Source organism: Rattus norvegicus, chromosome 10, assembly GCF_036323735.1.
Source record: "Rattus norvegicus strain BN/NHsdMcwi chromosome 10, GRCr8, whole genome shotgun sequence".
Lineage (NCBI taxonomy): Eukaryota > Metazoa > Chordata > Mammalia > Rodentia > Muridae > Rattus > Rattus norvegicus.
The window spans coordinates 79,946,806-79,999,203 of NC_086028.1; the positions used below are offsets into that span (position 1 = coordinate 79,946,806).

General features: G+C 48.2%; 3 protein-coding genes across 17 annotated transcripts; 1 reads left to right on the plus strand and 2 right to left on the minus strand.

Annotated features, from left to right (window-relative positions):
• Window positions 1-394: 394 nt before the first annotated feature.
• Window positions 395-21,052, minus strand: Mycbpap (Mycbp associated protein). Of its 9 annotated transcripts, none has more exons than XM_063269578.1 (20): window positions 20,366-20,552; window positions 19,405-19,479; window positions 13,663-13,790; window positions 12,907-13,066; window positions 12,693-12,796; window positions 11,925-12,108; window positions 11,576-11,691; window positions 11,008-11,149; window positions 9,331-9,446; window positions 9,130-9,245; window positions 8,625-8,736; window positions 7,505-7,694; window positions 6,965-7,152; window positions 5,785-5,931; window positions 4,785-5,171; window positions 4,425-4,546; window positions 2,991-3,103; window positions 2,405-2,550; window positions 2,054-2,227; window positions 395-571 (listed from the first exon to the last, which is right to left on the minus strand). In XM_063269578.1, the coding sequence occupies exons 1-20, from the start codon at window positions 20,439-20,441 to the stop codon at window positions 470-472; spliced, it is 2,898 nt and encodes a 965-aa protein (XP_063125648.1). In that variant the 5' UTR covers window positions 20,442-20,552; the 3' UTR covers window positions 395-469. The 9 variants fall into 9 exon arrangements, 8 of the variants coding, with proteins under 8 accessions (XP_063125648.1, XP_063125649.1, NP_001009482.2 ...); XM_063269579.1 differs by having other exon boundaries at window positions 2,054-2,224; window positions 20,366-20,551; NM_001009482.2 differs by lacking the exons at window positions 19,405-19,479; window positions 20,366-20,552 and adding an exon at window positions 20,691-21,052 and having other exon boundaries at window positions 2,054-2,224.
• LOC108352211 (uncharacterized) lies at window positions 13,785-33,479 on the plus strand. Of its 2 annotated transcripts, XM_063270038.1 has the most exons (4): window positions 13,785-17,579; window positions 22,731-22,894; window positions 23,768-23,841; window positions 24,087-33,479. In XM_063270038.1, the coding sequence occupies exon 4, from the start codon at window positions 29,748-29,750 to the stop codon at window positions 30,771-30,773; it is 1,026 nt and encodes a 341-aa protein (XP_063126108.1). In that variant the 5' UTR covers window positions 13,785-17,579; window positions 22,731-22,894; window positions 23,768-23,841; window positions 24,087-29,747; the 3' UTR covers window positions 30,774-33,479. The 2 variants fall into 2 exon arrangements, with proteins under 2 accessions (XP_063126108.1, XP_063126109.1); XM_063270039.1 differs by lacking the exon at window positions 13,785-17,579 and having other exon boundaries at window positions 20,903-22,894; window positions 23,768-33,479.
• A 532-nt stretch (window positions 33,480-34,011) lies between these two features.
• Window positions 34,012-49,688, minus strand: Rsad1 (radical S-adenosyl methionine domain containing 1). 6 transcript variants are annotated; one of them, XR_005489942.2, is made up of 10 exons: window positions 49,421-49,671; window positions 48,901-49,034; window positions 48,592-48,796; window positions 45,166-45,531; window positions 44,859-44,922; window positions 44,301-44,448; window positions 44,044-44,098; window positions 43,035-43,138; window positions 42,613-42,801; window positions 34,012-35,882 (listed from the first exon to the last, which is right to left on the minus strand). XR_005489942.2 is itself a non-coding variant. In XM_039086838.2 (10 exons), the coding sequence occupies exons 1-10, from the start codon at window positions 49,553-49,555 to the stop codon at window positions 42,684-42,686; spliced, it is 1,224 nt and encodes a 407-aa protein (XP_038942766.1). In that variant the 5' UTR covers window positions 49,556-49,688; the 3' UTR covers window positions 39,972-42,683. The 6 variants fall into 6 exon arrangements, 4 of the variants coding, with proteins under 4 accessions (XP_038942766.1, XP_063125927.1, XP_038942767.1 ...); XM_039086838.2 differs by lacking the exon at window positions 34,012-35,882 and having other exon boundaries at window positions 39,972-42,801; window positions 45,166-45,288; window positions 45,394-45,531; window positions 49,421-49,688; XM_063269857.1 differs by lacking the exons at window positions 34,012-35,882; window positions 48,901-49,034 and having other exon boundaries at window positions 39,972-42,801; window positions 45,166-45,288; window positions 45,394-45,531; window positions 48,611-48,796; window positions 49,421-49,680.
• Window positions 49,689-52,398: the final 2,710 nt, after the last annotated feature.

The following is a 52,398-nucleotide window of genomic DNA, read 5'->3' on the forward strand; positions in this document are numbered from 1 at the left end:
GCGAGCTCAGCCCCAGTTCCTCCAGGGTTTAAAAACCTTGGCAAATGCTGTCCTTGCCATCCTGAAGGATGTGGAGGGTGCTGAAGAAAAAGACCTCAGACAGCCAGGTCCCGGCAGCTCTGCTTCTCTTGCTAGTCTCACTTGAGTTGGCTCCAGGAAGCACGACCCTGAAAGTGTAGGCCTGAGGCAGGGAGCTGCTACAAAGGCCATCTGTCCTGTCACCTGACTTCATTCCTCGCCCTGCCACCCACTGGCTCTTCTGCTTGTCATTTAATCATCACCTCTCTACGTGTGAGTGGCTCTGAGACCCATACATGTGGACAGGTGGGGCACAGGAGGAACTAGACCATCACCTGACGCAACTGAGATCCAGCATTCCCAGAGGCACAATGGAAATGGTTGAAACCTAAAGATTCTTTATTGACTTTTTTTCAAACCACCTTTCCAGGAGGAAGCTTGGGCCCAAGAATCAGGTACAAAAACGTAAAGGCTCTTCAACATTCTTTTCGGAGCCGAGCTCATCTGCTAGGACCATCATGTCTATCACCAGGTTGTCCAGCAGCCCATAGACCTGGAAGAAGGAGACAGACATCAGGGGCCAAGGTTTGCTCTGTAGCAGGCACCAATGTATCATGATGTCCTGCTAAGAGGGAAGAGGTGGAGAGAGAAAGGCCAACGTTGTTCAGTGTTCTGCTGCTGCATGTAATTGTTTTCTGCTCTGGAGTGGGCCTGGGCTCAGTCCCAGTGCTGTATTGGTTTTCCGGAAACCAACTCTCCTTCCTTTAAGATCGTAGATCAACAGACTGAAGCTTCCAAGACTGAGCCCTCCACTGCAGCTAGACCACATAGCCTAAGAAAATTGGCTCTTAGTATCATAGACTGAGAGAGTCCCCAAAGGCCTATAATTACTTTCTAGGCCCCGTCAGCCATCAGAAAGCGCAATGATGTCACCGGCAGCATCAAACAGAACTTCTGGTCAAATGAGACCTGTGTGGCGGTCCCACAGTGTACAGTAACGTAAACCCAGATCCACAAATGCCTTATCCGTGAAAGATGAGACATCCCTGTTAGATTTGCTGACAAACTGAGCATGCTTTTGTTAAACATCCCCCACACCTCAAAAAAAACCCCATAGTAACAGAGACCAAAATGAGCTGCAGGCAGCTTTATGGACCCACTGCTCAAGACCAGATCATGACTACGTCTTCTCAGCGGATTCACGGTCGCTATCCTTTGGGTGGATATGGGCCCCTTCCAGAGCTCATGTGAAAATCTGCTCCCAGTGTGAGTGCTGACAAGTCTGGGGACCTTAAAGAGGTGTTTGAATCATGAGGGTCCTTTCCTCACAGATCACTTAATATGTTCACAACCATGAGTCCTGGCGGTTGTCAGAACCCATGACTCTTCCTTTCTTGCACCTTTCACACATGCCCAGTTACCTTTTGTTATATTTCCACCATGAGTTGAAGCAACACAAGGCTCTCACCGGAGCCCCACTCCCGGGCTTTCTGGCTTGCAGAGCTGCGAGCCAAAATAAGCTTTTCTTACAAATCACCTGGTCTGTTGTATTTTGTTATAGCAACAGAAAGAGGACTAAGCCAATCCTACTTGGCAGTCTCCCAACAAATACATCTGCCAGTGTATACCTGAGGGGAGGTACAAGCAGCTTTAGAAAGGGAAGGACTTCACCCCTCTTCTCTTCCCAGGAGTCTGTTCTCCAAATGCCAGCTAGAGCCTAAGTCAGACCCTATTGCTCTCAGTGCAGAATTCTGCATGACTTCCAGGGTCACTCAGAAAACTCCGTGGGCCAGCAGTTGCTCTTGACCACTCACTGCTATGCCCTGTCTGTTGCTTCTCTTCCTTGCCACTCTGCTGGCCCGCTCCCTCTTCTGCCTCAGCTGCTTCCTCTGTTTAAGGAACCCTTCTATGGCCAACTCTCTCTGTCTCTGTCTATCTCTCTCTGATAAAAGCAGGCACTCTTTGGTGGAATATAGAGAAATGATTGAAACAGGTGTGAGAGCTGGGAGGTATGGCTGCCCCATCTTCCTTTCACCTCAGAGTACAACCGCTGGGTATATTTCTCCATGACTAGGGGGTCTATGGGCTCCTGTGAGGTTGCCGAGCTGTCAGCGGGAGGATCTTCTGAGAGCAGCCTGTCCCGGCTTGTGGACTTCACCACTTTCTTGTCATCTTTTGCCTTCTGTTTTTTGCTATTCAGGCGGTCCTGCTAGGAAAAGTGGGGAAACACATTACCTCGATGACTTCTGAGGAAGATCCGATGCTCCGCCCCCCCCCCCCCCAGCAGCTCTCCTGGAGAGCTGTGCCTTGTGCTGGAACAACTACCCCCTTCCCATGACCCCCTCCCACAGCCCCATCCAGGGGGCAGACCACACCACTATATAACCTCTTTCGATGGTGTCTTGGAACCCTTTTTTTCCTCTTTGTCTCTGGCACTCAGTTGTTTCTTCTCCTGGGCACCCCCTCTCCGATCCTCCTTTCCAAGTTTCCCGGATGTCACCTTCACCTCTGTGACTGGAGGGGATTTTTGACCTAAGAGGGGGCAAATGGGAGGCATGCCTAAGGCCTATGCCTGGCCTACACCACAGGCCTATGCTGGAAGATGAGGGAAACTGTTGCTCTTGGGGGCTTTAAGAGAATCCCTGGAAAGGGTTCTCTGAGAGCAGAAAGAGCTAAGGGAAGAGGAGAACTTTCTCAAGCCCTCCTGGACTTGATGCACAAAAGCTGTGAGACAAGGGTCACAGACAGCCCAGTCCCAGCTCCACTATATTTAAAGTCTCTGGGGCTAAATGAGGAGACTGCACCAAGGTCAGATCCGAGTCTCACATCCCGCACACAGAAGGATGGATGATCCCCACCGCCATGAGCTCAGTCAAGTACCTACTATAAGCGGACAAACAGCCAAAGTACTAGTGCCATCAGGGCAGAGCCTAGGAAAGGCTGCACAGAGGTGAGACCTCACAATGTCTGACCTTCGTCTGGAATATCCAAATAAACCGTCTCCTTCTCAGGCAGGCCTAGAAGACTTCTTAGCCACAGGGACTGGCTAACTAGGCTGTCAATCACATCTCGCCACAGCTGCAAACTAGTGGAAAAGACACATTGGAGAAAAGCCATCACTCTTCCTTTGTCCTTGATCCATCAAAGGCTCAGATGCCTCCCTTTAAAGACTCTAGTGCCTGGAACTACCACAAGAACGCCATGTCACGATCAGCTAGCGTTCAGTTTGTAATCTGGTTTCCCTGTGGTGAAGAGACAAGATCTAGGACTATTATGAAGAGGCCTTGTTGTTGTAAAATATAAAAAATAAGAAAAAGTATAGTTGTCTTTTATCCCCACTCAGGTCCAGCACCTCAGTGCCCCAAGATATCTGCTGGATATCTTGCCAGAAGCACACATCCCAACTCCATGGCGGCCCAGACCAGCCGCCCCACACTCCATTACACTTAAATCTACACATGAAAGAACACACAACACAATAACCTTTGGCCCAATTGATAAGATATAATTGCCCACCTAAACATACAAAGCCCAATACATATCCATCCCTTAAAAACATTAATAACAACCTGTAGATACACAGAGCGAAATCTTAATGTCACCTGCCGTGGCTTCTCAACCCTCTCCCTCCTTTTTGTTCCAGTCTCCTCCTCTTCCTTCAAACTTCTCTCCCGCCCAACCTTCCTTCTCCTCCAATGACAGGCCTCCTTCTATCCTGTACCTGCCCCTCACCTGTATTTTACAAATTTAATGGGGAGAAGGTTCTGCTGAAGTCACCTGAGTCCTGAGTATGTGACTAGGCAGCTGTCTTTGGGGCAGTGGAATTAACATCAAAATACAGATAACTTCGGGGCAAACCACAACAAGGCCTGGATGAATTTAGTTTTGCTTTAGAGTCTAAATTCCAGCTTGGAGAGATGGCTAGACTTGGGTCCAGCTCCTTAGAAAGGGCTGAACCTTGCATGTGATTCCTGGCATGTGCCTCAGGAGACTGTGTCTGGGCCTTGCAAAAATGTATCCATACAAGTCCCAAACACACAGTGGGCAGGTGACCACAAAGAAGTGAAGCTTTTTGTGAGGCTCCCTCTCTCCTTAAATGTCTTGCTTTCTTCCATCCCACCCCACCCCATTCTTCTGCTCATTGAGAAGGACCAAGACAAGGGGAAGAGGGGGAAAAGACAAAGTATTTGTACTGCTGTGGATGCTTCCCCAGAGAAGCAACTGGCAGCTAGCTGTCGCACTGCTGTGGCAGCTTCTAGAATATGGGATGCTCACGATGTTTCTTAGCATCCTGAACTCAAGGGTTGCAGAGCCTCAGGAGTCCTGGAACACCCACACCACCACCACCCCTGGCCAGGTGCTACCAAGGGAAGGAGATACAGGGTGGTCTCCTAGAAGGTACCTACCACATCTGGTACAGGAGGTCGGACTGCAGTGGCTTCTGCTCCTGGCACAGCTCCATCGCTGCCTTGTTGAGCTGGATGAGAGCATCCTCTCTCTGGAGCTCCTCAGGGAAGGTCATCACTGCCTAGTAAGGGGTTTTCACAGAAGCCCTTGTTAAAACAAAACAAAAGAAAACAAAAAAACAAAACAACAACAAAAACTTTAAAGGTTTTGGCTCAAGAGATTGCTTTTCCTGGGCCTGAGGTTTTATCTATATGCCTCCTGGGTCAAGGGGGTGAGTTGAAGCCTGCCCGACTGGCTCCCAGGAGAAGCAGCATACTCAGAGACATTCTCTACCAACCCCTGAAGAGTCGCAGGGGCACCTGTCTGAAGTCCTCTAGGCACAGGTTCCATTTAGGCGGGGGAAGGTTTTCCAGAACCCTGGGGCTCCTGGTGTTCTCCCTGTCCGGACCCTCCTCCACCAGAATCTCCTCCATGATGCTCTTCCGTTGCATACTCTTGGTGCTGATGCCAGTCTTCTGAGGCAGGAGGGAATTTTTAGGATCCTTGAGGGTGTCCATCTCCTGATGAGGTTGCAGTTGTGGGTACTCTGAGGCCAGGGTCCTGCTGTGATCTGGGGGCTTCTCAACAAACAGTAACGGCACTGTCGGAGTTCTAAGGTTGAGGGCTTCCTCCTGGGATGCCTTGGCCTCCGTGTACTGTTGCCACAGCTGGTGCAAGTTTTGCACCACTCGATGCTGGTAATGCAACTGCAGCCAAGGAGATACAAGTGAGAGGAAGCATCCCGAAACCCATGCCAGTCACTGTGACTTCTCCCTTTGTCTTGAAGACACTGACTAAGAGGCAGAGAAGAAGCCACCAGTGGAGGACAAAGGAGCTCCTACTTCCTCTTCAACCTGCATCTTTACTTTAAATCTCAATCTCTCTCTCTCTCTCTCTCTCTCTCTCTCTCTCTCTCTCTCTCTCTCTCCTCTTCCTCCTCCTCCTCTCTCTCTCTCTCTCTCTCTCTCTCTCTCTGTGTGTCTGTATGTGTGTGTGTGTGTGTCTGTGTGTGTGCGTGTGTGTGTTCGTCAGCGTGCTTGCATGTGCATCTGGGCTTTCTAAGAAAGGCTAGGTTTAAATGAGGAAGCACGTGGTACTCTGGTTCCACTAAGCATCCACCCACTTATAAACTATCTTGGGCACATTCTTTAACTTCTCTGGGACTTTATTAGGAAAAAAATATGGATGTAAATCACACTTTTTATCTCTTAGGATTCCTGTGAGGAGGTGAATCACTCATGGAAGATGCTTATCACAGCCTCCAGTGAGTAAGGGTTTGCCTACTACCGGTTCCCCGGAGTGCACGGGGCCAGCCCATACCCTAGGATTCCTGTAGTGGAACAAGTCCTCCTCGGTGAGATAGGCATCCACTGGGGATGGTGCACGCTCTGGAGTAGAGACGCCCCTCAGTAAGTCCTGCAGCACGCTCTGAGCAATGGTGACAGCCTCATGAGCAGCCAGCTTACTCTGGGAAAGGAAAGATGGTGCAAGGTGGCAGCCAGGGCTCTCAACTGCCCACGTATCCTCAAGGAGGGAGTCGGAACACTGTTGCTTAGGGTCTGGGTTCCTGCCTAGGTGTTAGTCCCTCTGGTTTACCCAGACACCTAATATTTCAAGACTCAAAAAATCTCTGGGTCTCTCCAAACTTCTGTGTCCCCCTCAAAGAGGTAAAGGCATCCCGAAGAGGCCAGTCCCAAAAGCCACCCCTACACTGAATCTGGAGCCTCCAATCCCCCACTGGAAGAAGGGATACACACAGATTACATAGTTTAAGAACCATTAAGAATGGTAGTAAAATTTTCTCTGGCCTGGTCATACAGTGAGTGTCATAGAAACCCAGACCTTCTATACATGGGTCCTAGGGTCAGCAAATACAGTGAATCCCACCCACCTTAATCAAAGTTACAATCTGATTGGCCCTGGCCAAGTCCCCAGGCTGAGACAGGCAGATGTGTGTAGGGTCCCACACAAAAGTCCAGCTTTGCACAGAGTCCCACAAAACGTGGCCCAAGAGAGCCACACTGAGACTGAAAGGGGACAAAGAACCCCCAGGTCTCACCTCACACTCTCCCGGGAGCTGCTTGTGGTAAAGGGAAGTGAGGCTGGTCATTGAAATCATTGACTCTGGCTTAGAAGTCTGGCCAGGTCAGCCCCACACCACTGCACAGTAGCAGACAGCAGTGAATAAGATCGGGCTCCTCTGTAAAGTCTCTGGGTTTGCCCTGGACTCCTAGCCCTGGTGTGAAAGCTCCACTTGGGACACCCAAGGCTTACTTCCTTCACTTCTAACTGGGCACTGCAAGGTACAGTCACTCCAGTCACTCGCTGTCCTGCCCTCCCATCTTCTACATCATAAAGGCCTGGGTGGCATTTGCTAAGCAAGAGTAGCTTTCAGTTTGTGTGGTGAGAAAAGTTACCTCTCAAGGTAAGAGACTCCACCTCAGAGTACACATCATCCGCCCCAGGGGGTTCCTCTGTCCTCTCGTCTGAAGTCTCTTACCTCCAACAACTTCCTCTCATCCATAAAAATGTCCTGGGTCAGTGAGATGGCATGGAGGGTGATCTGAAGGGCCGCACCTCCCAGGAGCGTAGGATGGGTCCCAAACTCCCATGATTCCATGAAGATGCCAGCATTCCGAGACTTGAAGAAGAAGGTAAAGTGTTTGGTTTCCCCGGGCAGAATCACACCTGGGAGGGACAGAGGCAGAGGCTGCTGTGAAGCAGAAGCCGGCTGAGCTGCCAGTCTGGTTGTGGCCCACATCTAGTGACCAGCGTCCTGGTTTCTCAGGACCATAAGGTTTCCAGGTATGTGTGTTTTTTGAGTGCTAGAGCTGGGGAAGTCCCCGTCAATCAGGGGATGGCTGGTCACCCACACCAGGGTCTGTGCTCCCTGAGGCCATGCCCTCTTGGCACTCTAGTGTTCAACAAACTAGCAGATCACACACATGAGAGGAGAGGGGGATGGGCTGGAAGGTACTAACTAAACATGGAGGTGCCCCAGTCACTGAGCGGTAAGGAGGACAGGTTCGGGGTACCTTACCTTCCCGGTTGTTAAAGTAAAATCTCTGTGTCCTGTTTTGCTTTAAGTCTTGGAAAAAATCCTGCTGGGGCCGCCTTCTCCAGTCATACCAAATGGCCACAGTGCCGTTATTGACCACAGTCAGTTCTGAAGATGTTTTCTCCCCTTCAAGGGTTTCAAATGTCAGGCGGACACCAATTCCAATGTTTTTCTGTGGGAGGAAGGTCTAAGCAGTGTCTTGGCTAGAGGTCTTCCCCTGGGGTGACCAACTCACCCCATTTCCTGTGACTTCTCTCACAGTCCACTGTTCACTCTGGTCCTCTGGGCCTAGTCACCTTGAGTGGTGTCAGACTCTCCTGACAATTGTCTCTGAGCTTATCATCAATACTAAGAAGAGAAATATTTTACACCCGGTGTTCATTTCTGCTCCTCAGCATCTGAAGAATGTTCTAGAACTGGTTATTGGAGCAATGACTCAGAGGTTCATTTGCAAGCCCAAAGACTGGTTGGAGATCTGATCTCCAGAAGCTAGTTGAGTGTGACAGTCTGCCTGTAACCCCTGCACACAGGAGATGGAGACAGAATCCCCAGAGCAAGCTGGCTCACTAGACTTGCCCAAACATTAGCTCTAGGTTCAGTGAAAGACCCTACTCAGGTAGAAAGGGAAAGAGGAAGACATCCTATTCAACCTTAGGCCTACACACGTATGTTCACAGAAGTGCATGTGCACTGCCACCCACACGTGCTCATACATATTTGGACATGCCCACATGACTGTACACACACATATTACATACATATACATGATTTTTCAAGATAGGCTGGGGTGGGTTGTGTGTGTAGCCCTGGCTGTCCTGGAACTCACTCTGTAGATCAGGCTGGCCTCCAACTCACAGGACCCTCCTGCCTCTGCCTCCCTAATGTTGGAATTCAAGGTGTGCATTACTACTGCTCAGCCAATGATCTTTTAAGCCTGGTGATCTCACTTCTGCTTGAGTTAGTGCTGCCGTTACCATTTTCAGGCGTGTGGAATGTGCCATCAGATAAAAACACAAATCAGAAACTGTGGCCTCCTTGTGACTGTCTCGGTCACCTTGGGGCCACACCCATGCAAGTGTGTGAGGCTGAAAAGGCAGTTTACCTTGTCCTCTGGGTTACTGCCTCTGATCCAGCAAGCTGGCTTCCCACAGAACAGCAGTGAAGGGCCGAGAATAGGCATAGGGACCATGTCGGAGAGGTTGGTCAATGAGTCTCTGTAAGAAAAGCCATCATTTACTTTACTGTGGGCTAAGAAGGCACAGCACTTGGGCTGTGAGATTCAATCAGTCTCGCTGGGGCTCCTCAAAGTCTCCCTCTGGGGCTATTCTCTATGTATAGTCGTGGAGGGCTCTAGGTGGGAGGGGACATTAAGTAGCATAGCAATGTCTGGGTAATCCCCACTAGACCCAATGGTGGGGACAAAGAATATGGCAGCAGACAGCTGGCAGAGATATTGCAATAGGCTAGAGGAAAGGGGGGCAAGCTGCTGGCCAGGCTGGGATGAAGCCACCCTGATTTTGATTTCAGAGAGGAAAGCCCGCCCTCTGACTCTAGTGGGGATAAGGGCAGCAGGCTCCCCGGCCTCTCCCGCTGGGGCTCAGACTTACAGAAATACCGTGTCTTCCGAGGAGCTCTTCTGGCTCTTTTCAAGTGGCAAAGGTTCTTCCACTGTGACAGATGAGAAGGGTTTCCCATGGCCCACCACCTCCAGGCCATCGATATCCTAAGAGGAGGAGAGAGGGGAATATGAGCTGACTGCCAGGTATCACCTAAGGCACCTCAGGATCGGGTTTGAAGGCACTAGCAACCTGCTGGCTGAAATCCAGCTCTGCCATGATATTCTGTAGCTCCTTGCGTCGGTAGATGAGAAACAGACTCCGGTCCCAGGTGTAGCGGTACCAAGCATCCTTCTGCACTGGTAATCCTAGAGGGGAGTTAGGAGAGCCTCAGCACAGGCTGCCTTCATGCCGCCTTTCCACGCTTGCCCAAGGGTCCTGAGAACACCAATCCCGACAGCACTTCTGAGAGGGACTGGGGAATGGACAGTTTCTGAGGGGCAGCTCCACTTCAGTTGTCTGGCTCTGTACCTCCCTAGCAATGCTACATAGGAATCCCACAAAATCACTACTACACGGCCAGACCTTTGGCATACGGTAACAACAGCAACTACTGTCTATTGAGTCATAGCCAGGAGCCAGAACCCCTTGATGCAAATACTGTCTCCCTTAACCCTTTCGCCATCCTTATGCTATAAAATCAAGGACACTGGGGGCCAAATGCCTCACAGAAATTCAGAAAGCCAACATGACTGGCGTGTGGTTCCAAGCAGCAGACTGGCAGGCTCTAAAGTGTGGCTTTCCCATGGGAGTATAATGTAAACCACAAATGCAAGCCATGTGTGTCCTTGCAAATTTTCTAGATGCGTGTTGAAATGGTCAAACGGCTCTAGGTGAGATTCATTTTAGCATAGTTTATTGAACTCCATATATGAAGACTATTATTCCAAATATGCAATCAACATAAAAATGACTACTAAAGTAAAATTTTCTCCCCAATCTGGTCTATACTGTCAGCTCATATCTATACAGACAAAGTCATGTTCCAGGGACTCAGTAGGGGCATGGGGCTGGTGAAAGCCCTATGCCCAGGATTCTAGCTACCCAGCCTCCCTTGTTACTTCTCTCAGTTTCACTGAGGTACTAACTAGAACCCAGGTAAACTCTGAGATTTGCTCAAAGCCGAGTGAACCAGGATTTGGGACGGAGTCATGCTGACCACCACCACACACTACCCTGCCTCCAGCACCAGGCACAAGAAGCTAATAGATTTGGGCCCTTGAAGTGGAAATTTCTCATTTCTTTGGAGACACAGTTGTATCATGTGATGTTTTTCCTGTGCTGCTTTTCTGGAAACTGTGTTCTGGAGAGGATGTTCTGCTGAAGCAGACACATGTGAGGATGTTTTGCTGAGAACAGACATATGGTGTTTTTCTGGAAGCAGCCTGGGAAAAGGACACATAATGTTTTGCTAGAGTGGATGCTTGAGAGAACACGTGATACTTGGGAGGGGTGTAAATATAACCCAGCAGACAGACAATGGATGACACTGTGTGGTATTGGTTCACCTTGCCACTCTTTGCTGGTCATCATTTGTCATGACTTCATAGAAACACCACCAAAGGACTTCCGGTGGTGTTCCAGTGGCTTCTTGCCTCAGAGCCTCTCTGTATCCTTTGGATAGAACTGACATTGCTGATTTGTGCATGGTGTTTTCGAGTGGATAAAGCTACTGCTGATGTGTGTGGACTGAACCTCTGATATCTTGACAAGGCAGATTGTATTCGCTCCAAAGAACTATTTCTAAAAGAGGGTCCACACCCTCTTTTACCTTATTAACCTTTCCTTCCTACTTCCTCTGATAGGCTTAATTACTTGCTTAATTAAAGTAAGTTTTGAAAAGTGTAAGCCTATAGCCCTGCTTCTCACCAGTCTCCATTTGGATAGAGAAGGGCTTCCTGATGTGTGTGATGGGTTCCACCAGACCACGCTGCTTTTTCTTCTTGGTCATGAGAAGACCTGACTTCTCATCACCCAGGTATTCCAGCGGGCTCCAGAAACAATTCATCGCCTTAAAGTCAAGATGAGGAAGGACAGAGCAGTGAGGTCACCCCCTCAGTACCATAGTCAGAGACTCACTGGGACATCCACTCGGACCCACTGGCGGAAGAGTGAGGCATTCAACAATATTCTAGTTCTCAAGAAGGCAGAAAGATGGGTCCCAGCCCAGGCACTCATGGATGTACCAAAACCTTGGTTGGACCAAAGGTTGGAGTATAAACCTTTAGGAGACAAACATTAAGACTCTTATGATAAACCAAATACCAGAGACCACCAGAGGCTGAGTTATTAAAGTGGGCAGTCATGGAACATGAAATAAAGAATCCCAGGGCTTAACAGTGCTTGGTAAAGAAAAGGTGATTTCCTCCCATACAGTTCACCATGTGCATTCTGAGCTGTTCCCCCACCCACACTCCTCTCTCCCGCTCTTCCTCACTTTTCTGTCATGCTGGGTAGGAAGTGCACGGTCAATGGCCTCTCGCTCTTCCTGGATCTTTCTGTAGCCCTCCCCACTGTTCATCAACAGCTCACTTGCTGGCTTCTTCAGGTGCTCTAGAGAGGGAGAGAAGGAAGACTGTGATTGCTGCACCAAACACAAAGCACACTGAATTGGGTGGTCTACTCCCGGGCTCATTTCAGAACACACTGAAGCCTGAAACCCAGAAGCTTCATGTTAGTCAGTGTAAGTCCGGGCTGCGGGGTGGGTGAGAGAGAAGACACAGAAGGCACAGGCGAGCCTCGGTGACAGATGGGGGCCTGGCAGGTCCCTAGTCAGCTCAGCTTACCACTGAGAACTTCCTGTTGCTTCTTCCGCAAGGTGATGTGCCGTCTCCAGTTCTTGAGGAAGTTGTGCTGAAGAGGTGGGGCCCATGGAGGCCTCTTCTCCTCCTTTGGGGACTTTGGCTTTGGCTCTTCTTTAGCTGAGATGAGGGTCATCAGGCAGGGCTGGATATTGATCAGTTTAGCCAGCTGGAAAAAGCAAGGTAGAGGAGGTGCTGACCCAGGTCCTAGGTTTTGTCCTGCTCTAAGGATCCCTCCTGTTCAGGACCAGAGGGTGACAAGTGACAGAAAACAAACCAGGGCCTGAGGAATGCTGACAGTCCCCTCTGCCCAGAGAGCTCAGCATCCCTTAGGGTGTAGCCATCTTCTCCACAATTGATGACTTCCTCCTGAGTAAGTGAGCAGGGCCCTTAGTGCCCTGCCTAACAGAAGTGAAGGCTCTGAGGCAGAATTGGGGGATATCTCCCTCCAGCATGTATCTCAGCAATCCAGTCTCCAGAGAAGGGGCATGAGGAGCTGAGGTCTGCTTTGCTATTTGAGTTTCACAAGGCAGGCTCTGAGTTCCTTCTAGTAAATCCCCACTTCAGCTAAAGCTGTCTATCAGCAACTGGTTTCTGTGACTTGCAACTGCCTCCCAAAGGGTCCCTTATCATCCAGGCCCAGAGTCCAACTAGCTCTAAAACCCTACCCCTGGGCCCCCATCTCCACACACGCCCCTTTGACTCTATGGCTTCAGCAACGTCTCTCAGCCACTTAGCTCTGTGCAAACAAACCTGGGTGTTTCCCCGAGCAACTGCGATTCTTTTAAAGTCCTGAAGACTCCCCAGGATCTGGTGAGGGAGGATCTGGTCACTACTTAAGAAGCTGTCCCGAGGACCTGGCAGGCAGGGAGAGAAGGATGGAGACCCAGAAGTTGTGAGTCACACACAGAGCAACTATTGGCTGGAGACCCATCCAAGAATGCAAAGCCCACAACAGAACCCATACCGGAGTAGTCCAGAGGCTTTGTGGTGGCATCTGGATTAGCAGGATGTGCTACCAAGTGGTAGACCCTTTTGCAAGAATCTTTCGGTTTGAGCTTACGGATGATAAACTTCTGTGTAACCACAGGCTTTTCTCCTGTTTCTTCAAACTGAGGAATGTGTTGCTAAAACGAAACAAAGCTGAGGAGAATGCTACCTGGGGAGAAGAGGAAGCACACACACACACACACACACACACACACACACACACACACACACGAGTGCACACACATCTCTGTTCTTGGCAGAATTCCTGAGGGCTGACTAGTCGGCTTCCCCAGCCCCATCCATACATCCTGTTCTGGAAATGTCTGTGTGACAGACCTGAGATTTAGGAGTAACCTGGAGGGGGAAAAATGACACCTGACATGTCCAGACAGATTAAGTAAGAGCAAATGACAGGTAAGGGGAAGGGCTGGAGTTCAGCAGCCTCATGCTCATTTCTATCTGTGATGCTTGGACTTACTTGCCCATCTGTGGAATGGGCCTGATGGCACTTGCCCCAAAGTATCTCACTATTTTGTGGCTCTCATAAAATCTCAGAAATATGAAAACCTAACTTCCCGTGAATTCCTTCAGATGCTAAAGTGAAAGAATTTATATTTGGTGTATTTTTTTTTCCTGACATGGTATTAGTGACTCCTTGGGATTAGGAAGCCAGTGGCGGGGTGAACCGTGAACATGGCTGGGTGCTCTAAGAGATCCTTGGCCTTGGTCTTACCTTCGTCAAGTCTTCCTTTTTGATGGCCAAGGCAAGAATGTCATCTCCTTGTAAGACATTGCTGACAGGCTCAGGCTCTTCCTGGATGGGGGGGGTGGGCTGTTCAGGTGCCTTCGCCCGCTTCTTTTCTGGAGAGAGGTAAAGAGCTATGTCCCAAGAGCTCTCTGCATATCTTTTTTTTTTTAAGATTTATTTTATTTATATGAATACACTGTAGCTGTCTTCAGACACACCAGAAGAGGGATGGTTGTGAGCCACCATGTGGTTGCTGGGAATTGAACTCAGGACCTCTGGAAGAGCAGGTCGGTGCTCTTAACTACTGAGCCATCTCTCCAGCCCTCTGCATATCTTAATACACAAACAAGATACACTGAGGGCTCAGGATGCAGCTCAGTAGTAGAGTGCTTGCCTATCAAGCATGTGTGGGTTAGTGACGCTCTGGGTGCAATTCCTAACAACACAGCAAACAGTAGTGAGACCTTGGTTCTTGGGGGGAGGGGCCAGGACAGCCACCTGGATAGAACAGAACAGCAGAGGCTGTCCCCCGGGTCCAAAGTGATGGGACTTCTCTCCTACCGACTCCCCCTGGATTTCCATACTGATCAAAAGCCTACAGTCAGAGCCAAAATAGAAACGTAATCCGTTTCATGCTGCGGCATTTTCGAATTAGGCAACCTTGCATCCATTGCTTCACGTCTCTGGCCCTGCCTTCCACTTAACAAAAAGAAGCTGGACTAAAAGAATTGCTCCCAACTAGTATGTCAATGTTATCTGCACAATCTTCTAGCATAGTCATACAAATACAGCATCCTTATCACTGGGCTGAACTAGGAAATTTATAAAACAAACACCTGAGACCTGAGATTGTGGTGCCCGATGGATTAGGGAAACTAGACGACATGTTTCCTTAGCCTTCCCGATGAAGACATCAGATCTCTTTCGTCTAATTTTTACTTTTGTGGGGTTTTTGGGGTGAGGAAGTGAATTGAGACAAAGCCTCCCACATTGTCCTGGCTGGCCTTGAACTCACAATGCAGACTATGCTCCCTTAAACACATAGAGGTCCACTTGCCTCTGAGTGTTAGACCTAAAGGTGTGTTCCAACATATGCAGTCCTACTTTATTTTTATTTTGTTTTCTAAACAGGCTTTCTCTGTGTAGCCCAGGCTATCCTGGGGCTCACTTTGTAGACGAGGCTGGCCTCAAACTCAGAGATCTTCCTGTTTCTGCCTCCTAAGGGCTGGATTTAAAGTATGCTGCCACCACCACCTGGCTAGTTTTGAATTTTTTTCTGAGATAAGGTTTTGATGTAGCCCAGGCTAGCCTCAGATTCACTATGCAGCCCAGGATAACCTTGATTACCTTCCTAACTCCATCCCTCAAGTATGGCGGTTACAGGTGTGTGCCACTACACGCATGGCTTGGTATTAGACTTTTTCTTCTTAATCTTGTTGAGACAGGATCTCACTATGTCATCCTGGCTAGCCTAAAACTTGCTGTATAGACCAGGATGGCCCTGAACTCACAGAAAGCCACTTGCCTCTGCCACTGCTTTAAAACTTGGTTTGGGGAACTTGTTATTCTCACAGAGGAGCTGGGTTTCAATTTCTAACAACTTCATGTCAGCTCAAAACCATTCATAACACCAATTCCAGGGGATCTGATACCCTCTGCATTCATATACATAAATCTCTCTGAAAAGAAAGAAAGACACCTTTAATCCTAACACTTGGGAAGCAGAGGCAGGATAATTTCTGTTTCAGGCTAGCCTGGTCTATATAGTGAAATCAGGCCAATCAGTCTTCCCAAGTGAGGTCCTGAGAAAGCAGTGTCAATTGGAGAGAAAACAGCCACAGGATATGAAAAGGTCAGGCAGACTGAGTTTGGGACAATAGCTGGGCCCTCAGGGACCCCAACCCTGCCTAAAGGGTGGTTGTGAGAGATTCCTTAAAGAGGTGATATTCCTACTGAGAGTGGAAGAGGAAGAGAGAACCCTCACAAAGAACTGAACTTTTCAGAGGGAACAGTGTAGAGAGGCCTGGAGTGGACAGAGAAGGGAGAGCCTCTGGAACTCAAAGCATGCACTGTGAAATCACTGGTGTGGAGTGAGGTGGGGGTGGGAAGCCGAAAGGCAGGAGGAGGGAGTCATGTCACCAAGGGAGAGCTCAGTGATCCGGGTTGGAGGTTTCAGCCTCTCCCAAGGGCAGTGTCAGGGCTGGGGTACAGCCTAGGGGGCCAAGATTGTGGACAAGGTTATTTAAGAGTCTACTGCAGCCAGAAATGCCAGACGTGGCTCATGCCTTGTAGAAAAATGCAGAGATGAGAGTTTATGCTATGTAAGCGGCAGCCATGGGCCCTTTCACTAGGACACATTCTGTCTGCCTCCAAAGAGGTGTCTCAACTCTTTCAGATGTATACTTCATTTCTCTGCTTAGTAATTTCATCTTTTCCTCCTCTGGTTGAGAAAGGTTTGATGTAAACATCTATACAAAACAATCAAAGGAGAACCTAATCACAGCCGCCAGGGTGTTTAGAACAACATGCTGATTTTATCTAGTGCTTCTCAAAGTACTCTAATCTTTAAGAGAACACGCCATTGCCACATCAAGGCAGGGGCTTTGGTTTACACAATCAAACCGTATTTTTTTTTTAAAGGAAATGTCTACATTGCGGGTGGGTTTTTTTTTTTTTAAAATGGAGAAGAATTGTTCCAAACATAACTCTAAATCCATCCTCCATAGAAGCAGCTCGGGGACGTCTCTGCACAAAGTGCACACACAGAGACACACGCAGAGCTGAGCAGTCTGACCCCATTTCGGTCTGATCTTCTGCCACACCTGGCAGCCTTGGGTTTTGATTTAGCTTTCTTTCTTCCTATTGAAGCCCAGGGTGGCCTGCAATTTGCCATCCTCCTGCCTCAGCCTCTTGAGTGCTAACATTACTGGCCCCCATCTAGAGGGGCATGGGTTCTGATTTTTTTTTTTTACTTCTCTCCCTTCCTATACAAACATCAAAGCTGGTGGCAGCCCAGACGAAGATCTGCTTGTAAAAATGTTTTCATGTAGGGTAGTGGTGGTGCACGCCTTTAATCCCTGCACTCAGGAGACAGAGCCAGACAGATCTTTGTGAGTTTAAAACCAGCCTAATCTACAGAGCAAGTTCCAGGACAGCCATGGCTACACAGAGAATGAGAGAGAGAGAGAGAGAGAGAGAGAGAGAGAGAGAGAGAGAGAGAGAGAGAGAGAAATTGATTTATGCCTTCCAGGACATTTGTTTCTTCTGCCCATCACCTTGGTTGGTCTACATGGTCCCTAGGGACTAAACAGCTCCAGGTGTGTTTTGCATTGATGGGTATAGAATTACTGGAAGATACATAAATACACAAACATTCAACATTGCTGAAGATGGCTGGGGCCAAAGTTCCCACCATGCTCAAGGAGCAACACAGACCCTGACTGGTTGAGACTAAAGGAGCCCTTGATAGCTCTGGCCTGCAGTTTGAACTACCTTGAGCACATCATTATAAATGTTGTCACTCTAGCCATGCTGCACCGCTGGGGGATGGTATGTGTTTGATTAACTAAATATTCAATAAACCTACACATGCATTTTAAAGTGAGGTCCATCCTTAAGACTATCCATCAAGTTCCTTCCTTTGTTGTTTTGCTTTCTTCTGAGACAAGGCCTCTTTCTAGCCCAGGCTGTCTTGGAACTCACTATCTAGATCTGGCTTGCCTCACACTCACGGCAAGTCTCCTGCCTCAGCTTTCTCAGTTTTTCAGTTCACCATGCCAAGTCACAGAGTTGAAGACCCTAAAGAAAGTCCTCAGGATATAGCTGTAGTCTATTCAAGCCTGGAGGAGCTGGAAGGAGACAGATGCTTTGTGGAGGTGGACCTGCAAACAGTGGGGTTACAGGTAAGGTGGTAGCATGAGCAAGGCTGAATATGGCAGCTGGGTAGTGTGATGGCCCTGGAAGCTTGCTGGGGAGGCTGCTGATTCAGATGACGGAAAACAGCATGGTGGCTTTGAGACTTTGTCCCAAAACAGAACAATAACAAAAATGTGTGTGTGTATGTGTGTGTGTGTGTGTGTGTATATATATATATATATATATGTATACCTATATATATGCATATATGTATATCATTAAATTCTTGTCGGAGATAATTCACTGAGCACCATTTTTGTGTATATATACATATATATGTTTCATTTTCAAACAATAAAAAGTATATATACACACACAGAAAAAAGTTTTCAAACAATAAAATATATATATACACAAAAGTTTTCACTTTCAACAATAAAAAGTATATATGTAAATATATATCATTAAGTTCATGTCAGAGTATATATATATGTATATATACATATACATATACATACATACATATATATATATATATATATATATATATATATATATATATATATATATATATAAAATCTTCTGTCTTCCTAATGGATATGAAATGAAATCCAGGTCAGGCATCTGATCCTTAGTTCAGTGGCATTTCAAAATGATCCAACCAGAGACTGAGATAAACAGACTGGAGGCAGACCAGGCAAGAAGGACCAGTCCGAGGGCCGAGGGCCGTTCTGGGCGTCCTGGAGGACCACACCAGGTAAAGGAGGGCCACACTGAACCTGAGGCCCACGTGCTTTGTTCTGGAGACCCAAGTTAAGCATGGCTGTTGGTGAACCACAGAGCTGCTATTTCTCTGTCCTGATAGCCGAGGGGGTCAGATACAGCCCATTTGAATGGGACAGTCAGGCAACTTAGAGCTAAGGCAAGAGGAGTTGTTAAGGGGGTCAGGAAGAGGGGGAGCCACAGACAGAGTAGAGATGGGATCTGATTTTTTTCTACTTCTTACACAAATGTCATTCTTCTTCAGTGCTGCTCAAAGTCTTTGGGAAACAGACTTCAGGGTTGAGCTGGGGGAAGCGAGGCAAGAGGAACAGAGCTATCCTTAGTGTCTTGGAGTCAAGGGGGGCATCTGATGTGACTTGTAGCTTAGTAACAAGGTCAAGGAGAGGCACCGGACTCAGAGTTCAAGCCTCTTAAACAGGTTTCTAGACACATTTGCTTGCCTCTATAAAGCTCACACATCAGAGACTCAGAGACACACAGCACAAGGCTACAAGATCATGCTCGAGAACTGGGCATGTGACATTGGAGAGGCAGGCGCATGACACTGGAAACGTCTAAAATGTTCAAGGGACCTTGCATGCTAAATGCTTTAATAATTTTTTTTCCTCCTCACTCTGGTGTACGCTTTTAACTCAAAGCCTATTTAACAAACGGAATCCTTGCCTTATTAAAAACAAACACTGGGCGAAAAATCCTTCCTTGATCTGTTTACAGCAAAAGTTCAAATCTGATTAAGATCGCCCTGAAAGTAGGTGAGCGTGAGAGGCAGTGGCCAGGAGAGCCCTTGGCTGCCCTTGGGAAAGGGAGCCGGTTTCTCTCTCTCTCTCTCTCTCTCTCTCTCTCTCTCTCTCTCTCTCTCTCTCTCTCTCTCTCTCCTCTCTTAACTATTAAAAGTATATCATGAAACAGCACCAGCTTTTTATGCTATGAAGAGACAGAAAAGAAAGCTAAATTCAAAAAAAAATTAGAGTCTTGTTAGTTCTCCGGGCCTTACCAGGGGATTCTGACTCTAGGCCAGCCTCTCCCTTCACTGTGTGCTGCACCAGGCCTAGGAGGCTGGGTCCCCTCCGGGCCTGCAAGGTCACTCACCAAGACTTTCTGACTTTGCACGGGAAGTCGTTTCATGGTCCAGCCGCTGCCCACCTGCACTGAATTCTCTGGATCCTAGAGTAATTGATCCATGAATTCACAGGGCTTTCCGAGCCCAGAAAAGCAAGCCCTTCCTTTTGTTTTTTATTTATCTTTTGCTTTAATCTGCCACACAAGCCATCTGCTTCAGAAAACACTTCCCTCTAAGTCTACCAACCAAGGCCTAAGGCAGAAGCTCTGAGCACCTATAACTTCCATAGGCATCCAGATTTGCTTTTCTAAGTGTTTTAGTATTCCTCCGGGTCTTGATTGTGGTTCTTGAGGATTGAAAGCACAATACTGATACCTGTGTGTCTACCAGTGTCCACATATGACAGACCTCCATAAATAAAAACAGAATGCTTGCTGAGTATACACAGAGGGTGGGGTGGGGGTGGGCCGCTGGGCTCCATCCCCAGCAGGAAATTTTTTAAAAAGGGAGCAGGGGTCCATGATAAACTGGGTATCTGTCACGAGGCTAGAAAGGCCAAGTGGTAAAAAAGAAATAGCACTCTGAAACCAATGGAGTTAAGAGTTTTTGGTGTTATTTTGACTTGTGGGTTTTCCTCTACTCTTAGGTGACCCCTGCCTCAATTCCCAAGAACCTCAGCAGGTGCTCCCTGGTTCTTGGGCATCTCCTCCAGGGAGTCCGTCACCTGTGCCACCCTAATTTGAGTTGGAGGTCTCTTACTCTTCCTGTCCAAGGCTGTCCCCTGCCACTGACCCCTGAAGCTCCTCTGTTAGGCCCTCAAAACTTGCCATATTATTACCACCAAATACCAAAGCACTCCCTTCTGAGATTTCTTCCTGTGTCTTGTACTCCAAGGCTCCAGACCCTCCCTGGCATCTGTAGCATCCTAATCCCAGCTCAAACATCCCTGTAGTGTGTTTTGCCTTAGCACCCAAGGCCTTCAGGGCCAACCTTTGACGTTCTCCGAGACCTCCAAGAATTTGCTGGTTGGCATTTTGACACGGGATTCCTTCTTGAGAGCCTTCATGGTGCCGCCCTGGGTTACCAGCGTGGCCCTGCGCTCCCCGCCCCCAAGATTACTGCTCAGCTTGGCAGCCCACCGCGATCCCTCCCGCAAGCGGCCGCCGTAGCGTCTATAGCAACCAGCGCCCCGCGCGAGGGCGCGCACCCACCGAGCAACTTGGGCGGGGACTGCCTGTCATTAGCCTTCTTCATCAGGATGCGTCCCCGCGCCGCAAGCGGCTCCTCAGGCTTGCGCGCAGACCCCGATACTAACCCCGTCGGCCTCTTGACGTCACGTGAGGCGCTAGAGAGCGCCAAGGCGTCATCAGTTGGGCCCGACAGAGGGTAACTGTCGGAGCTGACCGAGGCTGAGTGGCTGGAATGGTGACAGTAGTTTCTGTCTCCCAGACTCCCCAGATGTTTCTGCCCTGGGTCACCGCTTGCTGACCAGCCGTCAGGCTTCTGGCACCCCCATCTCACACCCGGCTGACCATGCATTGACCACTTCTCCTAGTTTAAGTGCCCTAGACTCCGCCCCACGGGCCTGCCATCTGCCCTGCCCACTTATTAGCCATTGGGGCTTCACTTCCTAGGCCAGCCAAACGTTTCTCATATTTGGGGTCTTCTCATATACATGCTGCCTTTGGTTCTCAGTGAAGATGTACTTTCCTGTTAGCTCAAGTTTCTAAACGTATCCACTTTAATGTTTCTATTCACTGATTCATCCATCCATTCATTCACTCATACATTCATTTTTATCAGAGCTCTAAAGCATTTAAGAATCAGGTTGGTTTCTGAAATTGGGCCCCTCTCTAGAGTCTACTACAAAAACTCCTCTGGACCTAGCTCCCCATGACGGACACATGCTCCAAGGGCAGCCTCCTCCTTGGACACAAGCACCAGAAGCTCCCCTTCATCCTCACAACATCTCCAGTTCAGTTCACTTCAGGGACACTTAGAAGGCATGTAGGACACACCAGGGAGATGCTCTGTCACCTGTGCCCTCCAGGGGGCGGGTTATGACACTGAGGTATGGGGGTTTGGTAGCCCGTATTGGTGGATTTACTGCTTCTGTAGAAATTGGGGGGTCGGTCTATGAATGAAAGACTGAGTAATGGAGAAGAAAGAACTTCTAGCAGCAAAATGGCAGATTCAATGGTGACCTATATGACAACCTCCCCAAAGAAGTCTTATGGGTTTTTTCTCTTTTTCTTTTTAAAGACATTTCTTTTAACCTGTGTTATCCTCTAACTTTACTGCTACAGCTGAGGCCGAGGTTAATCAGATCCTTGTATCTCTAACTCTCAAACACTGAGCCTACAGATATACTGCATCTCCAAGCTTGGGTAAAGGATGCTTTGTTTTGTTTTCCAACACGGGAAATTGAACTCAGGGCCTTGTACACTCTAGGCAAGTGTTTGACCACCAAGCTATTCCTCAACCCACATGGTTTTTCAAGGGAAGGCATGCATGTAGGTACCAGGAAGGTGGTCAATTCAATTGTGCAATGTTTGTGTTTTGGCGTTTTTTTTTTTTTTTTTTAAAGATAGCCCTTCTGGAATGTGGTGTGTTCTACATCTTATGCTCAGGCGGTGAGAACTGTAGACTAGTGTGGATCTAAAGAAGACAGAACCTCCCCCACTTGGGAGGTAAATGCAGAAGGATCAGTTCAAGGTCATCCTCAGCTACACAGTGGATTTTAGACCAGCCTGGGCTACAGAAAATCCTGTCAAAAACAAAGAGGAAAAGAAAGAAAAGGAGGCAAAAACAACGGAAGTGTCTGGGTTGGTTAAAGTGACTGGTACATGGTTTTTGCTCTGGTCAGCATTTCTGGCAAACACTCTTCCGTGTGTGTCTTTTTCTCATAACTTGGGACTAGGGAGTGATGTAGAAGGGAGGATTTGTGCACTCCTAACTATCTTTATTGTGCAGTTAATCTGTAAGAACCAGAGTGGACAGGAACCAACAGGCATTTCTGAGAATGGGTCTTAGTGGTGGGGGGTACTCATAACGCTTTTCTGTAAAGCTAATGAAGGATTAAAGGGGAGGGTGTCAAAACATCACATTGTACCCTATAAATATACACAATTATTACTCCTCAGTTAAAGACAAACTTTAGCAGGGCTGCATGTGTGGAATAACACCGTCAAGCAAGATGCAAAAGAGTATTGAATTTGAGGCCACCCTAGGCTATACAGTGAGTTCCAGGGCAGCCTAGGTAACATCGTGTGACCCTACCTATCTCAAAAAGAATAACTTTCAAAAATATGAACATGTCAGCTAAGAGCACCTCAAATTCTTATGGATCTAACAGTCTAGGCCAACCCAGAATGTACTTTGGATGAAGAACATTCCTCAGACACAACCAGCTGAGTCCCCTCCTTCCAAGTGAATAACAAGCTCTTCAAGAGAGATGGGACCATTCACTCCCAAGGAATACACCATTACTTCAGGAGCTCTTATGTAAAATGGGGAAAGGTAAGAAATGCCTCCTCCTGCTCTCTCGATGCTTAGGAGTCCACAAGGGAAAGACAAACATTCCTGTAACTCCAATCTTCACCTAGCTTCCAGAAGGCCTTTAAAGTTTGTGGAGTGAGCCAACGTGTGGGTCTAGCCTAGTTGGGACACCTCAGTGGGATCAAGGACAAGGGAAGGCAGGGTGCTTGGTCAAGCAGGTAGGCAACTTGGCTGGCTCAGCCAGCAGCCCAAGGGTCCTCCCTCCGCTCTGGGTCTTCCTGTCTCTGTGCCTCAGGAAAGTGTTGGACCAGACCAGGACTTCTTAACTTTCTGAGAATCTGGTCAAAGTTAAAACTCTGCATGTGCAATGTGCACTTGATTTTCTTTAATGTGACCGAACAGGGGTGACATTACAGTTTGCCACTTTAACCTGCATAGCTTGGCTGCATTTAGTGACCATCACAACATCTGGTTCCAAAATAGTCTCACTTTCCAGAAGAAAGCATGTACCCGCCACCCATCCCCTTCTCTTCCAGACCCTAGCAACACTGACAATATGGTTGGCCTATTCTGGATAATGTGTGTAAACCACAGGCTCTTTGATTTGGTTTTGATTAATATATGGTTCCTTCCTTTTCATGTCTGAACAAAGTTCCATCAGATACTACATTTTGATTACGCATTCATCTGCATATTTATTTAGATTAAACAGTTTTTAAGTTTATTAGGTTGATTCTGAACTTGCTTCGTAGATTATCTTTTCTTTTTTTTTTTTATTATTCATCCCTCCTACCATACATTCCAACTGTATAGCTTCCCCTCCCTCCATCCCTCCCAGTCCCTCCCACCCCCCCTTTCCACCAGATCAACTTCTCCCCTCTCTCTCCTCCTCAGAAAGACCAGACCACCCAGGGACATCAACCAAACATGGCACAAGAAGACACAATAATACCAGACATCAAGGCTGGGTGAGGCAACCCAGTAAGAGGAAAGGGGTCCCAAGAGCAAGCAAAGGAGTCAGAGATGCTCCCACTGTCAAGAGTCCCCCCCCACTGAAAAAAAAAACCCAAGCCAACAAACATAACATATGCACAGAACCCAGCACAGACCCACTCCAGTCTCTGTGAGGCCCCACTATCCCTGCTTAGATAATTCTGAGGGTCATGCTTCCCCGGGCTCAACTCCCACAATTCCTTCTCTCCCTCTGTCCCAGGTTTTCCCTGAGCTCTAATGGAAGAGACCTGATGGAGACCTCCAACCAGGCTCTCTCTCCACATAACGTTTGCCTGGGTATCTCTGCACTCAGGCTCGTCAGCCTCCAGAGGAAGCCTCCCTGATGACAGTGGGACTAAGTACCTATCCATGAATATAGCAGAACAGCATTAGGAACCATTTTGTTGTTTTTTTTTGTTGTTGTTGTTTTTGGTTTTTTGCTTGTTTGTTTAACTCATTCACTTGAACGTTTATTTTTAAGTTTTGGTTCGGTTTGGTTTTTCAAGACAGGGTTTCACTGTGTAGCCTTGGCTGTCCTGGAACTCACTCTGTACCCCAGGCTAGCCTCAAACTAACAGAGATCCACCTGCCTCTGCCTCCTGAGTGCTGGGATTAAGGGTGTTCACCAACACCGTCCAGCTTTATTTTTAACATTTAATCCCATTTATTGATTGATTCATACTCAAGACAGGGTTTTACTGTGTAGTCCTGACTGCTCTGGAACTCGCTCTGTAGACCAGGCTGGGCTCCAACTCAGAGATCCTGCTGTGAAGCCTCCTGTGTGCTGGGATTAAAGCAATGTGCCAACACCGCCCAGCTCATTTATTTCCTGTGTGTATGTTTGTGTGTGGGCAAGTGTACCACAGCATGTGTGTGGAGGTTCAGAGGACAACTTGCAGGTCTGTGACAATGGCTTTCACCCCTCTGAGTCATCCCATTGGCCCCCATATTTAATTTCACACATTATTTCCCATTCAACCACAGGGTTTCTCTGAAGCTCATTCACATACCTTTGGGTGGGGGTAGGACAAGATCAGTGTGCCTTGGAGCTAGAACTGGGTGTCCTAAAAACAGAATGTACATGCTGGGAAGTGCGGCAGACAACTTGAGACCTGCAGGAGAGCAACTGAGCATTAGAGGACACAGAGTTTGAGGTGGGCCACCCAGGTAGGAGGGCAGTAGACAGGATTGGCGGCAGGCACTCCAGACAATGATACAACAGGTACCAGAAGGAGGAAGGGAGGAGGTGCCGGTTAAAGGCACAGGGCATCATTTAGCTAGTGAGGCTTCTTCAGTCTCCTCCCAGGCGCCAACTCTGAGCAGTGTCCTCCAGTCCAGGGAAGAGCAGCTGGTGGCTGGGCTGCTTACAGAAGCTGTGATGTAAGGGCCCGCTTCACCCGGCAAAGCGTAAAGTATTTTGTCAGCTACAATTTCCAGAGGTTAAACAGCCTCCCTGGATAAAAGCCCACCCAACTGTGTCATTAATTTCTCAGGGGACAGTCACCTCCCAAAGCTGGAGACAGGGTCACCTGACCTCAAGCCTTTCACAGACAGCTTGCCCTCTGGCTCCCCACTTCTTTTGCACCTCTAAAGACATTGGCCCCACTGCCTGGTTATGCCCACGCCTCCCTACATCTGGCCGCCCACACACAAAGCTCATTTGTTCTCTGCAGCTGGCCTACCATCTGGCTGCCACCCTTATTAAAGTTGACATCAGGCCACTGTCTCCTTACCGTACCCTTGCTTCGCTGATGGCTCAGTGACACCTTACGTTATTCTCAGCCCTGAAGAGAGCTGGATACGGTTTCCAGAGTAGACTCACTCTGTCGTCAGAGGCAACACGCAGACCAATTCCCCTAGCCTCAAACTCTTCCTCCCCACCTTTCTTTTCAATTCCTTGAGTCAGGGTCTTACTATGTGGCTCCAGGATGATTTGGAACTTCCCTTGTAGCCCAGGCTAGTCTCAAACCTCACGTCTCTGGCTTAGCTTCTTCAGGACTAGGGCTACAGATGAGTGCCGCCGCACCGAGATTCCTCCTCAATTCTTTTCAGGGGCCACCAAGAGTAAACATGAGGCTCCCGGACAATCTGGAGCAAAGCCTGTGCTTATGTGTTGCTTTGCCCTGACCTGGGCTGTCATATCCAGGGCGGGGACATTGTCTCCCACAAGGCTGCTGTCACCTTCTATCCCACCCTCACAGCCTAGTTCTGAACTCTTATCACATAGATTCCATCTTCTTCCATGAGGAGGATGCCTTGCTTTGCAATGCAGTGTACCCTGTTCTTGGGATGGAATGACAAAGACTACCGTGATGGGTAGGGCAGGGGAAGAGGAGCTCAGAGAGACATCACCATGCTCTGTGGTAGCTCCCCCCAACCCCAGCATCTATGGAACTGGGAGAGCTCTCTCCTCCAGAGCACTAGTGCCCAAGGCGAAACCTTTATAAGTCACACTGGAGTGATTATGAGAGATTCTTACTAAGACGTTTCTAAGAACAAGAGTGCTCCAGGCAAACAGAGCTCCAGCCTTGGCTGCTGTGGAGGACATAGCCCAGATGAGTGGACACCAAGTTCTGGGGCTCTGTGCCAAGGGTATCCACAAAAAACAAACAAAAAAACACCAAAAAACAGCCTTTCTGTCCCACCTCCCACCTTCCGGGTTCTAGTCACAGGACTGTGTGCTGAGGACACATCCAGGCTGTGGGAGCAGGCTCCTCTTGGGGGCTCTATCCTCTAGGTTATCAGGTACCTGAAGAGACACCTGGATGTACCAGGAGCACATTTTTCTGGAAGTGAAAGGCTGGGTACTGTGGGAGGAGGAACTGAATGAAAATCTCTGAAATCCTTCTAGGTTAGAGTGTTTGCGTAGCATGCACTAGGCTCTAAGTTCTATCTCCAGTAAAGGGAAAAAAAGAGGCATCATTAATTTGGGGGCTGGGGGTTGGTAGAATGCTTGCCCAGAACGCATGAAGTCCTGGCTCCACTCCCAATGCCCCGTAAAGCTGGTGTGCCTGTAATCTCGGTGTTGTCGTTCTCTGCTATGTACTGAGCTTGCGACTGGCCTGGGCTACATGAGACCCTGTCTCAAGAGTAAATAAATAAAAAACCTGAGATGGCTTAGTGGGTAAAGTCACGTGCAGCCAAGCCTGAGGGCCTGAGTTCATTCCCTGGAATCCACATGGTGAAAGGAGAAACTGGCTACTGCAGACTGCCCTCTGGTCTCCTGATGTATAAGCACACACACGCACACACACACTCACACACACACATACACACACACACGCATGCATGCACACACACATACATACACACATACACATATACACTCATTCACACCACACACACATACACTCACACACACACACGCATGCATGCACACACACATACATACACACATACACATATACACTCATTCACACCACACACACATACACTCACACACACGCATGCATGCATGCACACACACATACATACACACACACATACACATATACACTCATTCATACCACACACACACACTCACACACACGCATGCATGCATGCACACACACATACATACACACACACATACACATATACACTCATTCATACCACACACACACACTCACACATATACACACACACACTCATTCACACACACATACACACACACTACACATGCACATATACACACACCACATACACACATACTCATACACACACACATACATACACACATGCATGCATGCACGCAATATACACACGCATACACATATATACTCATTCACACTACACACACACATACACTCATACACACATACACATACATACACACACATATACACACCACACACACTCATACACACTCATATACACACCATACACACTCATATACACCCACACACACATACACACACACCACACACACACACAAACACACACACACACACTAAATGTAATTTATAAAATGTATTTTTCAGAAATTTAAAAAAAATTAGCCAGGCATAGAGCCATACACCTTTAATCCCAGTAACCTGGAAGGTAGAGGCAGGTGGATCTCTGTGAGTTCCAGGCCGGCCTGACCTACATAGTGAGACCCTGTTTCAAAATAAATAAGTAAATATTAATAAAAAAACCAAAATAATAAAAGTGTTAGACGCGAGTCTCTTCCTGTCTGTGCGCCTGGCTCAGTGCCTCTTCTGAGTGCTACACTCTCTCTTACCGTGTGGGCTCAGTACTTTCTACATCGATTTCCCAGGATCAATTCAAGGAGGAAAAAAAGTGTCATACAGAAGGATTCTAAAGCCTGGGCAGATGAAAGGGATTACAGTGAAGACCCAGAACACTCAAATCCACTAGATAACTTCTCTTTTAAGCAGCTTGGTAGACGTCCCAGAGATGTGCCGGTTGTAATTACAGGAAACTGTGAAATGTGTCCCTTATATGGTCAAAGGGACTTGTCAGATATGATTAAGAATCTTGAGATCTGAAGATTATCTCAGATTATCCATTGACCCCTTTAAGCAGAAACTCACTAAAGAGGGTGGGAGAAGAGCCAGGGTCAGAGAGGGTCCTAGGGTGAGGCCAGAACACTGTGATGGCCCAGAGCCAGAAAAAGCCACAGATTGACGTTGAAATAGGCTACAATAGGTTCTTCCTAGAGCCCCTGGGAGGAACACGACTTTGTCGACAATTTGGGTTAACCACTCCAGACCTCTGACCTCTGGTTGTTAGGTGAGGCACCGAGCGGACGGTCGTTTGTTATGGCAGTAATAAGAACTATCATAAGAAGCTGGGCCTGTGATCTCTGAATTTGGAAGGTGTCGACAGAAGAATCAGGATTTCACGGTCATTCTTAACTACATAACCAGTTTGAGGTCAACTTGGGCCACATGGCCCCCTGTCTCCAGATCAATAAGATAAAATAATCTAAGGCTTGGAGAGATGGCTCAGCATTTAAGAGCACAGACTGGTGTTGCAGAGGACCTGGTGCCCAGCAACCACGTGGCAGCTCACAACAAACTGTAACTTCACTTCCAGGGGATCGGAGTCCTCCCCCTGGCTTCCTCTGGCTCCTGCACACACACAGCACACCAGCTCATGCAGGCTCACACATGCACATAAAAATCAAAAGTGAATAGATCTTTAAAAAAAAATAATAAGGGGCTGGAGAGATGGCTCAGTGGTTAAGAGCACTGGCTGCTCTTCCAAAGGACCCAGGTTCAATTCCCAGCACCAACATGGCAACTTACACCATCTTTAACTCCAGTTCCAGGGAATCTGACACCCTCTTCTGGCTTCCAAGGGCATCAGGTGCACCTGCAGCATAGACATATACGCAGGCAAAACACCCATACACATAAAACATATAAATACGTTTAAAAATAATAAAATAATATCTCAGGGCCATACCCTGTCAGATTGATGTTTACCTTTTATATGACATAGAACGCATCATTTTTAATGTATGGTTTGGTGTTTTTTTTTTTTTTTTTTTGGTTCTTTTTTTTCGGAGCTGGGGACCGAACCCAGGGCCCTGCGCTTCCTAGGTAAGCGCTCTACCACTGAGCTAAATCCCCAGCCCCTGGTTTGGTGTTTTTTAAGTTCATTCACAAGGCTGTACAATCCTTACCACTGTCCAATCCTAGAACATTCCCATCACCTTAGAAGAAACCTTATACCTGTTAGTCATTCCCTATTCCCGCCACCACGCTTTTTGGCTCTGCAAATATGGCTATTCTGGACATGTATGAAATCACACGTTTGTCTTTGTGATGTGCTCAAGGTCCTTCCCCAAAGTATGTACCTTATGTTTCTATTTTTAAACTGCATTTAGGGTGAGAGTGTGTGTGTGTGTGTGTGTTTGTATGTGTGTGTATGTGTGTGTTTGTGTGTGTTGTGTATGTGTGTGTTTGTGTGTTGTGTGTGTATGTGTGTGTATGTGTGTGTTTGTATGCATGTGTGTTTGTGTGTATGTGTGTGTTTGTATGTGTGTGTTTGTGTGTATGTGTGTGTGCTTGTGTGTATGTGTGTGTTTGTATGTTTGTGTGTGTATGTGTGTTTGTGTGTGTGTTTGTGTGTGTATGTGTGTGTTTGTATGTTTGTGTGTGTATGTGTGTATGTGTGTATGTGTGTTTGTGTGTGTATGTGTGTTTGTGTGTGTGTTTGTGTGTTTGTGTGTGTTTGTGTGTTTGTGTGTGTTTGTGTGTGTATGTGTGTTTGTGTGTATGTGTGTATGTGTGTTTGTATGTGTGTGTATGTGTGTATGTATGTGTGTTTGTGTGTGTATGTGTGTGTGTTTGTATGTGTATGTGTGTGTGTTTGTGTGTATGTGTGTTTGTATGTGTTTGTGTGTTGTATGTGTGTTTGTGTGTGTATGTGTGTTTGTGTGTGTGTTTGTGTGTATGTGTGTTTGTGTGTGTGTATGTGTGCGTGTATGTGTGTGTTTGTGTGTGTATGTGTGTTTGTGTGTATGTGTGTTTGTGTGTGTGTGTTTGTGTGTATGTGTGTTTGTGTACGTATATGTGTGCGTGTATGTGTGTGTTTGTGTGTGTATGTGTGTGTATGTATGTGTGTTTGTGTGTGTATGTGTTTGTGTGTGTATGTGTTTGTGTGTATGTGTTTGTGTGTATATGTGTGTATGTTTGTATCTGTGTATGTGTGTATGTATGTGTGTTTGTGTGTGTATGTGTGTGTATGTATGTGTGTTTGTGTGTGTATGTGTGTTTGTGTGTGTGTGTATGTGTGTGTGTGTGTGTGTGTGTGTGGGTGTGTGTTTATGTGTGTATACACTCCACAGCCACATGAGGAGGCGAAAGGACAACTTGCAGGAGCTAGTTTTCTCTTCTACCGAGGTTTGAACTCAGGTTATCAGGCTTGGTGGCAAGTGCTTCTCCTGGCTGACTCATCCTCTCTTCCTCCCTTTTAAATCTCTCTTTACTGTTGAATGGTATTCCATTGTATGAATACACCACATTTTATTATTTACCCAGTCATCCGTTGATGGGCGTGGCTATTAATACTGCTGTGAACATTTGTACACAAGCCATTGTGTGAACCTATGTTTTCTTCCTCTTGGGTATACAACCGGAAATAAAATTGCTAGTTTGTATGGTAACTATAAGTTTGACTTCACTCTCATTCATTCATTCATTCATTCATTCATTCATTCATTCATTCATTCATTTTGAGATAAGTTCTCAAACGTAGCATAGGCTGGCCTTGAACTCATTATGTGGCTATAAATGACCTTGAACGTCTGCTTCTCCTGTCTGCACCTCCCCAGAGTTTGGATTACAGGTGCCGGAGTTTGAACCCAGGGCTCCAGGCATAATAGGTTTGTATTCTGTGAACTGAGCCACATCCCCAGCCTTACACTTAACTCTCCAAGGACCTGCAAGACTGCTCCCCACGGCCGCTGCTCCATGGTGCCTTGTCCAGCAGCATGTGTCAGGTCTGGTTTCCTCATGTTCCCTCGAGCATTTATTCTGTGTTTCCATACATGGCTGTGTTCTAAGCTATAGCCACAACCCTTGGTTCTGTTTTTGTTTTCAGGACAAGGTTTCCCTGTGCTGCCCTGACTGTCCCAGTATTCTCCATGTAGTCAAAGCTGCCTCAGACTCCTACCTATCTTGGTCACCTCCTTTTTATTTGTCTTAAATGATATTTTGGAGTGGGGTGTGTGCATGTGAGTGCAGGTACCTATAGAGTCCAGGAGAGTGTGTCAGATTTCCCTGGAGCTGGACTTACAGGCAGTTGTGAGTTACCTGATGAGGATGCTGGGAACAGAAGAACTCAGGCCCTCTGGAAGAGCAGTATGTACTCTTGACATAGCCATCTCTCCGGTCCCTACTGTACATTATTATTAATCTGAAGGAGGCTGAAAAAGGGGGAGTTTCCATGGTGACTTCCTTAATGACCAAAAGCTGAGACCACACCCACCTTAGTGCTGCCAAGCCTCAGGATTCTGGCTTCTCCCTGGGGTCTCAATTACAAGAAAGTTCAGCAAAGCACTTGAGGCCTGTGTGTAAGTTGGTCAGGTTTGAGGGCAGCCCCAGGCCGAGTTAGAATGGCCTGAAGTCTCAGAAGGGAACCAGAACAGAGAAAATCCAGAGGTTTAGATAAAGGAAAGGTATGTCCTGGGCACCTTAGGTATCAGGGGTCTGGGAGGCAGATGGGGGTGGTTCCTGACTGGCTAGATCTGCCACTTGAAAAATCGGGCCATTTCTGTCAGACCTGTTGGGGGAAGGGAAGGAGTTTGCACATGAGGAGTCAGTCACACAGGCGGGTGCCTTAGGCCTGCAGGTCACCTGGTGGCACACGCCCTCTTAGCTACCCAGGAGACAACAAGTTCTCCACCGAGCCAGGAAGAAAAATTTTCCAGGAGCCCTGGGCTCCCTGGTGACAGGGAAACGAGTGTTGTCAGAACTGTGTGTTGTCAGACGTCAGGAATTCCAGCAGTAGGGCCGCATTCCCTAGGACTAGCACGCTCACTGTACAGTGAATAAGTTATTACCATGCTGCCCCAAATCTACTGCTCTGGCATCTTGACTATTTTAATCTAAAGGCCTTTGAGAAACAGCAGGTGCAAGAAGAGCACTTTGACCTTCCCTGTTCTTAAAAGTAGCAGGTGAGGGATTAGGGGAGATCGCTCAGTGGTAGAATGTTTGTCTAGCTTGCACGCATGAGTCCTGAGGCTCGGCCTCAGCACATGTGAGTCCTGTGTGAGCCAGGTATAGAGACATAGACCTGCAATCCCAACACTCTAGAGACTGAGGCAGGGGGATGGAAACTTCAAGGCCACTCAAGGCTATATAATGAGACCTTGTCTTTAAAGGATAATCTTATTTGAAAAATGTCCCCTTTGTTCCAGAAGGGCAGCGCCATTCTCACGGTCTAGGATGGGACTGTGAGGCCCAAGGAAACCTGTACAAACCTCCTCCAGCTCGCCGTCCTAACCCCACCCAGCTCATCCTTCCAACCCATGCCCCTTTGCCTTGTGACATTTTCCTGATTTACTTTTGTTTGTCCAGTTCAATGCTGTGTCTTCCGGCCTCCAGGTCCTGCATTCTCCTGCGCTACACTCAGCTGGCCTTCCTTTGCATTCCTTCTAATAATCCACCGTATGGCAGTTTAATTCCCAGCCCCAGCCCACAAACCTCAGGGCAGCAGAGGTAAACCCTTTTCTCCCTTACAGCTGTACCAACAAGGAAAGCACTGAGAGCGATGTCCTCCGCACGTGAGCCGTGCCCACTGACACAAGGAACAGCTCTGTGCTCTTTGGGCCCACGCATCCATCATTGTCATCCTCACAACAGCTTTGTAGGAAGGCCCTATCCCTGCTTTCAGCAGTAGCACATCCAGACTCACGAGATGAGTAGCTTCACTGAGAGGACCCAGCTGCTAAGTAACTGGCCTCCTCCCAGGAGTGTGGCTGTGCCCGCCGCCAGGACTGCCAAGGAGGCAGTGATCTGGAGTGCTGCTCCATTCGAAGTAGGGGCTTTGACCAAGAAGATACAGGGTAGAAGCTCCTAGAGCCCAGGAGTCATGGCTGCTGATGGACCTCACTACTACTAGCCTGGTTCTGGGAGCCACTGAAGATCTTGGCTTCCTGTGACCCTGAATCAGGTCTAAGCAGGAGCTTTCAGGGGTGGGGTGGGGTGGGGAAGGGGCAGAGAACCAAGTTCCTAGATTTGGAGAGCTGGAGTCTTGTGGTCTGATGGAGCAGGCAGGAAAGTGCATCTTATGTGCACCCCATGTGCATAGGCAAATTGGAGAACGGGGTTGGGGGGTTGGGGGTGGTGAAGCTGGTCAAATGCCTTCACCAGCTAGGAAACCCAGAATGCAGAGTACAGAGTCCTTCCCAGTCAAAAAGGTGGGAAACAGAAGGGAATTCAGACCCAAGGGGAACCTACCCATCAGTGGTAGCCTTTCCTGGGAGGACAGAGACAGCTTATACACTGCTATACCGTGGGAGCTGGAGTGGACATATGGGCCTGAGCCTAGCAGAAAAAGTCACAAGGAAACAACAGATGGACTTGACTATATAAATATAGCTGAAATTTCTAGAAAACTCCCTTCCAAAAGAGTAAAAATGCATGAGGAATAAAAAGGTGGCATTGAGCAAGACAAGCAGGACTATAAATTCCAGCTCATGGGAGGCAGAAGCGGGAGGATTTTGAGTTTAATGTCAGCCTAAGCAACACAGTGAGGCTCTGCCTCTAAACAAACAAACACAATATTGGTCGCATTTTGGAAGCGCTACTTCCGACAAGCAAGGTAGAGTTAATATAATTGCAATTATCTATCTGCCTGCCATTGTCTGCCCAGCTTCATCAAGAAAGCACAGCTTAGGGCTGAGGGTGGAGTTGAGTAGACGGTGTGCTTGTCTAGCGCATACACAGCCTTGGGGTTCCGATGATCTCTAGCACCACATAAATCAGGCATGGTGGCCACGCCTATAACCCCAGCACTGGGGAGGTGGGAACAGAAGAATCAGAAACCCAAGACCATCCTCAGCCACACAGCTAGTTGGATGCTACACCCGGTTACACGAGACCAACAACCAATGCATGAGACCCTGTCTCAAAACCAACAACCCAAACATCCAATCCCAGTAGCCGTTGCCAAGGCCCAGGTCTTCTGTCGTTCTCTTCGCCTTTCTTTCACTTCCAGAAACACAGCCACTCACTCGGCTGTCTCCGATGTGTGTCGTCGAGGTGTTCAGTGAGGCAATGAGGGACAAGCCCTCAGTAGCAGAGGAGAGTGAAGAGACATAAGAGAGAAGTGTTCTTACTGAGGCGGAACAAGAGCACCGTCCTGTAGGATGGCCTGGAGACTCAACAGACAGCACAAGGTAGACTGTGGATAACCCCCAAACACCTCTGTCAAGATGCAGCCAGACCAGTATGCCGCCATGCTCTCCACGATGCAACCTTCAAGATTAAGGACAAGGAAGAGGACTTGGTGTTCACTTTTCGGACACCCTGAGGATGCACTCCTTAAGGCCAAAAAGGACACCGTCAAAAAGGAACTGATGGGAGGCTTCAGAGGCGGGCGGTTAAGAGCAAACGCTGTTCTTGCTGAGGACCCAAGTTCGGTTCCCAGCACGCATAACAGGTGGTTCACAGCTACCTGTAACTCCAGCTCCAGGAGATCTAAGGCTTCTGTCCTCCAAGGGCATCAGGAGTACATACTCATATACACGTACACATATACACGTACACATGTACATAATTGAAAAGAAACACAAAGAAAAAGGAAGAGGAGGAAGAGGAAGGAGGAAGAGGAGGAGGAGGGAGAGGAGGAGGGTGAGGAAGGGGAGGAAGAAGAGGAGGAAGAGGAGGAGGGAGAGGAGGGGGAGGAAGAAGAGGAAGAGGAGGAAAAGGAGGAGGAGGGAGAGGAGGAAGAGGAGGAGGGAGAGGAGGGGGAGGAAGAGGAGGAAGAGGAGGAAAAGGAGGAGGAGGGAGAGGAGGAAGAGGAGGAGGGAGAGGAGGGGGAGGAAGAGGAGGAAGAGGAGGAAAAGGAGGAGGAGGGAGAGGAGGAAGAGGAGGAAAAGGAGGAGGAGGGAGAGGAGGAAGAGGAGGAGGGAGAGGAGGAGGAGGTGATAAAGGTAACAGTCAACAACAACACACAAGGCTCAAGCATGAATCATTGCCTCCGTCCCTGGCTGGAGTATTGGTAGCCCCAGACCTGCCCCCTTCCACCAGACCAGGGGATTTGGGGGCGATCCTTTCATCCCAGTTGCTGTTGAGTCCACCTTCCAATTGTCTTCCAATTCCTCTTGGTTTGGAGCTGACCTTTTTCCCCCAAGACCCCCAGCTCGGGGTGGATGCATTTTTTAATGATGCCCTACTCCCCGCCATCTGTCCTTCCTTGTCCTAGGCTGTCACTGAAGCTCAACGATGACCTGGTGCTTGTCTGTTCAGTTTGGCGTGTAAGTCGATGCTGTGGAAACCACCCCTCCCTGGCTCTCCTCCTCCTCCTCCCGTCCTGGCTCTTGTAGGCACTCAGAAGCAAGGCCAGTAAAGGATTCTCACTTAAAAAGAAAAAAAGACACAATAAAAGAGCTAATTAAAAAGAACCAAACATCCTTAAAATATGTTCTTGCACTACTCAGTCTGAGCATCTGTTTAGGGCTACAAAGAATCTGGCTGGAACGGCAGTCCCCACCACCGGTTAGCCGTGTGACCTTGGGCAGTTTCTTTGAGTCTGTAACTCTGTGAAAGAGGCACAGTCTCTCACTGGGTCTTGTTGCACCTCAACAAACTGAACTCAGATAAAACGCCTTGGTACAGCTTCAGGCTTACAGCAACGACCCCACTCCACCATTCCAGCACCCAGACGCACCTAGGGAAAGAACCAGTTAGAAACCCCCAGAACAGGTTGAGTTTTAAAAAAGAAAAGAAAAACACCAGGCTGCAAAACTGGCACAGAAATATGATCCCTTTTGTGAAGAAATTATTTTTATCTCTCCATCTACATCTATATGTATGCATCACGAGCTGTCTGGAATGATTGCTGTCTGGATGTTGTGGAAATTTCTGTAGTACAATTTTTTTTTCTTTTATATGGTTGAAAAAGAGATGTGTGGGTTTTTTTAGCAGAAGGGTTTTTTTTTTTTTTTTGAAAACAATATAGTGATTCATACCAATGGTCGTTAAAGCACTTATGCCCTTTAACCCCGCTATCTCCTTTTGCGGCACCGACCTGAGGAGACAATCCACATGAAGGAAGCACAGACAGTCATAAAAACACACGTCACGGCATTACTCGTCATGACTGGCCACATGAGCAACTCACGTTAGGGCGATGATTATTAGACAATCCACTCACTGAAGTACTGTTCAACAATTAAGAGAAAGATGAGGACCGTGGTGCTCAGTGGGGGGGGTGGCTCATGAAAAATGAGAACGGAAAGAGACACAGTACAAAATTAGACCTGCGCCTGGATTCTCAGCAAAACCATGGCTTGTGCTGGACACGCACAGGAAGGAAACAAGAGCGATAAAAACAGTGTGAACATTACCGTGGCGTTTTTTATCCCCCGTTTACGATCTGCCTAATGTTTCCAGTGTTGCTTGTCTACGGTGGTTTAAAAGTTGGCTTTAAAAATTCCCCTCAGGGGGCTGGGGATTTAGCTCAGTGGTAGAGCGCTTACCTAGGAAGCGCAAGGCCCTGGGTTCGGTCCCCAGCTCCGAAAAAAAAAAAAGAACCAAAAAAAAAAAAATTCCCCTCAGGGAAAAGAAGATAGGAAGAAAAGAAAGAAAAGACCGGAGATCTGGAGATCTGGGAGTCTTCTGCCGGGTTCTAGGAAACAGACTATGTGTGTGTACTATTTATATGAGGTACACTATAACTGTGGTTAAGGAAATCAGAGAGTCCAATCGATGGAGAGACCGATGCCCAGAGTTTAGGAAGATTCAACATTGTCACAAAGTCAGTTCTGTTTTAGTTTGGAGTTTTGGTCCCACGTAGCCCAGGCTGTCCTCCAAAATACTGTGTCGATGAAGCTGACCTTGAACTCCACCTTCGTTTCCTGAGTGCAAGGACTGCAGGCATTAGACACCTGGCAGGCTCACCAGTGCCGGGGATCAATCACATCAGTGCCCTGCAAGCCTTTGATGCCTGCACTACATCCTGTCTAGAGCATCGTAACAGTGGTAAATCTTTCTCTCGGTACTGGATGTGGGATTCGGGGATGGTGCATGCTAAGTAAGCACGCTACCATTGAGCCACACGATCACACCCAGCCTAGAAATGGCTAATCTTTGAATGTTTGCACTACAGACTATACCTGACCACTTAGTCTCAATTTTGCTGCACAATGTGAAAAGTATGCTAGCTGCACAGCAAATGTTAATCTCTTTCTGCCCATGCTGAGCTCCTCTGCCCATCGTTGGCTCTACTCTGAGACCAAATTGTCACAACAGCCTCTCTGTGTGATCTGTGCAGGTTCCTGCAGCAGACGGACACACGGTCAGTAGTTCACCCATCACTTCGTACAACTAGGGGCTGGGCACGTCTCACACCCCTTCATAGCTCTCTATGGTTCCCCCATACTCCAAGGAGTCGTAGCAAACACTGAGCAGCTATGAAAAGCCGGCATTTCACTCTATGGCTTTCTTGGCTGAATCAAGCCAAGGAAAATGTGCTTCTACCCTAGGAAATGAACGGTGCCACAGAGCGAGGCCGGAGTTAAATAGATTTCATCATTAGAGCTGCTCAAAGGTGAGGAGCTTGAATGGTATATCTGTGTGGGTCCATTATCTGCAGACTTAACAAATTCCCACTGGGGAATTTTCAGGGGTAGGGAATTGTTTCTGTATTGAATACCTACATAGTTTCTTCTTGGTCACTACTTAAAGAATTATCTTTTTAAAAAGTTTATGTGTGTGAGTGCTTGCTTGCTTGTATGTATACCAGATACACGTCTGGTGCCTGCAGAGGCCAGGAGAGGGTGTCAGATCCCCTGGAACTTGGGGAGGAAGCCATGACGTGAGTGCTGGGAACGCAATCCAAGTCCTCTGCAAAAGTAGCAACCGCTCTTCACCCATGAGCCACCGCTCCAGCCACTCCCTCTTCTAAAAATTACACGTATTTATCTGGGGGCATTTGCACATGCCATGGCACTCTTGAGGAAGTTAGAGAACAATTTTCAGGAGTCAGCTCTCTCCTACCCTGTAGGTCCTGAGTACCAGACTAGGATCGTCAGGCTTGATGGCAAGTGCGTACACCACCGAGCCATCTCCACAGCCCTATTGTGTATTAGGCATGACATGGAGCCTAGAGTTATTTTAAGTGTACGAGACGAGGCATGGTAGGACATGACTGTAAATCCTAGCACTTGGGAGGTGGAGGCAACAGAATCAGAAGTTTAAGGTTACCTTCAGTTACACAGAACTCAAGGCTGGGTTACATGAAACCCCATCTAAGAACACCGACCAATGTCCCAAAATGGAAGGTCACCCGTTTGGTGAACGAGCCATGGAAGGATCCCACTCGCATACTGCCGCGTCGAGAAGTAGCTCTAGGCCTCTCGTCTCCATTCCAGAATGGAAGGTGGGGAGAGACAATCTCCAGGGCTTTCCAAATTGGGCCTGGTTTGGGAGCCTTGAGGAAGCAGTCAATGGCTAGGTTCCTGGGCCCCACCTCCAGGAGGTTCTGATTCATTTGGAAAGGGTGGGACCAGGCTGAGTCAAGGAAGGTGACTGGGGCCACCCTGATCTGGCCCTGGCTCCCATCCAGCCCCTACACAGGCTCCCTAAGGTGCCTCAGCAGGGAGTGCCCAGACATCTCAAGTGGCACAAGCCCTGGCAGTTAGGAGAAACCTGAGTGGCCAAGGTTTATCTGATAGAGCCCCTCCCCTAGCCCTGTGCTAGCTTCTTGAATATCAAGATCAGGGAAAGGCTGGGGCAGGGGTACCCTGGGGCATCACCAGCCACCCACCAGCTGCTCAAACCTGGGCTCGCCAGAGCTCTAGGGGTACAAGAATTGCTAAGAAAAACACATTTCCTCTTCTTTCTTCCTCTCAGTCCTTCAAAATCTAGTGCCTTCCAGACTCTCATCTCGGTCTGTAACACCTTAACCAACAACGCTTTATCTCTCTGAACATCTGTCAACATGGCATCAAGCTCTCTAAGGCACAGACAGTTCTTATTCCCCTGTTCATGCCCAGCGTGGTGCCCCGCAGACCACTGGTGCTAGATGACTAGTTCATGAATAAAGTAACAGTTACTACATTACCACAGGGTCAGAGAAGGACTGGCATTCACACCCATCAGCACATGGGAAATATATCTGCTTACTCTTAAGCAGTGGGGGCATTCCCACCTTTCATCATCCACTAGAAGCCAACATGCTTCCACTTGCAGGGTTACTAAGTCACTTCTGGCACTGTGGTACCCTTTGCCACGATAAGGAATTAGTTAAGGAGCTTTAGGCTGAGGATGTAGCTCAGAGACATAGGGTTGCTTACATCAGGAGGTCCTGAGTTGCAGGCCGTAGCACGATGAAACAAACCACACACACAGAGGAGCGTGTAAACACACCCACATGCACGTGTGGCCTACAATTTCCAAGTCAAGAATGAAAGGCTTGGAAGAGGCCCAAGGAGGAGATACGTTCGTTTGTCTTTTTGGGGAAAGGGATTTATTAAAAGAAATGTCAATGCTACAGACACACAAGCGTGCAGCAGCTCAGTGTGGACTCTGATGAGCGTTCAGCCCTCAGTGCCACAGACACATAGAGAACATGACTGGGGATCTGAGGAGATTTCAAGTTCCCCAAGGTAGAGCGGGGGTCCCTTCCTATAGGTCTGTGAGTCCCCTACAGGAGCAGGAGAGGAGAAGGAAGGTCTTGCATTATCGGGAAGAAATATGTCACTTTGAAGAGCAGGGGCACGGCTAGTCGAGATGTATTCATTACAGCCGCCCTCCCATGTCCAGGAGTCTGACAGCCTAAGGACTATGGGGTGGGATGTGCTGTTACAGGATTAGGGGTTTACAGGTTTGTGATTGTTATCATAGGAGGTTGTCTGGCTTGAGCAAGGCCATAGGTCCGATTCTTAGCATTGTAACAATAACAGAGGAAAGTTCTTTTTTATTAGGGAAATGGAAAGTAATTGACTTGGAAGAAATAATCGAATCAGAAACCAATACTTTGAAATCCTCAATTTAAGAAATGATTTGGCTGTGCCGGAGAGATGGATCAGCAGTTAAGAGCACTGACTGCTCTTCTATAGGTCCTAAGTTCAATTCCCAGCAACCTCACGGCAGCTCACAACCATTTATAATCTGATTTCGTCTTCTTTTGTCATGCAGGCATACATACAAGAAGGTACTCATATGCATAAAATACATAAGTTTGAGGCTGGAGAGATAGATGGCTTAGTGGTCAAGAACACTGTCTACTCCTCTAGAAGTCCAAAGTTCAATTCCCAGCACCCACATGATGGCTCATGACATCTATCTATAGGGTGATCTGATGCCCTCTTCCAGCATGCAGGTGTACATGCAGAGAGAGCAACTTTATATATAAGTCTTTAAATACATATGTAAATTTAAAAAGTGATTTGGCAAAGAATCACTAGTAAGTGCTTAAATCACTGGTCAAATGATTATCAGGTGATGGGACATTGGGTCTCGAGTTATCATGCCACAGGTGATGAGCTCCTTAATTTCAAAGAAAAGATGCAGCTGTGCAGAAGCACAGCTGTGCAGAAATCCAGCTGTGCAGAAATACAGCTGTGTAGAAATGCAGCTGTGCAGTATTGAACCCTTGGGGCTGGAGATGGCTCAACAGTTAAGAGCGCTTGTTTGATCTGGCAGAGGACCCACGTTCAATACCCAGCACCTACATCATGGCTCACAAACATCTACAACTGCAGTTCCAGGCGATCCATCAGGCACACACACGCTGTGTACAACCAAGGATGCACACAAAATACTTAAACTTATATAGTAAAATAGATACAGCTAAATTTTAAAAAATTACTGAACCTAATAGGTCTGGAGATGTAGTTGGTGATGTTTGCCTCAGAACATGAAGTCCAGAGCCACAGAAAAATGGGTGTGGTGCATGCGTCTGACCTCAGCACTTGGGGAGAACTTGGGGGACGGCAGCAGAGGGATCACAGGCTAAGCATTATCTTCAGCTACAGAGTGAGTGTGCAGTCTCGGGCACAAACGGCACTGTCTCAGAAATAAAATAATAGGAGCTGGAGAAATAGCTTAGCAGTTGAGAGTGCTCCCTGCTCTTCCAGAGGACCAGAGTGTGGTGCTTAGATAAGATGGCTCGAATTCCTCTAACTCCATCTCCAGAGGATCCAACACTCTCCTCTGGCCTCCATGCATGCATGTCCCAACACACACACACACACACACACACACACACACACACACACACACACACTTTTAAAAATTAAAAGCTGGGTAGTGTTGGTACAAGCCTTTAATCCCTGCACTGGGAAGGCAAAGGCAGGCAGATCTCTGTGAGTTCTAGACCAGCCCAGTCTACAGAGTGAGTTCCAGGACAGCCAAGGTCACACAGAGAAACCCTGTCTTGAAAAACCAAATAAATAATAAAAATTAAAATAATTTTAAGACTTTGAGCCTGAATCCAACCCTTAGGAAACCATGAGGCATACCCAGAGTATAGGATACATTTCTGTGCAACAAATGGCCTTGAATAAGAATCTTTCTTTAATTTATTTTTTATTGTATGTGTGTTTGCCTGGATGAATAGCCATGCACCACATATGTGTCTGTTACACACAGAGGTCAAAAGAGGGCACCAGATCCTCTGGAATGGGAGTTACAGATGGCTGTGAGCTGCCACATGGCTGCTGGAAATTGAACCCTGGTTCTGCTGAAGAGCAAACAGTGTTCTCACCACTGAGCTATCTCTCCAGTCCCTCAAATGGTTCTGTAAACATCTTGTTCCTATGTTTCCTCTTGTTTAAGAGATCTGGAGGGGATTTAGTTCTACTGAATCATAGAAGCTAACTCAGGGCTTTGCTCTAGAATGGGGGATAGGTACAATCCCCTGTAGAAAGATTTTCTGTTATTTGGTGTCCAAAAAAGCCGACAAAAGCCAGTGGGGGTGGTGGTAAGTACATCCTAGTCAGGGAACACACAGTCCGTGACTCCTGGGATGCCGTGAGGAATACCGGTACCCAGAACAGATAGCCTTCCACCCAACTGACCGAATCTATCCCCATGGCGTGACAGAAGCAAGCAGTAACACCTCAAAGCAGAGACGGCACCTACAGGCTGATGCCACCATGCTGGTCCAGCCCTCCGAGTCCACTGGTGTTGTCCCTTGATACAGGAATGTCTGGTCATCCTCCTGACTCAGGTGAGGGAGTCCTGTGCTGCCAGGCCTCTTGGAGTTGAGGCAGGAGGGTCAATAACAAGGAGTCCAACACAGCTAGACCCTCCCAGGAACACCGGAGACCCCTAGAAAACGGAGAGGCCTGGATGTGACTCTCGCTTTACCATGAAGGCCCATTCCTGCCCACCGCTGGCACTCCACACCCTTCTGTACCAGTCTTTCTTGTTTCTACCACTTTGAAGAGGAGGGGCACACTTAATTGTGGCACACACATTATGGCTGTCCTCCCGTACCCCAGTCTGTAGTCAAGAGCTCTCAGGGACTGCGAAGACCCCTCTGCACAATACTCCCAACATACCTGTGGTCCAGCAGCAACAAACCCTGTTCGAGCAGCTCCTTCACCTCCCTGCTTGCTCCAAACACGTCCCACAGGGTCAGCTGGGGCTCAAACTGCCGCCAATGCTAGGAAACAGCAAAGCCAGGGGAATGAGCTGGTGGAGGGCCATGGAGCTGGATACAGAAGTGGCCAAACGCACCACACACACACACACACACACACACACACACACACACACACACGTACACACATACCACACACACACACCACACACACCACACCACACACACACACATGTACACACATGTACACACATACCACACACACACACACCACACACACCACACCACACACACATACCACACACACATGTACACACATACCACACACACACAACACACACACATGTACACACATGTACACACATACCACTCACACACACCACACACACAATACACCACACACACAACACACAACATACCACACAAACAACACATACACCACACACACACCACACACAACACACCACACACACTCATACCACACACACACCACATACACACACACATGTACACACATATACACACATACCACACATACATACCACACACACACACCACACACATACACCACACCACACACACACACACCATACACACACACCACACACATACACACACACTACACACACCACATACCACACACTCACAGCACACACACTCACAGCACACACACTCACAGCACACACACACACACACACACACACACACACACACACACACACATATTTGGATTTCATGGTGAATAATAGCTCAGCGGTAGAGCACCTGTCCAGCATAGAGCACCATGAAACTCTAGGTGCAATCTTTAACCATTATACAACACTGCCCACTGCCTCTGTCACAAGACTTCAGCTGGTCAGGTTCACCTTCCAGCTGCCAACCCAGAGGATGGAGGGAGTGGGATCTGGGAAGTGACTGATTAATTCTTAGGGGGAGCTAATAGTATCTGAGAACCCCCAGCCCTTTACCTGGTGAGTGACCCCCACATCAGTGCGCAGCCCCATAGCCAAAACCTCCTCCAGCCTGAAAGAGAATCACCATGGGACCTCAGAGACGAGACCTCACATTCTTTAAACCCAATGCTGGGGGGTAATAGTATGCTTAGAACTCACATGGTGGGGGCAAAGAGGGAGGGGCAAAGCAGGTAACAAGGATACGAGGACACGGAGGAGCTTCCAGGATGCTGGCGACCCTGGGGAAGAAGCCTGTGTACTCAGGTACTCACAGCTCCAGCTCGCTCAGGGGGACGCACTTCCGGGTGCCATGACCAAAGAGCATCACCTCTTTCATCCAGTTGTCAGGCTCCAGTGTCTGGATCCGTGCTTCCCGGGTATGGCCTCCAGCTCCCTGAGGCACAAATTGTCCATGGGCTCCTGAGGATAGCAGTAAACAACCACCACACATGCGTTAATAGAAGCTAAGGTGGTGAATTACCAGATTGAAAGCAGGGATCTTTCCAAGGGTGGTCCCTGAAGCAACTACTATAATTGTAAATCCCTAGGTCCCGCTCCAGCCCTGCCCATAAGAAGTCCTGGAGGTAGGGTCCAGCACTCTGGGTCGTAACAAGTCCCCGAGGGGCTTCTCATCCATGCCAGACTCAAAAAGAACCATGGCACCCAACCGCAAAGGCCTGAAAATTCGCATTCCACAGTTCTACAGAGAGGTCGTGTGTGTTTTGCAGGAGGAAATGCAGGCTCTGAGTGGCTAAATGGGCAGCCCAAGTTCACACAACCAGAATGTTCCTCTCCTGAATCATGCTTTCGGTTGTTCACAATCGACTCACCAGGCCCAATGCCAAGGTACTGACCGCACTGCCAGTACGTCCAGTTGTGATTACTGAGCGCTCCCTGTGGGGAAGATGGGAATCGTCGGCACAGAAAAGTAGGTGATGTTGGCTTCTGTTTAGGTCCTGGGCATCTGATTAAAATTTCTCACCACCTCAGGTCTCAGAGCACCCAAAAGGAACCCTTCTCTTCAAAGGGCCTCAGTTCCTTGGTCATATCTCAGCCCTCTTATTCTGTATACCATCCCCACGCCACTACACTGCCCACCCCACCACCACCCCGGCCTGTCATCAGCCCTGCACTCACATTCCGTGCAAAGTTGGAGACCTCATACTGGCGAAAGCCAGCATCACGAAGGACTGTCCTGCCCTCCTGGTACATCTCAGCAGCCAAGTCCGGGTCGGGGGCCGGGAGGGTACCCTGCTGCACCTGGGCAAAGAGTGAGGTGCCCCGTTCCAGGGTCAGCTGGTAGAGAGAGAGGTGGTCGTCACAGTGGCGCAGCAGTTTCTGAAGCTGTTGAAGCCATGGCTTCACCTTTTGTGCCGGTAACCCCAGCATCAAATCCACCGACACTCTGCCAGGGAAAAGGTGCCTGGCCTCCGTCAGGGTCTGCAAAGCTTCTCGGGCTGAGTGAGTCCGGCCCAGCAGCTGCAGTTCCGCGTCATCCAGGGACTAGAGAGAGAGGGTCTGGTGTAAATGCTGTCCCAGAGGGACGCGGCAACATTCAGCCTTATTTAGGGCACAGATGTGAGGGACACACAACAGGCAGATGGGAGTGAGTCCAGGCAGACCCAGAGAGCTACCCCTCAACGAAGGGTGCGTTTAACCCTTAAAACCCTCTCTTTTATTTTGTTTTCTTTCCTCTTGAGACAGGGTCTTACTATAGTGTTGACTAGACTGGAACTCACTAAGTAGCCCAGGTTGGCCTCAAACTTGTGGGTTATCCTGCCTCTGCCTGCTGAGTGCTGGGAGGAGAGACGTGTGCCACAATGCTCAGCCATCAGATTGACAGATGAGAAAGCTAAGGTTCCGAGACAGTAAGTAACTGCAGTGTCACCAGGAATTTAGAAGTGGGTGATTCTAAATCCAACAGGCTTTTTCCTCGCTAATAATTTTATATTTATTATAAACATATTTATAATATTTTATGTATTACAAAATATTTTACTATATCTATTGTAAAGGCAAATATTTAATATTATAAAATCAAACATATTTTGTATTTATTATGTTTATAATATATTTTTTTAATTATTAAGGGTGCACGACAGCGATTATATAGAGGTCAAAGGTTAAGTTGGAGGAGTTGGCTCTTTCCTTCCATCATGTAAGTTGTGACAGGGAATAGAACTCAGGTCATCAGGCTGGGCAGCAAGTCCCTTTTTCGAAGAAGCCATCTTTTTAAATTACCTTTTAACATTTTTATTAGCTCAAGCTTATAAGCTCAGTAAGGGTCCCTTCCTATGTATAACAAAGCCTAACCACCAGTTTCCCAAAGGGCTGGCTTGCTTGCTTCCTTCTGAGACAGGGTCTCAGTAAAGAGCTCAGGCCGGTTTGGAACTCATGGTAAACCTCCTGCCTTAGCCTCCTGAGCTAGTGAGAGAACAATTGTGTGCCCACCACATCCAGACCCAAAGGTCTCTTTTTTTTTTTTTTTGGAGCTGGGGACCGAACCCAGGGCCTTGCGCTTCCTAGGTAAGCGCTCTACCACTGAGCTAAATCCCCAGCCCCCCAAAGGTCTCTTAATTTAGTGTTATCTGATGTTTCCTCATAAGTAGAAGCCAGGTGTGGTAGTGTACATCTGTAATCCCATTATCTGGGGAGGTGGAGGCAGGAGGATCAGGAGTTCGAAGCTGCCTTATGTTTGAAGTACATAACCAGTTTCAGGCCAGAGTGGATGGTAAGACCTTGTCATAAAAAAGAGACAGAAGCTGGGTGGTGGTGTCCCATGAGGCCTTTACTCCCAGTACTCGGGATGTTAGAGGCAGATGGATCTCTGAGTTCAAGGCCAGCCCAGTTTACAGAGTGAGTTCTAGGACAGCCAGGCCTACACAGAGAAAAACCCTGTCTCGAAAAACCAAACAGGGTAGGGTGGGGATTTAAAGGAAGTGTTTTGAGCAAGAACACCCAGGCGTGCTACTCTAGGACCCTAAAGCCTAGGTGGAGTGCTCCTCCCTAAGCACAGTGGTGAATGGGGGTGGCAGGGGTGGCAATCCAGGATCAGGAAACAGAGGTCAACAGAGGTCAACCTAGAGTTCTCCTGACTCATAAACACACCTTTAGAGGATGGCCAATGGAGGGAACCCCAAACTCCCACAGGAGCTGACAGCTTTTGTCCTGTTTGGCAGCCTTGTCTCCAGCCTCTCCAGTCACACGGTTTCTCTTCCAAACATGCAAAGTTCTTCCACATCCTGTGCCCTTTTCCTCCCACACCCCCTTACCTGGTAAACACCTGCTCTGTCTCACTCATACATCATTTCCTCCAGGAAGGCTTCCAGGATTTCATCAGGCTGGGCTCCCCTCGGTACTCTAAGCCTTCGTAGGTTCCTCTAGAGGTAGCATTTACCATGCCATGGCCCGGCTGCCAGCCTGCTTCATGTCTCCAATCATAGAACAAGCCCCACCCTGTTTGTTTTCCTTCCTTTCTTCCATGTCTAAATAGGTGAAGTGTGCCTGTGTGCATATGTGTTCCTGTGTGTGTGAAGGAGGGAATGAGTACGTGTGTGTTTGTAGAAGCCCAAGGTCGATATTGGGGGTCTTCTTCAATTTTTTATAGATTTATTTATTTATTAAATATACAGTATTTAGCCTGCATACATTCCTGTACCAGATCTCATTACAGATGGTTGTGAGCCACCATATGGTTGCTGGAAATTGAACTCAGGACCTCTGGAAGAGCAGCCAGTGCTCTTAACCACTGAGCCAGGTCTCTAGCCCATCTTCCATAAATTCTTGCTACTTTACTCACTTGGGTCAAAACCACAGTTGATATTGGTTAAGTCTGGCTAGCTAGCATTAAGCAAGGTGAGGGGAGGATTCCTTTTTCTGTGCCTCTAAGTGCTGGGATTCCAGGCAGGCCGCCATACCCAGCCAGCATTTGTGTGGGAGCTGAGGATCCAACCATCAGTTCAACACTTGCCCAGTAAGCGCTTTAACCACTGCCCTCTCCCCATCCACACCTATGGGGCAGGTCCTACGTTAAATGGCTGGACTATAGAAGGTTAAACTAGCTTAGCCTTGTGCTTGTAATTCCAGGAGTTGAAAGGCTGAGGCAGGGAGATTACTATGAGTATGAGGCCAATCTGAGCTACAGTGTGAATTACTGTCTCAAAGTCAGAATAACAACAACAACAACAACTAGTGAAATGCTTGCCTACATGCCTGGGGGTTGATCTCTATTACCGTATAAACTGGGCACAGTGGCACATGCCTGTAACCCTAAAGATGGAGGCAGAAGGGTCAGGAGCTCAAGGTCATCCTTGACTGCATATCAAATCTGAGGCTAGCCTGAGCTATAGGGCGCCCTGCCTCAAAATAACAAAGGTAATAATAATAATAATATTAATATTAATAATGCCAAAGCCTGCCTCAGGAAGTGTATGGGCCAATATATCAAGAGACAAACAGAAAGAAAAGTGTTACTAGACCCTGGTACCCAGAAATGTTTCCTCACTGACGCAACACCACCCTAGGATCTGGGAGCCCTGGGGTAGGGTGGGTCAGATAGGTCACCTGTAAACCAATGGACAACCTGTTCACTCCTGCTGCTCCAAAAGCTGCCAGCCTGGGACCTGGGGCTGAAGTGGGGTTGGCCTCCAACGTGACTTCCGAATCTGCAGGCAGGTAGACTTCCTGTGCCACGGCCTCCAGGATAGCAGCTACAGTGTGGGGACTGGCCAGACTCGGGGTTCCCCCACCAAAGAACACAGACTCCACCCTGGAGGAAGAGGATAGAGACATAAAACCTGGGGAAAGCCCCCAGGGACGTTCTCCTGTTGTGTCCTCTCACCCCAAGACCTTGTCTACTGTCCCAGTACTGACCTCTGCACCCCGCTGAGCCGCAGCAGCGTCCTTGCCTCAGTCACCAGGCAATTCCGCACAGCCCCCTCGTCCACGCCGCGGGGGATGTACTTATTGAAGTTGCAGTAGCTGCAGCGTTTCTCGCAATAAGGCCACTGGGGACAGGGGATGCGTGTATGAGCTAAGGCGGGGCTCTGGGCTGCCCAGGCCACTTCCAGGGTTTATCTCACACATCCCCGTTCCCATTCTGAGGTTGGTGAGCGGGCGGCTGCGACAACTAAGCCACTCTGCGTCCCATGGGCAGATGGCGAAGAGATTACTATGCCCACTTCAGTGAGACAAAACAGATTCCAAAGGATAACCCAGCTAGTGAGCTCCAGGCTCAAGGTTTTTGGCCTAACACTTATTCCGGTGGGTTAGGACCTGGACAGATGTTATGCCAGATGTGATGTTGGGGCACGGATACAGTGTAGGTGGACTATCAGCGGAACAAATGTCAGCCACGGCCACCGCCTCCTTCTGTGCTCCCCTACCCACTCACGTGCACGTAAAGCGCCGCGCGCGTTCTCGCGGACTCAGGACTCGGAGGCTGTCCCAGGCTATCCACGCGGGGGCGCCTCTGGGCCGCCCTGGCCGCTGCTACCCATCTACCGGTCCGGACCCCGGAGGGAACCATGACGTGCAAGGCGGCAGACAGTAGGGATGCGAGACCTCGACAGCGCGCCCAGCAAGGGTGTGCCCCGTGCTGGACCGCGTGGGCCGCCCCGGCGGAAGTCAGAGGGGCTGCGTGACCTCGTATTGCCTCTCCCAGAGTGGCTAGAGAGCCCAGGGCCTCGGGTCTGCGGCGCCACCTGCTGGTCACTGTTGCACTCACAGCTTATTCGTTCCCAAGGACACAGCCTGTCTGTCCTTTGCCAAGGACATGGTGTGGCGGACCCGGCCAATAAGCTACCTGTGCCAGAGCGACTTTCTTGACCCATCAAGAATTTTTAGTTCTTTCAGTCCGTTGCTTACATTGTTGTATATCTGGCTCAGATCTGAAAGCCAGGCCGACGTAGGTGCCTAAAATCAGGTCACAGTCTAACTGGGTGAGGAGACACTAACCAAGTCAAGAGTTAATTCAGTTAGTTTGGTATTAGTTAACTGGCTGTGAGATGGTGGGGCTATAGAAGAGTGCGAGTCAGCGGGAAGGAAGCTCATAGGGTGGGTATTAGAGTAGCAGAAAATCGTTGGAAGCCAGGGGCAGGGGCTCACACCTGTACTACTAGAACTCCAGAGGCTAGACAGGAGGATTGTGTGAGTTCCAAGCCAGGGCTTGGAACTACTGGGCTACAGTGTGAGAACCTGTCTCAAAGAAACAAAAGGAGGGGGAAGACATGATGGCTCAGCAAGGATTGGACAAAGCTCAATGGTCCCTGGACAGCCACTATGTAGTGGGAAAGAACCTTGCTCCACATAGTGGTCCCTTGGCCACCATGGGTGGCTCCTAGACAACTCATGTGTGCACATAATACACACAGACACAATAATAAAATAAACAATTGTGGCTTAAATGCATGCACAGACATGGATGCAGGCAAAATATCCAATTACATTTAAACAAACAAAAGAGAAAAAAAAAAGAAGCAAAACCTAAAGCTGTAGGGATGGCTCAGTGGTTAAGAGCACAGACTGCTCTTCCAGAGGTCTTGAGTTCAATTCCCAGAAACCACACGGTGGCTAACATCCATCTATAAAGCAATCTAATGCCCTCTTCTGGCATGCAGGGGTACAGGCAGACAGAACAACACATACATTTACAAACTAAAAATTTAAATATAAATAAAACTTTGTTTTAAAAAAGAAAAAAAAGCCATGTGTGGCAGAACAGCCGTGTAATCCAGGCCTGACTGCATGAGACAGTGTTTCAAGAAAGAAAAGGAAGAGGGAGTAGAGAGATGGCTCAGCAGTAAGAGCTCCGTCTGCTCTTGCTAGAGCCCAGCACCCACACGCAACCATCTGTAAGAGCTCCAGACTTCCTCCAGCATGCACGTGGTGCGCAGACATATGCAGTCAAAACACATGAAATAAAATAAATATTTTTTAAAAGGAAGGAAGGGAGGGAAAAGAGAAAAAAAGAAAAGAATTCCACTGGGGATTGGCTTGGCAGGGAGAGTGGGCTGTGTGGTCTCTGAGTCAGGCCGGTCCCTGGCATGTGATGGAAGAGAGAGGTGGCAGACCTGGTGTGTGCAGGAGAGGCAGGACACATGTGAGAGGCTTGGAACAACTGTCCCTCAGAATGGAAAGATCATGGGCTTGGGAGTCACACGTTGTCGTCGTAAAGCAGTTCTTACCAGCTCTTCCTTAAGAAAGTAAGGTGTTGGGAGTACAGCACTCAGGAGGAACCAGCTCGCTCTCTCTCTCTCTCTCTCTCTCTCTCTCTCTCTCTCTCTCTCTCTCTCTCTCTCTCTCTCTCTCCTCTCTCTCCTCTAGTCCCCTCTAGAAGCAGGATATTTTTTCAGTGTGTTAGCCCATTTGTATGTGGTCCTAAAGCATACGACTTAGGGAGTGGTGTTTTCCTGTCCTTCAGCTGCAGTTGGAGTGAGGCAGACTTAGTCTACACCAGGCAGCTCTCCCAAGCCTAGGGCAGCAGCCTCAGTGCATCATGGCCTTCTCTCCCTTGCTGTCTGTAAGTAATACACATGCTTCACACAACACTACTGAATGCTCTGACCACGAAGGCCAGTGCAAACTAAACCTACTTCAGACAGCTGGATCTAAGAGACTTACATCTCCTGCCAATGATCTAATGGCTTAGGAGACAGAGTGTTGGAAGAAGAAAACTGGCTTGAGAAATGGCAGGTCAAAAATCCCTTAGCTAATCTTGCTGTTACCAATATTTGTGAGGTTTGTTTTTTGCATTTTTCATTTGTTTATTTGTGTGTACACGTGTGTGCATGTGTATGGGCACTCATACTACAGGGCTTATGTGAAGATCGGAGGACAAACTAAAGGATTCGGTTCCTTGTCTCTACTTTGAGGGCTCCAAAGATCAAAGTCATGGCATCGAGCTTGATGACAAATGTCTTTTACCCACTGACCCCTCTCACCGCTCTCTTTTTATGCATTCTTCTAAAGCAGAAAAGAGTGCAAACCACAGAGGGGTAGACACTGAGTGTGATGCTTTGTATATGCTCGGCTCAGGGAGTAGCTGTGTCACTGTGGGTGTGGGCTATAAGAACCTCATTCTAGCTGCCTGGAAGCCAGTCTCCTCATAGCAGCCTTCAGATAAAGTTGTAGAACTCTCAGCTCTCCCTGCACCATGCCGGCCATGACTGATATTATTACTACTACTCAGCTTGCTGTAGTGGGCACGATGAACTGAGATCACTGTTGTCAATGTTATTTCCCTGGGACCTAGAGTTTGCCTTTGCCTTTATTTTGGCCTGGTCAAGTATCCAGTGGTTGACTTCTGGGCATCAGAGGACAGAACGCTGTACCCTGAGATCATGCAAATGCCACCATTCTTTTTGAACAAGT

Excerpts from the sequence above, each read along its gene's own strand:
- Rsad1 (NM_001271211.2), bottom strand. The coding sequence starts at position 49,555 with ATGGTTCCCTCCGGGGTCCGGACCGGTAGATGGGTAGCAGCGGCCAGG. Across the intron at positions 44,099-44,300 it reads CCCCTGAGCGAGCTGGAGCT|GCTGGAGGAGGTTTTGGCTA; the intron begins GTGAGTACCTGA and ends ATTCTCTTTCAG. Across the intron at positions 43,139-44,043 it reads ATGTGGGGGTCACTCACCAG|CATTGGCGGCAGTTTGAGCC; the intron begins GTAAAGGGCTGG and ends GCTGTTTCCTAG.
- Mycbpap (XM_039086534.2), bottom strand. The coding sequence starts at position 20,914 with ATGCATGGTCAGCCGGGTGTGAGATGGGGGTGCCAGAAGCCTGACGGC. Across the intron at positions 9,447-11,007 it reads CTCTATCCAAATGGAGACTG|GATTACCAGTGCAGAAGGAT; the intron begins GTGAGAAGCAGG and ends ACTCCCCTCTAG. Across the intron at positions 8,737-9,129 it reads TCGGAAGACACGGTATTTCT|AGACTCATTGACCAACCTCT; the intron begins GTAAGTCTGAGC and ends CTTTTCTTACAG.
- LOC108352211 (XM_063270038.1), top strand. The coding sequence starts at position 29,748 with ATGTGTGTGTTTGTGTGTTGTGTGTGTATGTGTGTGTATGTGTGTGTT.